Raw genomic sequence first — 72,089 nt, 5'->3', positions numbered from 1 at the left:
TATCTCTCATCCTACCAAAATAATCCTCCTATGGTGTCTTCATCTCAAGTATTCGATGTGGGTTATGGTTCTGAACATAAACCATTGTGTTGCATGCCTCAGCCCCCAAGTGTGGTGTTAGGCCCTGATCATGAAACATTGCCCTCGCTGCCCCTACTATGCTTCTATTCTTCCTCTCGACCACCCCATTCTATTGAGGGTTATGGGGTGTTGTCAACTCCCATTTGATCCCTTCCACTGCACAAATGTTATTAAAATCGTTTGAGACATACTCACCACCATTATCACTTCGTAGAGATTTAACCTTCTTGCTCGAATCTTTATCCACCAATGCTTTAAACCCACAAAACTTTGTGAAAGTTTGATCCTTTTTCTACATGAAGAATATCTAGCATTTTCGAGAAAAGTCATCAACAAATATAACATAATACTTGTGTTTGGTCGTGGATGCTGTCAAGAATAGTCCACACATATCTGAATGGACTCGATCTAGAATAGCCTCTACTCTACTATCTCTATCGTGAAAGGAAGACTTGGTACATTTTCCCAAAGTACATCCAGTGTCGCATGTGTCAACTTACTCAAGCATACTTTTGGGAAGACCGATAGAGATCTGCTATAATATCTTCAAAGCCCATGATGCAAGTGGCCCAATAACCTGTACCACAACTCACTAATGTCTCGACTTTTCACTCTTTCTACCTTTGTGCTAAAATAATCACACTCCTCTACCTTCAGCTTATAGAGATTCTTCACTCGAATCCCTATCTTCTTTACTTGACTCGTCGTTATGTGTTGAAGGAACACCTTTACTTTTGAGAAGATTACATCATAGCTCTATCCTTAAGCATGGAAATGGATACCAAGTTCTTCTTCAGCCTAGGCACACACATAACATTATTCAAGGTGAGTGGAGCCCCATGCTCACTCTAAAAAGTAATCATGCCCAACGCAGTAACACTATACTTCTCGTCATCACCCATCTCGATATGCATATGGAGATCTTTCTCCTCTGGGTCACTGAATAACTTTTTGTCACCATTCATGTGGAATGAAGCTCTACTCTCTAAGTACCATACACTTCCCATCATTGATGACACCATGCATGCAAGAGGGAAAACTCCAATTTTAATTGGGAGGCCAAAGCCTCACCCACCGCTCCTCCTGAGACAAACTGGCCCAACTCATGAAAATGAAAGTACTTACTTTTGTCATGTATTTCTTCTTACCTCCATGATAAGAGTCTGATTTGCAATGGGAAGACTTCCCTTTCCCCTTCGTTGCCTTAATTTATAGGGAAAAATTCCCTTCATCGTTATTATTTGATGAAGAGCCATCCTTAGTGTTCCTCCTGATCTCCTCCTGCATCAAATCCGACCACAGTTGTTCCCAATCTAGCAACTTTTCCCAATCATTGAAAGAGTCTTGATAACTATGCCAACTCTTTGGGAGTCCTAGAAGAGAAAGACTCACCATATCATCCTCGACAACCGTGATTCCAACACTTCCAAGTTCATCATGACACTGAGTGAACTTGGTCAAGTATTTTGGAATAGTCTCGCCTTTCTCCATTTTGATTTTTTGAAGTTTGTCCTTCAGTGCCAATTTCCTTTGGTCACTACTATTCTGATACAAGTCCATCAATTTTTTCCACATAGCATACGAAGTTTCCTTTCCATGGAGACTCGAGACAATGTGGTCTTGAAATCCCTCAAGGATTATCTGCCTCGCCTTCACCACACACTTCTTCCATTCGGCCAAATTATGTGAATATGATGTTGTTGGCTTTGGAATTTCTTGATCAATGAATTCCTTTAGTTCATTATCCTCTAGCACAACCTCCATTCTATCCCTCCAGGCTATAAAATTCAAGCTTCATTCGAAGGCATACTCAAGCTGGAAACCGTGCCATCAGCGAATCCTAAAGTATGTAATGAAAATTTGAATTTCACCTGTAACCCAAAACTAAAAACTTCAAAACCTCCTATAATATAATGTCTTCAGCTTTGATACCATGTAGAAAATCTTGTAGATTCACAAGCTCATGCAATTCACTAAATCACAGGACAAGAATCTACTTCTACTTTCAACCAGTGGAAGCCAATAGATCGACGAAAATAATATGAGCAAGAAGAAGATAAATCAATGGCACATAACACAAGATGTATCTGGGGAAAGCAACTGGTCAAAACCTCGCTATATGTATTGCATATATCAGAAATATGAGTGAAGATACAAAGCTTGTTCTCACTAGAACAATTTTGCACAAGCATGCTCAACTCTCTCAACTCACAAGCAAGCTCTTGGCCAACACTTAGCCGATTCTATAGCTCTCCAAGCCCCTAATCTCTTGTGTAATTTCTAGGATGAATATCCTGTATTTAAAGGGAATTCATGATTCCAAAACTGTGCAATAAAAACATAGGTTCTTCTCTGATTGCATGCATGATATTTACAACTCAGTAAATCACACAACTGATAGTACATTGTCCCTGAACTGTAGTCTCAACTAGGTCTTTCTCAGAATAAACATGCATGAGAATTTTATGAGGGAATCTTCATTTAACTAGAGTAACACTTGTGGATGCACTAGTGCACCAACTTATGGTTAACTCTCTATTAGTTCCTCAAACAATTTGGAACTAATTTAAATGAACATAACTCAGTAAACTGAGTTATGTAATTACAACTCAGTTAAAATCATCCTAGACCCCCTAAAACTTATGGAGAACATATACATGACTTCAGAAAGACTTCCAACTCAAAATTCCTAACATAATTAAGTGAATTAAACTTAATTAATTATTTACAAGTTGCTATGAGAATAGAATTCAATTTTAATTCACAGTTTAAATTCAAGGACAAATTTAAACTGGAATTTCTTGTTGTCATTTCTAAACAACAAATGTGGCACCTATTCATCCTACAGGTATACCTCGACATGCGAGGTGAAATGAGAAACTACCTAGGTCTAGAGCAACAACAAGGGCCGCGACAACCTCTGAAGAGGGAGATGACACACAAAGTCTCCGCGAGATCACTAGGAACCTCAATGGTCTTAGCATGGGTGTGTCACCTCTTCCCATGAGAGAGATACCGATCCACTTGTAGTGGCACACAATGGGTGTACCGAAGAGATTTTTGGTGCCTCTTATGAAGTTAGCTAGGGATGTGATATGTTACCATGAGAAGCAGGCTGGGCAAGAGTAGAGGATAGATGATAGCCATAGGGTGGCAATGCCAGGCTCAGTGAAGCCATTTTTGTATAAAACACCAAAGTTTTGGGAATTTTTTTGATGTACAAGACTAGAAAATTATATATATATCTTTGTAAATTTTTGGTTTATTTGATGTTTTTTTATGTAAATTTTTCAATGAAAATGTACATGCATGCATGTAACTAAACATAAAGTGAAAGTTTCCAATCTAATACATAGTTTGCAAATGAATAAGATAATGCATTAGATTCTCTTCGAATGTGTTCATATGTGAAAAACTCAAAATGAAATTCCAAAAGCCTAACTCTTAAAAAATGACACAATAAAATCAGATTACGAATGTGATAATGATTGTTCAAACACATAACATCCAACTTGGAGTCTAACATAACCACTAAATTTGAAATGTCGAGAGTTATAGCCTCCATGAGGAGTTTAATAGAAATATACTCAGTAATATTGTCGATAGCATGACGAAGGAAGAACCTTCCAAAACCAAGTAGCTACGACTCATGTGTATAAAGAACCCAAGCAGTTGATGCAATGTGCCATGTATAACAACTAACACCATTCACATATCCAACGAAAAACAAGAGTGAAGTGAACATCTGTGCAAAAATAAACATGCATGAGACAAATAACCAAATGTAAACAAAAGAAATCAAGCACACCAAAAATAAATAAAACTTATTTACATAAAATTACAAAACATATTCTTAGTGTAGCACTAGGTATAATACTTTTTCAGATAGATCTTGTTGTGGGTCTCACCAAGCGGGATTCCATAATAGTCCTAAAGTTCATAGGCTCCCTTAGAAAGAACCTTTGTGACAATATAGGGACCTATCCATAATGGTTTAAGCGTTCCTTCCCCCAAGAGGTTGTGCTTTTGGTCATAAACTAAAACAAGATCACCCTCTTGGTAAGAGAAAGGCTTAACTCAATTTTCATATTGATTTTTTACTCAGTTTTTGTGCGCTTTGAGAGCTTGTGAAACATCTCAATGAGTCTCATCCAAATGATGTAGTGATGAAAAACATTCCTCTTCAGCAGTAGTGTCGGGTAGGAGTTCAACAACAAGTTTTAGTGATGGAATCTAACACTCGATTGGATGAACAACTTATAGACCATAACAATTTTAAATGGTCTGAAGCCTATAGCAGTTTTGAATGATGCTCGATATGCCCAAAGAGTAGAATATAAGATTCAATGCTAGCTAGTTTTATGATTTCCTACTAATTGGTGGATCATGGTCTTGAGGGCACCATTGATGGCTTTGACCTGGCCATTACCTTATGGGTAGTAGCAAGATGAGTGATATTGGTGAAAACCAAGCATAGAAGCTAGGTTAGACATCATGTGATTCTGGGAGTGGGAAGCATAGTCTATAAAAATTGTGTGGGGCACACCAAAACAACATATGACTTGATTAAAAAAGAATAATGCAATAGTTTTTCCATCAACCGTATAAGTAGGAATGGCTTCAACCCATTTTGTGAAGTAGTCAATGATGAAAACAATGTAACTATGATCATTAGTTGAAGTGGGGCTATAAGTGGTGAAGTCTATTCCCCATTTAGAGAAAGGGCCAATAGAAACTACCAAGTGCATGCGGGAAGGGGGCACACACATTTTCTTCGTATAAATTTGACAAGGGTGACATTGTTGCACTGCAATGATGCAATGTTTAAACAAAGTCGGTTAGTAGTATATCTCGTGTGCAATATTTTTTGGGCAATAGCCATGCCCAAAAAGTGACCACCACATGCCCCCGCATGGAAATAATTAAAAACGTGTTTCGCTTCATCATGTGTGAGACAAAGTCGAAGAACTGTGTGAGCGCCACAACAATATACAATATCATTTAGCACTAAGTAGTGCTAGGTTGGTGGCAGATGCGACGATGATTATCTTTTGATATATCTGGGCGAAATCGTTAGGTGTGAAGATACACAAGTATTTATCCATACCATGGGTCATAAGATTCAACCAAACAATCTGATTCATATAGCATGGGATCGTGGGCTACCTCATCTTTGTCGACTCTAGGAAGATTTGACAATAGCTCTGTGAAGATTGAATATTATTCAACTTAACGATGGCAAAGACAAAATCAAATTGTTGGAGGATGACTATCAGCTTAGAATGTTTACCTCCAATAATATGACGAGACAAAATATTCATCATGGCATTCTCCACAACAATGATAGTAGTTTGACGCAGAATAATGTAATGTTAGAATCAGTTGACAACAAAAGGCTACTCCTAGTGAGAGTTCCTCCACATGTGAATACCATAGTTCAGTTCAAACAATACCTTTTGGAAGGTAATAGATCAAATTCTAACTATGATCATCATCTTCTTGGACCAAGACCATGCCTATAAAGGATGGTGAGGCTGCAAGAGATAATAAAAAGTCACGCGAGTAGTCGGGAGGGCTCATAAGTGGGGTTGAGGTCAGTGCATTTTTAAAGGCATCAAATGATTAGTGGGCATGATCATCCCATGAGAATGGAACTCATTTCTTTATTAAGTGCATAAAACCTTTTTTTTACTTAGCATAGTTGACAATGAAGCATCATACGAAGTTTTCCTTCCACTGCAAAATTTGGAGTTGAAGAAACAATTGTAGTGCAGGAAATTAAGTAATTGCCTTAACCTTATCGGGATCAACCCGTATCCCTTGTTTAGATACAATGAACCCAAGAAAATTCCAATATTCGATAAAGAACACACATTTATGTAGATTCAGATAAATATACTAGAACCAACACCTAAGAAAGGTAGCTGGGAGATGAGCTAGGTCTTGGGCCCAACGCTTGGAATGAGCAATAATTCCATCAAAGTCCACTTGAATGATATGTTTGATATCATTGAAAGCATAATCCATTTCTCTCTGAAAATAGGCACCCACATTCTTGAGACCGAATATAAGCTTGCAGTATGCAAAGGTACCCCAAGGAAATATAAAGGTTGTTTTATGTTGAACGACTGGTTTGATAGCCATATGGTTATAACCTGACATGACATCCATGAAGGAAAATGTAACACCCTCCTCCCATACTTACCTAAGCTCACCATTCCATTGGGGTGAATATGTGATGAAGAGTTACTATGATATGAATCAACTTCCTCTGTGTAGTTAAGGAAGTGGAATCAACTAAATAGAACTTTACTAGCCTCCCTTAGATGTTATAGGACCCCGAGGAGCTAACCAATAACTCTAGGTGCCCAATCCCTGAGTTATCTTGCATTTTCATTGATCTAGGCTCTTAGAAACTCCCATGACAAGGAAAGCTAGTGGCCAAGACCCTTCAGTTACTCTCATGAGCCTTCATCCCAGCAACTGTATATTTTTTCACTCAGTAATGTGCCAATGACACCGAGATATGAACCATTTTTTTAGGGCTAGGACCTAGGCCTTTACTCAAAACTTAATGAATCTCTCAGAAATTATAAATAACACAACTACAAGGCCTCTAATGTAAAACTTGAACAAGAACCTAACCTGACCCATTCTAACCATGACAGGAATTTCATCAAACACATCATGAAAATGTAATACACATCTGAACAAACGAGCCTCATACTTACCTAAGAATCATCATGGAGGTCTGATACCCTCACACAATAAAAACATTATCATCTATTAGGTCATACATTTATTAACCATTCATTTACTAATAAAAATGTGATGAGATTGATAACTAAAGTTTTCCATAAACCATGCTTATAACCAACATATAACCAAAATAATAGCAATGATATAATAACCATCAAAGCCAAATAATAACTAGTACATTTACAAATGAAATACAAGGGAAAATAGATCTTTGATTAACATATGCCAAAGAAAAAAAATTCAGGGAATTCCACATACCACCTGATCATAGATTGGGGTGAAAAATTTCATTCCAGCAGCTAGTGACCCCCATACCATATTCCAAACATGAATGTGGGACTCACAACAAAACCAACTATGGATTCCTTAGACTTTACCATGTATCCTTCCATTACTATTCAAGGGATTTCTAGTCCTAAAAAACTCATCTATAAAACCAGGCTTTACCATGTATCTCGCTATTACCGGTCAAGGGATTCCTAGGCCCAAATAAAGAAACATACATTACCAGGGTTTACCACAATCCCGTAAAAACTGATTAAGGGATTAATAGGCCTAAAAAAGCATGGATGCCTACATATTTCTTCACCAATACCTTGAGAAATTTTCTTGTCTCCACCCTTATGCTTTACCGTGTATCCTGCCATGACCGGTCAAGGGATTCATATGCCTTTGGGAATTTTCCTGAGACCACCTCACCCAGTTCCAAAACTATCTGGTAATCCAAATCAACCAAATGAAAGAACCCCATCACACCATGACTATCTAATAATGGAAAGGAAAGGTTGAAACTACCATCACACCTGGAAAAACCCATTCCAATGATAACAAGAGAACCAAATACACACATGCATGCCAAAAATAGCAAGGAAACCATACATGCAACTCGATACTTGCAAGTAATCCCACTATAGCTACTTGATCCAACCATCCTTTTCTTTATCCTTTCTTCCCTTTAATTTATTATCCTTCCTTTCCGTTCCTTTCTCCAGTGTTAGAGTGCTCGAGGAATGATGTAATTGTGTAAGAGTATGAGATAGAGAGAATAGGGGGAGAGCTCCAAAACTGAATTGACAAAATGTTAAACTGACAAAAGTTGTGGATTGATCCTCGGAAGCATTTTTATTACCAAGGCCTCTATTTTCCTTCAATTTCCTCCTAACATGCAACCTTTGACCTTTGACCTTCCTTTTTTCCTATTTTCCATTATTTCCATGGAAAAAAGGCCAATTAATGCCTCTTGCCTTTTCAAAGCCTTTGCCATTGCCTTTGCCAATTTCCCTTAGCAATAATAAACCAAATGAACACCCACTAGGATATTTTTCCTAAAATTTAGCTCAGAATATGTCTCCCATGACCTTGGTCTTGTCCTTTATTAAATTTATTACATGATATTTTAAGCTGGGGACGTTACAAACCTCTCCCCCTTAGGGAAACACCATCCTCGATGTTAAATGAAACCTACAACCAGCAATACCACTGAAAATAAAAAGATACTACCTGTTAGCGCTTGAATTTGGCCTCAGGCTGAAAAAGACAAAATCCAAGGCAACATCAAACCACTTAGCCTCGTAGCTAGCCCTACGGGGCAGGAGAGGGCTCTCTCCGGTATATCTCGGCAAAGATCTTCAAAGGGCGGAGATAACCAATAAAGAACACTGATTTTAGGCTAGTAAACTGATAAAAGGTTTGATTTGAGACTTTTAGGATTTTGGTGGAAAATCGGGGAAAGGCAATTTTGGGTGCGGGGATTGGACACAGTGTTCGCAGGGGGCTCTTTGGGGCAAGATAGGAGACTGTATTGATGCCTTTGAAAGAGTTGGATGGATGAGAATGACTGGTGAGGAGCTAAGGAGAGCAAGCAATCACCTTGAATTCCCCTTAAACAGATGAAAACATTGATATTAAGCAAACTTAACAGCAGAGCATGGTAATCATGAATTCTACTTTAACACTTCATTTGCCTAATTTGCAGAAGGAAAAGTAAGAAGATGATTCACATAACAAACTTAAAAGTACAAAGAGAAACACACCATCAATACATGTAACCATAGGAATCCCAAAAAAGGACTGCAAAACCCTGGTCTTTCTTCCTTTGCCAAAATTGCAGAGATACAATGAGTAATACAATAGAAAGCTTTCTCCCTCAAGAGTCCAACCATGAAAATGACCAAGAAAGTACATAATATGGGCAATCTAACATCTTTCCTTGCCTCTAGGGGTCGAGCTTACTATCCTAGGAGCTGTTTCAACCAATTCCAAACTGAGCACTAAAATCTAGGCAGTCAAAACAACTTGCCTCTATAAGCTAGGAAACCAATTCATTCATTAAATTTTTGCCTATTTCATGAATGAATCTTATAGAAGAGATAAATAAGTGTCAAAGTATCATAAAATTACATCATTTACATCAAGGAGGATCAAAATCCACTCCAAAAAGTCAAACCTAGTCAAAACTGCGTTTTGCTGAGCTGTAGGTGCATTTCTGTGAAAATAGCCTGATGCGTAGCGCCCTGAATCTCAACGCATAGTGCGCCTTTGGGCCTGCTTTTGAGGCACTTCCCGGAGTCCAAATGAGGCAAAAGTGGGCTTGTTGGAAAGGTATAGATGTCTACTTTCCAACCCAAGTGAAATTATTGAATTTGGTGACCATTTGCACCTCCAAAATTGCAATCTCCCAAGACGGCTTCCTGTGTGTCAAAAAGGTGGCAGAAAGTCATTTTTTGCTTGTTTTTTGACCTTCTGGAGGCTCAAAACTTGATGGAATCTCTTGGAAATTGCTGAGCAAGTGTATTTTTGCATGAAAAATCCAAAAATTCTGAGGTTTCATGAAATGGAGTTGCCCATCTTCAGGGTAGCGCGCGGCGCGCTACGCATTGGGGAAGAAAACCTGTTTTTTGCCCAAAAATTCACAAATGACCAAAAATGCTCAATTTTTTTTTGAAATTTGTGTATAAGGTAAGTAATTTAGCACCATGATCCTTCAAGGAAGCCTCAGCCAAGATGTGGAGGGGATCGGGCCTTTTTCTTCGTTTTAGTGCCTTGGCCAACCGTCCTTTGAGCACCTTCATTTTTGCCTTACATACGTGCATTCGAGCCCAATAATGGTTTTTCATGTTCCGAAGCATGTCCTTATCTTTGTTAGCCTTGGCCAACAACCTCTCCAAATGAGCATTGACTCGGAGAAGCATAGCCTCTCGCTCAATGGGTACCAAATCACTGGGTCTCTTGCGAGCCAAGTTGCGGTCTTCATGGATCCTCCGCAACTCATCGAGAGTGTGCTCATCCTCTAATTGATTGTTGTGCTGCTCTAAATATGTGATTTTTCAATTTTCCATCTCCAATTTTTTCTGCAACAAGTCATTTTCAGCCTCCCATTGCTGAATGATCTTCTTAAGCTCTGATCTAGGAGAACGGGTGTCAAGATCAATAATGTCAATATCTGGATCACCTGACAATCCCTCCTCAATCATGGGCTGCTTGCCCCTCTCCGATACCTGTGCTGCTGTCGGAAGCGAGGCCCCTTCCACCTGGTGTGGAGATAACACTCGCGGTGCTGATGAAGAAGGCGAGACCCCTTCCACCTGATGTGGAGAAAATACTCGCCGAGCTGATGCAAATAAGGCCCTGTGGCCTCTCTGATATGTGACCAATGGAGGGGAGCTGACATGTCTGGGCTCAGGGATGTCATACTACTGTGAAGGTCCTCCCTCCTAATGAACAACCTCAGGGGGTGGTGACACTGTGAAGAAATCTTGAGAGATGAAATCCTCCCATGGAATACCCTGCTGGGCCAACTGATGCATGACCACAATCTTGATCAAAGCATAATGGTAGATGCTCCTGTGTTGCTGTGCTGGGCTCTTTCTCTGCACCAAGGGCACCATCCTCTCAATATTCCGGCACATGAAGAAAGGAATGTTCATCATCCGTACCCGTGTGAAATGCATCAACAAGCGGATATGATACGAATACAGACGTGAAAATCTGCCCTCACAGGTGAAATAGCGAATGATGAGCCTCATCAAGGGCGCATACTCATCCCTCAAGAATCTGAAAGGAAACACATCAGTTAGGTGCCTCATATATACAGGTTTAATGTAGGGCTCATACTGGAATTTGTCCAACAGCTGGCGCTTGTTCCACTCTTCTCCAACATTGGGTATCCCTGTTGCTTGAGCAACAACCTTAGGTGACAATGTAAAATCCACCCCTGCAAGATTCACATGCCCATTGTGAAAATGCAAAACAAACAAGCGGACCAATTCCCTGTGGTGTTGAATTTGGGAAATTCTTTCGTAATATCCATAGCATGATGGATGACGGAAACATGTGGCTACAAGTGGACAAGCTTGCAAATAGGCCAAAGAGGTGGGCTCCTCTCTCACATGCTGACCACCCTTACCACCCCTGTGAGGCCTCCTTGGCACGTCAACCTCCGGTGTTGACTCACGGTCATCACTTTGCTCATAATCTGTTTCGGTTTCTGACATGGTTTCAAGAGCAAAATGGCTGAAATGTACTACTGCTTCTACACAAATGACCTGCTGTTTTGACTGTTTGAATGCTGCTCCAAGGGGACAAAAAACACAAGGGAGATGTTAGGGAGGGGGACTTTTGAGGGGACTTAGGGAAAATATATATAAAAAGGGAATTTAGGGAAGGAATTATGGCACATACATCATCACATCATCATAATTTGCAGGGGTTTGATAGGAGGTAGGGTTTAGGGAGATTTTATTGAATTTTAGGGATAGGTAGGGTTTTAGGGCTCTTGATTTTTTTTTGTTAGGGAGATTAGGTGAAAATGACAAGGGAGGGGATAATGGGAATGTGGGGAAATGAGGGAGTGAAAAAGGATGACCTTGGGCAACAAATGTAAAACCCTAGCTCACATGCATTTGAATATTTTTTTTTTTTAAACATAATACGTATGAATTTTCCATTTCAACTTGATGGCATTTGACACATTTTCACGCTCATGTTATCTTTACAAAGCAAGAACTTCAATGATTTGAGGCCTACCTGAAGAAATTGAGGAGGAAGAAGTCGATTTGTGGCTCACTGGCAAATTTTTGAAGGTGCAAACCCAACGCGTAGCGCGCGGGCTCTGGAGTGTAGCGCGCACCCAACGCGTAGCGCCCGACCAATTTTTGCACTGCAGAGACTGCCCTGACGCGTAGCGCGCGCCCAACGCGTAGCGCGCAGGCCCTGATGCGTAGCGCGCAGGTGCAGTCACCAAATTCAACCAGTTTCACACTAAATCGCCTTTCACACTTGCTCTTGGAGTCTTGGAGGCAAAAGAATTACAAAATGAGGAGAGAGGGGCTTTTATAAGCTTGATTTAAATTTATTTCCCCTCAAACTCACTTTATAATGTTTATAAAATGACACTTTTTAAAACTAATTGTTGTTGACTTGTGGTTTCCTTTTTGACATGAAATTGGTTGAAATGATGCTTTTTCTTGCAAATTTTTGCAGGGATAGCTTCTGAAGAGTCTTGGCAAAGGAGACCAAGGCTGCATGCCAACTTCTGGAGAGTTTGAATTTTTTACACATTTTTACAAAAAATGAGAAAATGACCTTGCCTTCAAAAACAGGGTTTTTGAACTCAAGGTAAAAATTAGCTGTACAATATGAAATCATTTGAAGTGATGCTTTGTTGGAAATCCCTCTGGCCTACTAGGCATTTATTGACCTCAAAAGACATGACCTCAAAAGACAAAATTGGACTAAACCCTAGACCTAGGACCTTGATTTCAAGACAAGACCAATGAACCTGTAAGGAATTTATTGACTGAAACAAACTGATCCAGCAATGCCAAGAGGGGAATAAATGACACAAGCTCCTCCATCAGGGTTATGGCATGCCTAATGGAATGCAATAAGATGACACTGATGAGACACCTACTTATGAAAATGCAAAGAGCTTTGATTGCTGATGGAGGGCTACTAAACCGACTCTAACACTACCTATGGATATTTATAACTTAGCTTGATTCAATATTTACAATGAACAACCCACTGAAAATCAAACTAACATGACAAACATGAGAACATAGTAACCATACCGCTTATTGGAGCTTTATAACAAAACTCATTGTGATATTTACAATAACAATCATACATAAATATATACATACAACAAAACTCATTTGCCTCTAGCGATAAATAATGAAGGATGCTTAGCCCACATCTAATCATCCATCTCCCATGTATCTTCATCAGGACCAAAGTGATTCCTAAGCATGAGCATATTTTACTACAATATGTACTGAAGTTCCAGCTAGAATTCTCCTCATGGATCCACCTGCAATATAGATTAAACAATAGCATGATAAACTTACTTTACATATCTTTTAAGCAATGAAACGTGGAAAACGTTATGGACATTCACTGTCGGAGGTAGTGCAAGTCTGTAGGCCACAGGTCCAATCATCTCAAGGATCTTGAAAGGCTCGCAATACCAAGGTGCCAACTTCGCACATGACCGAATCCTCAAGGAGCTCTTCTTAGTCTTGAAGCACAAGTGCACATGCTCCCCAGCCCAAAACTCCTTAAATGCCTTGTGCTAATATGCATAATTTTTTTGCGTTCTCGTGATATCTTTAGATCCTTCATGATAACATACATTTCCTATTCCATTTCTTACAACATGTCCATTCTTATCAACACCCCATTCATTGTATCACTCCATCTAATGGGAGTATTACAACTCTACCTATAGAGCGCCTAAAATGGACTCATCCTCAGTGACGCTTCATACCCATTGTTTTAAGTAAACTCAACTAGTGGAAGATACTCCTCCCACCTCCTCTACTAGTGCATAACATACATCCTCAACATGTCCTCTAGAATTCTGTTGACCCTCTCTATCTATCCATCTGTCTCTAGATGATAAGATTTACTGAAGGTCAATTCTATACCTAAACTTGAAAATACTCTTTTTAGAACCTAGAATTGAACTTAGCATCTCTATCTAACACAATCTTCTTTGGAACACCATGAAACCTCACTATCTCCCTAATGAAAACCTATTCTACATCACTATCTAAATAAGTAGACTTCACTGGAATGAGGTCAGCTACCTTAGTCAACCTATCAACCACAACCATAATAGAGTCATGTTTTCTAGATGTCCTCAGAAAACTTGTAATGAAATCTAGGTAAATGACTTCCCATTTCCACTATGGAATAAAAATCGACTGTAGTAGACCACCTAGATGCTTGCACTATGATTTTACCTTAGACACAAAATATGCCACTTCCTTCTTCATATTTTTATAGTAGTAGAACTTCTTAAATGTTGTCAATGTCTTCTGATATCCTGAGTGATCTCAATACAACTTAACATGAAAGTCAATTAAGATAAGCTTCTTGAGTTCACTGTTCTCTGACACATAGATCTTGTACCTAAATCTGACCAAACCATCCACTGTGAGATGATAGTCCAAATCCTGATAACCTATACCCTTCTACTATAATGTGTGCCTAAGATCCCTATACCCGCCATCCTACTATCTTGCATGTAAGGTATGATCCTGAAAATCCATCCCATATGAAATCATAGCTGCTATGTGATTCACCTATACTCTTCTACTAAGAGCATATGCAACCCTATTCTTGTTACCATTGATGTACCTAATCTTGAAGTCAAATTCACTGATCACAGCCAACCATCTAGCTTGCCTGACATTCAAATTTGGTTGGTCAAACAGGTATCTCAATGCACTATGGTTGTTGTTAGGAAACTAGCTCACAAAAAGATAGAAAAGATAGATCAACACCTTAGAATTTAACCTCTTCAAGGGGGCAACCTCCTTTACATTACACAAATGAACAATTCTTAGATGATACAAATGACTAAACCTCCCTTCTATATATAGGAGTCTAAGGGGTCACAATATAATCAAGCCAACATAACAGTAATAACATAAGGGCACAAAAATAACAATAGTTGGTTTCTATGGGGCATACTAATAACAATATGGGGACAATAGGGGCATAATAATAACAATAAGGGATACAATGACAATAGTAATGGGGGAATCACTAGTATTATAGGGGCCTAACATGCCCCTCTCCCTCAAAAAAGTGTTTTCCTCAACAGTTGAGTAGTTTTTGATGCTTCTGTATAAAATTCTCATCCTCCCATGTCGAATCTTCAACAGATAAGTTCCTCCACTTGATGAGATACTCTGGAATTGACCGATTTCGTAGCTGTCGAGTTCTTGTTTCTATGACTGTTTCCGGTTCCAATATGATTTTTCCTTCCTCATCAAGTTATGGAAATATTGTTTGAACTGGGAGCTTGTCACCTATAACCTTCTTTAAACATGAAACATGGAAAACTGGGTGCACTCGGGAAGCTGCAGGAAGCTCCAACTTGTATGCCATAGTACCAATCTTTTGCAACACCTTGTACAGACCATAATACTTTGGTTATAATTTAGTATCCTTCTTAGCTTGCTTGAGGGAAATGTGTTTATATGGTTGTAGTCATAGGAATACCCAGTCACCTACATCAAAACTCCTTTTGCTGCGATGTTGATCTACTTGTTGTTTCATTCTATTCCGTGCCAATGTGAGGTTATCCTTTAAAAGTTGGAGAACTTGTTGTTGGTGCTCGATGTGATGTTCCACTACTTGAACCTCAGAATTTTCTCTTAAATATGATGTGATGGATGGTGGATGATATCCATAAAGTGCCATAAATGGGGCCTTTTTTGCTGCAATATGGAAGGAAGTGTTATACCACCATTCAGCCAGAGGCAACCATTTAACCCATTGTGTCTGTTTATCAGATAAAAAGAAACGAAGATATCCTTCCAAAAATTTGTTTACTATCTTAGGTTGCCCATCAGATTGAGGATGATAAAATGAAATATGAGCTAACTAAGTACCGAGACAAGAAAATAATTATGTCCAAAAATTTCCAGTGAAAATGGGATCTCTGTCGCTTACAATAATCTTTTGTTTGAGTTGGGAATTCTTACATAGGTATAAGCGATCTTTGTACCATAACGAATCATTTTTCCAACTAAATGTATCAGATGTACTGGGATCTTGTTGTATATTTCGAATGAGTGCCCACACTTTTTCATTCTTCCATTCCTCCCTTGCTTCATTTATCCAATCTGGTTGGATAATAGAAATGGCGCACAACAATGCTTCCACATCCTCATACTTTCTTGAGAGTGCATCTGCCACAACATTTTGCTTCCCTTTTTTGTAGATGATTTCAAAGTCATAACCCAACATCTTTGTGACCCATTTTTATTGCTCTTCGGAGGATAATCTTTCTTCTAAAAAGTATTTAAGACTATCATGATCCATTTTTACCTTGAAGTGTCTTCCCATTAGGTAGGGTCGCCATTTCTTAAGTGCATGTAGTATTTCCAACATTTCCTTCTCATAAATAGATTTGTGTAAATACTTTCCCTTGATTGGATGACTTTCGAAAGAAATGGGTCTTTCATCTTGCATTAAAACAACACCAATTCCATATCCTGAAGCATCACATTCCATAATAAAGGTTTTTGTGAAGTTTGGCGTAGCGAAGGCTAGTGCTTGGCACATTTCCTCTTTAAGAAGTTTGAAGGCCTTTGTTGCTTTTGGAGTCCATGAAAGTGCATCTTTATTCAATAATGTTGTTAGAGGTGTTGCTATTCTCCCATAATTCTTAACAAACTTGTGGTAATACCCTGCCAAATTGAGAAATACTTGCAAATGCTTTATGTATGTGGGGATTTTCCATTCCTTAATGGCTTTAATTTTGCTAGGGTGTACCTTAACACCTTCATAAGATACAATATGACCTAGATATTCCACCTCTTGTACTCCAAAGAAACATTTGGAGCTTTTTGCATATAATTGTTTCTACTCCAATAGTTTGAGCACCCTGTCAATATGTTCAACATGATCCTTCCAAGACTTGTTGTAGATTAGTATATCATCAAAAAATACTAACACAAATTTTCTAAGGGTTTGAAAATGGAATTCATCAAACCTTGAAATGTAGAAGGTGCATTGGTAAGGTGAAAAGGCATGACCAAAATTCATAATGACCCTCATGATTTCTAAATGTTGTTTTCGGAATGTCTTTAGTCTTCATTCTGATTTGATGATATCCTAAACGAATATCCAACTTGGTGAAGTAAATTGATCCATGCAATTCATCCAATAATTCATCAATGATAGGAATGGGAAATTCATCTTTAATAGTGAGCTTATTGAGCTCCATATAATCCAGACACATGTGCCATGATCCATCCTTCTTGTGCACCAATACTACTGGAACAAAGAAAGAACTTTGACTATGTTTAATTATACCAGCCTCTAGCATATATGCAACCATACATTCAATTTCACTCTTTTGGGCATAGGGATATCTGTAAGGCCTAATGTTTGGAGAAACACTTCCTGGAATCAAATGAATAGCATGATCATAATCATGAATAGGTAGGAGGCCTTTGGGATTCTCAAATACCTTGGAATGATTGTCCAAGACTTTTTGGAGGTCTGGAGGAATAGATGATTTCAACGTGGGAACCTCTAGCGAACATAATTGTGCAATTACACCTTGTTATTCCTTCTTTAGAAGCTTTGTCATACCATTGGAGCTGATTATCTTTCCTAGTTTCCTTGCAATACCCCTTAATTCAACTTGCTTTCCTTCTGCACAAAATTTCATGAAAAGTTCTTGAAAATTAAAAGCTATTGTACCCAAGGATTGTAGCCATTGGACTCCTAGTACAACATCAGCACCACCCATTGGAATGGAAAGCATTGGGTTATTCAATACATATTCTCCCATCGATAACTTGATATTATGGAACTTTCCAGAGAAATTTATGGTTCCTCCACTTGAAACCATCACTTGAAACTCTGGTGCTAGATATAGGAAGCAATTAAATTCCTTTGCTATCTTACAATGAATAAAATTATGGGTAATTCCCGAATCAATCAACACTATTACCTTTTACTTATTGATATGTCCTTCTATCTTGATAGTTTGAGGAGTGTAATTCTAGCCAATGCATTACAAGACATGGTCAGATTCATTTCTTCTTTATCTAGGGTTTTTTCCTAGAATATATCCTCTTATTTTGACATTTGCCTAACAATAATTCATAAATACAAACCTCCTTCCAAGAAGATAGTGTATCCACACCTTCAATGCATGGACGATTGCTGCCAAATCAAGATTACGTGTCACATAATTCTTCTCATGCTCTTTCAATTTCCTTGATTCATAACATACCACCTATCCCTCTTGCATCAAGACTCCACCAAGTCCTCTCTTGTAAGCATCTGTACACACCAAAAATTATTTATCCAAATCCACAATCTTGAGAACTGGAGCATTTCTCAACAACTACTTCAATTGCTCAAAACTTGTTGCACATTCCTCTATCCATTCAAATTTATTTCCTCCAACAATCTAGGTTCATCAAACTTGATCCTGTCTTTGAATGCTACTGACAACCCACTCATGCATCTCTAAATATTTTCTTTCTCCTCCTTAAGATAAGGAACATACCTCAAAAACTCCAAGAATATGCTTGTATACTCCTCATCGGTCATAGATCCCATCTTCAACTCATAGAACTCCTTCGCCCTATCATCATAATATCTCTAATATAGATACTTCTTGAAAATACTTTCAAACTCCCTCCAAGTCAAATCCTCTTCCTAAATGCCTCTGAAATTCTTTAGGTCTTCCCACCAAATGTTTGCTTTACCTTTAAGACTGAAGGTAGCTATCCTTACTTTCATGTTCTTTTAATAGTCATGTAATCTGAAGAACTTATTCATCCTAAGTAGCTAAGCTTCTACATCTCATGACTTCTTCATTTCTCTACTAAATGTAGGTGGCTTGGATTTCTTGAACTCATATGGAAAATATCCCTTTTCATTCATCATGTAAGGATGATGACCATGGTACCTGTCTGAAATAGAACTAGAATAAATCCCATGTCCACTGCCTCTGCTATCAGGTGTGCCCAAGAATATGTCATCCCTGATGGTATCATCCCTATTTGACCAGTGCCCATCATGATATCTACTACCATAGTCTCCATTACTCTTGTCCTCTTGTCCATGACTAATCCTAAGTGGTCCCTATCTCTACAAGTTTGATAAACTCTAAAAAATCACTGCATTGACCTCTTCTTGTTTATGTTGTATCCTGGCAAGTCTCTCTTATGACTGAATGCTTCTATCATTATCTAGTTTGAAATTTCTTATTTCTTCCTTCAAACTTCTCAAAATGTATGCTATGTGAGGGGAGTACTCATCAACGTGCTACTCATCTAATCTATAGGGAGAATCTTGTGAACTATAATCCACAATTTTTCTAGTCATGTTGGATCTTCTTCTTCTTGCAAGTCTACCATCACAGTTAAACGAAAATATAAACATAACCAACATACCTCAGTATACTTCAGAGGAGGATATATCTTCTGCAAGATAAACCAGATTAGCCACTAATACATGAGTAATCATAATCATAACAGTATATCGACATCATGCATGATAATCTAAGTTGCATATGATGACCTCACACATGAAAACCATGCCCATAAAAATACATGCAAAACAACATGTAGACACTAACATGCATAACAAATACATATATCATCGACATGTATTAATGAAAAAAACATCCCAACAAAAACATCATCAACTTCTACATAGAAAAACAAATGTAACAATGGCTACCACCATGCATACATAACAAGCACATATACAACCTTCATGCATGCATTATCTGGATTTAAATAGGAATGCAAAAAAATACAGAGATAACCATATACACAAAGATGCATTGGAAATAATACTTCATTTCGTTAATGTAAAATATTGAAATATGCTTACAAAGAGAAATGGAAATAAACCAGCTAGGGCGATGGTAGCTTATCTCTGAGAAGAGCTGTGGCAGCTACATGCCTCTGAACTATGTTACAATGAGGCTTGAAGGCCTATTTATTGTTGATAAACAATGGAAAACCCTTAAAATCCCAAAACCTAACCCTAGAAGACGAAACGCTAAATTGTGGGCCCCATTTGGGTAAATTGGTACATCAATTTCCTGGGGTTGTAACTTTGGCACCCGATCTCTGTTTGATGCATGCAATAGCTCGTTAGGTAGATCGATCCGAGAAATATAACTTTGGGGAGAGAAACATCAGTTCGTGGACCCAAGTTGCTCCCAGATTTCCCAAAAAAAACGTCGTTTAGGGCCTCAAAATGGCTCCGGAAGTTCAGGACTTGAAAAACTACTAAAAATAGTAAATTGTGCTACAATTACGGAAACTAAAAAACTGAAAGAGACAGTCATGGGGTTCCAAATGGGATAGGTGGGTGGCCACCAACATCCACCTAGATCAATCAATGATAAATACATTTCTCCCATCCATTCCAAGGGTTAAACCTGGATCTGATACCAATCTGTAAAACCATCATCCCACACTTACCCAAGCTCACTGGGCCACAAGGGTAAATATGTGACGAAGAGTTATATGATATGAATCAAATCCTTAAGTGCATTTAAGGAAGTGGAATTGACCAAACATAACTTTATTGACCTCCCTCAGATGCTATAGGACCCTCGGGAGCTAAATAACCACTGCAGGTGCCCAACCCCTGAGTTAACCTACCTTTTCACTGACCTGGGCTCTCAATCGCTCCCTTGACAAGGCAATCTAGAACTAAGACCCTTCATTTTCTCTGATGATCCTGCATACTAGTGACTGTATAATTTTCCCCTTAGTTATGTGCCAATGATCCCAAGATCTGAACCACGTTTTTAGGGCTAGGACCCAGGTCGCTACCCATAACTTATTGAAACCTTCAAAAATTATAAATAACAAAGAGAAAAGTCCTCTAATGCAAAAATTGAACAAGGACCTAATCTGGCCCATCCTAACCATGAATATTTTTTCGTCAAACACATCATGAACATGTAATTTACATGTCATAAATACACATCTGAACATAGGGGCCTCATACTTATCTGAGAATCCTCAAGAAGGTTTGGTGCTCTCTCATAATAGCTGAATTATCATCTATCCAGACATACATCATTAATCATTCATTTACTAATAAAAACATCATGAGAACCATAATTAAAGTCTCCCATAAACCATGCTTATAACTAGCATATGACCATAATAATAAAAATGATAGAACAACCATCAAAGACACATAATAACAAGTACATTTACTCATGAAATACAAGGGAAAAAAGGGCTCAAATTAACATATGCAAAAGCCAACAAAGTTACAGACTTCCACATACCACTCGACCATAGATTGGGCTGAACTAAATCTTTCATTCAGGAAATCATCCCTATGCCATATTCCAAGCATGAATGTGGGACTCATAACAAAACCAACCAAGTCTTCCTTAGGTTTTACTGCATATCCTGTCATTAACGGTCAATGGATTTCTATGCCTAAAATCCTCATCTATACAACTAGGCTTTACCGTGTATCCCTCCATCACCGGTCAAGGGATTCCTAGGCCCAAACAAAGAAACGTACACTACCATGATTTATTACAATCCCTTCAAAATTGGTCAAGGGATTACTAGGCAAAAATAAGCATCGATTCTTCGATATTTCTTCACTAATACCTTTAGGAATTTTCCCATCTCCACCCTCAAGATTTACTCTGTATCTCTCCATTACCAGTCAAGGTATTCCTAAGCCTTTGGGAATTTTCCTGAGACCACCTTACCCAGTTTCAAAACCATCCAAAAATCCAGCTCAACCAAATGAGAGAACCCCATCACACCATGGATATCTTGAAATGGAAAGGAAAGGCTGGAACCATTGTCACACCTGGCAAAACCCATGCCAATGACAAGATGAGAACCAAATACACACATGCATGTACCATGCATGCCAAAACTAGCAAGGAAATAATACATGCAACTTGAAACCTACAAGTAATCCTGTTGTAGCCACTTGATCCACGTCTTCCTTACTTTATCCTTGCTTCCCTTTGATTTCTTGTCCTTCCTTTGCCTTCCTTTCTCTAATGCTAGAGTGCTCCAAGAATGCTCTAAGTGTGCAAGAGTATGAGAGAGAGAGAGAGAGAATAAAGAGAAAGATCTGAAACTGAACTAACAAAATGTTAAATTTTCAAAATCCGTGGACTGATCCTTAGAAGTCTTTTTATTATTGAGGCCACTATTTTAGTCGATTTTATCTATTTTCATCCAATTTCCTCGTCACATGCAACCTATGACCTTTCACCTTCATTTTCTCCTATTTTCCATTATTTCCATTTAAAAAATGCCAATTAATACCTCTTGCCTTTTCAAATCCATTTCCATTGCCTTTTCTAATTTCCCTTAGCCATAAGAAACCAAATGAACACCCACAAGGATATTTTTCCCAACATTGAACTTTGAATGTGTGTCTTGTTGTCGCTTTTAATGTCACCTGCAACACAAGTGCTTCGAGAGATATACAAAGCTTCCTAGAGACAACCTTTGGGTCGATTGTAGACTAATGCCGAGGACATCTTAAATAAAGGAGTGCATTTTAGATTATATGAGGGATTAGTTACACTCCAATTGTCACGAAGTTTTAAAAAGAGAAAAAAGGGGGCTTGGTTCAATCGACCTTCATGAAGGTAAAATCAAGCCAATACATGGATCCAAATGTTCAAGGGGTAAATCGGGCCAGCCTCAAATAGGAATGTCCGGTTCTGGTGGCTGACACACAACAACATGAAACTTAATATTTCAGTTGTAGTAAAGGTGAAGAGGAAGAGAGAAAGGAGGGAATTTAATGCATAGTGCTACCAACATAATCCTAAGCAATAATGTTCTAGTAGAAATATGGAAGAGGGAGGAGATGAAAGAGTGGAAAGAGTGGAGTGCTAGTCAGGGTTTCAGGCCATATACACATGGGCACATTTGTATCCAAAATCTTAAGAAAATATGTGCACATTATAGGTACTTAAGTAAATTTGTAGCTAAAAAAGGTACTGTTGCTACTTGGTAAGTATTGGCTTAGTGGGTCCTGACCCAAGTTCAGAGTTAAGTTTTCCAAACAAATCCCTAGACTATTGGCCCTTTTGGCATCAACCCACAGAGCGTGGACTAAAGTCTCACTCGAAGCAGTATGGGGGGATGATGGAACCAAGTTTCTACACCCAAAGATTAGTGTAAGGTTGTTTTGTGCCCGAAACCTACCTCCATGCAGAATGATAAGCCTCTAAGGATTATCGATATAACTTCCTTTAACCAGCCTCTAGACCTTTGCAAAGGTCTACAACTATCTTTCACAACCCTAAACATGTGAATCAACCACTTATGCACCTCTGTAATTACCCTTAGTTATGTATTTCCCCATATCGGCTTAAGTATTTGATAATATTAAAATGCAACCAGATATTCTTCACATAAACAATTATTATAACTTGTATTCACATGACAATGTAAATCATGTAAAATTGCACATCAATACAACATTAATTCATAAAACCATCATTCACCATAACATAATAGTGCATTAATTCATAAAAGAAATAAATGGACAAAACATAGGAATTTCTGGAGTAATCTCTTTATTAATGCTTCAGTTCTTCTTACAGACTCAAGACTTCCCTACACACACAACTATAGGGGTCCACGCACTCAGCTACAGACTCTACTCTAGGCCTCTGCGCACACAACTACGGAGCTTCTCTTCTACTCTAAGACTTCTTCACTCTTACTTCTAATGACCCATTACATCTTCATTCTTTGTTACTATCTATGCCTTAGACTCTCTAAGACTCTCCCTTTTATACAATGCCATGGTCTGTGGACCATGGATAGGTCTATACAAGCTGACACAACTTACATAATAGAAGGGTAAAACCCTTTATGACACCTTACCATCTACGTGCTCCGCAACCACATTTTGCGGAGACTTTACATTCTTTACAACAAAACTTTGGCTTTGTTCCCCAAAACTTGGGCTTTTGCCCCAAAATTGACCCTAAGGGACCCTGTCCCAATAGGTCCCCAACAAAACTATTGTGACTCACCCCCGAATCACTTTGCTGGTGCAGAGATGTTACTATGGAGACCTCCCAGTTTAACCTATGCCATTGCTACCTCAGCTGCGCTCTGCATGGCAGCCTGCTTGATCTGCTCCAACACCTGCTCTATTGTTGGTCATGCACTGTCTTCCTTTATCTTCTGTTATGTCCTTTGTAGGCCTGTCAGCTACTCTTAAATGGTGTCAGAGATAACATAGGCCTCGTCCAACCAAGTCCCCAATCTAGCCTTGAGGACCGCCTCTTTCCTTTTCACTGCCTCCACCTGTTTGAGCAACTACTTTGCCTCATGTAGCTTAGCCAATCACTATTATATAGCAACGGTGTGCGACATAACTCTTGCTTCATCATACTATTTCTATAATTCATGGGCTTCCATATTCAACCTCTGTAAGTTAGGATCCTCCTGGAGTGGGTGCAGTTCGCTACCGCGACATCTACTGTTGCAACTCCATCCTTTACAGCTGCCTCGACTGTTCTCTGACCTCTAGTGGAATTGAAGGTTGTGACTTCAACTTGAGCTCTGTTATCTTTAGATTCAATTTGAACTAAACCTTGGCCACTTCTATATTTGCATCATGCACACCTACAACCAACTTCCTAATCTTAGCCTCCAATGACGCTTCTTTTGGTATATGCAGTTCTGAAAAGGTTCTGCATGCTTCGGCTACCACAACTGTGGTTCACTCGTTTTGCTCCTAAACCTTATTCCATGCTTCTAGCACTGCCATTTTCTAAATGAACATTTTTTCATTGTTGACCTTGTATTCGCTGATCATGCTCAGCGCGCGCTACTCTTGGGCCTAAATTTTTGTAATCACACTTGCTTGTAGTGCGTGAAGGAATTCACAGGGGAGCACATCCAAGTTTAGACCAATATTCCTCAAAGAGCTAACAATAGCCTTGTCAACGTCCACCCCAGTGCTCAAGGCTCCATCAGGTAGGGCGATTTCTCAGAGATCCAAGGATCAAACTAACTCTGCTGCTTGAGTGGTCCCTGGTGCCAAACTAGTTGATGTTGCATTGATCTTCCCTGCACCTGCTTGGATTCTAGTTGTTTCGATCTGTAGCTTGAGTAGACCCGACTATATGGTGACCAATGCTTTCTTCTGCTGCTGCTTAAACTGCCACAGTAGTTCTGTTGTTGTGTCTCGTACCTTATCGCCAATATCATCCAAGTTTCCCTCTATCAAGGTAATTGGATTTAACGACAACTTGGAGGCCTTTGTCTTTTTGTGCGGTCCATCCTTCTCCTGTTCCCTATACCACTTCACCTGGAAGGGAGTGCTTTCCTATTAGTCTTCGTCACCCTGTTCTGACCCCTCTTCTTCCTCTCTTTGGGGTGAAGGATATTTCTAACTCCTTTCATAGTCGCACTCTTCTTGCTCATCCTATTCTTTTGTGGTGCACTCCACTTCTGCTTGCGCCTTCTCTTCAGTCTCCTTCTTCCTCTTCTTAGGAAACTATTGAACCTTCAGTCTAGCTGCTTCCTTTTTCTACTTCTCCATGGACTTGCTAGTCCCGGCGGGCTCATTAGATGGAACATGCCAGTATGCTGGCCAACGCTTGATGAATTTTGTAATCGCATCATCCGTGGCCAGGTAGGGTAAGTCAAACCCTTTCTGGTTGGGGTCCTTACGTGCCCAGATGTAAACATGGTGGAAGTCTCCCTTGAACTCTGCATACTCCGATAGCTGCTCAAACACGGTTGGTGACAACCGCAGTTTTTGGTTGATGGCCATCCGAATACTCGCCTCCATCAGCACCCAGAAGAATTTGCTTTCCATCACCTACACAACATCTTTCGTGGCCCAAAGAGACATGAACTTTGCTGCTTCTGGTAAATCCTTCTCCATAAGAGGAAATTTCCTCCGACAAGTCCCATGTGACCAACACGTTTGAGAGAAAGAACCACAAATAGTGAAAAGTCTTACTCTCATTCTGTGCCTTTCTGCAGTTCATGAGGAACTTTCTACACAAGTAGCATGCCCAGTTGAATTGTACGCATTCTGCGCACTGAGCTGAAAAATAAACTACTGGTGCTGACGCCTCGTTTGCATGACACTTTCTCATCACCTTGCTAGCCAGAATTTGCGTTGAAATCTTAACCGCGGGGTCATTAATGCTGGTAATTGAATACCTGCATGAATTTTTGATAAAGGTTAAACTTGTCCTTCATCTTCTCAGCGAGGTCGCACTCACTCGTCTTTTTGCCAAACTCTTTGGCTGGATTCAGCCCAGAATGCAGTAATAATGTGATCATGTGGATCAACATGTTGATTATGGGGATCAACGCATTCAGCCATTGGCGCCTGTCATGTACAAAGCACAACAACTATCTCATGGCTATTAGGTTTATGTTTTACCGATGGTAGGGTGACACCCATAACAAGTTCAGCAACCCTAACTTGTTCACTTTGTGAATCCATTCCACCGGCTCCAATGCGGTGACTCCAGACTCCTTGTAGAAAACCCTCTACATGAAGGTGTCGATAGCAGGGTGGGGGAACCGCTGGAGGTCTGCTAAATCCTAGTTTTAAAGCTTCAAATGCAGGACCCGCACCAAGCGTGGACCTTCAAAGGTAATATTCTGTGGCAATAGGGGAGTGTTGAGGGAGAATTGTCTAGCATCTAGGTCCTTCTGGACCTTCACACTACCCTTTCGTGGAGGGATATACTCCGACATTTTTGAAATAGGGTCCAGCCCCTCGATTTCAATATCCTTTGCACATTCCTCTTCCTCCAAATCGACCACCTTCTTCTTCTCCTTCACGCTTGGATTTTCTTTCTGCTGTGCCTGTGTAGCTGCATGTTTCCTTGGTGACTCATGCACCGACATCAACTTATTTTGCTTATCCTTCTTTGGCTTGGGGACCTCTCTCATCGGCATAGGCTTCGACCTAGGCGACCTTGATTTTGTAGGCATTGTTGCTAGAACCTCCATACTCAAAACCTCAGGGGTAGCTCCCTTAGAGGCAACAACCTCTCCAGTGCTTGCAGTTTGTGTGGTACCTAGTCCTAACATGATGTCTTGAATAAGATTACGGTCTAACGTAGAATACTAAGTGAACATGAGGCTTGCGAGCAAATCCTCAAAGAGCTCATGGTTCATGTGCAATAGATAGCACAACTTAGAAATTCTTAGTATGAAAAGTGTTTCTCATTGGACGGCCACCTCTAATTTATAGGCAAATTCAAATTCAAATTCGACTATTCCAAAATCTGTCCATAAATGCAATATTAGCAATAGATTTCCAAATATTTCACACTTGATTTTAGCCTTAAATGTTGGCCGCCCCCTCCTCTTAACCATATTCTGGAAGTCAAATCATGAATGATGATGATAATGGTCACTTTCTGGCTGCATTGCACGGTATTCACCCCTATAGAGTAGCTCCCTTCATGATTTTTTTGGTACTATGACATCCTCCTATTTCGCACAGACCCCCCATCACGTAGCTCTACAACTCGGCAATGTAGTTTATTGTTCCGTGCCTCCTTGCAACTGCATGGAGTGCTAAGACTATACTGCCATCATGTAGTCATCGGGCTGGATCCCTAGTGTATGGCTTCAATCGACTTCCATTTACCTTTCCCTGAAAGGGATCTCCATTCAATTTCACAAGTTGAACTACTCCACCATCGGTAATCTCTTTGATCACATATGGTCCCCGCCAATGCATCTGAAATTTTCCTAGAGATTTATCAAACTTGCCCTCATATAATAATACTAAATCATTTACCTTGAAGGTGCGCAGTTTGTGGTGCCGATCGTGCCATTCCTTTTCACGTTCCTTTTGTACCTATTGATGGAATCTAGCCAAAAATCTATCTTCCTCGAGCTTTGTCAGCTATGCGAGCCACTCTTCTTAGGCTCCGCAGTCTACCATCCTTGTGAATTCCACTATGTGTAGACTAAGCATGATATACTCCATAGGCATCATAGCCTCCACACCATAGACCAACCTAAATGGTGTCTGACCTGTAAGATTCTTATAAGTAGTTCTATAGGCCCATAACACCACAGGTACGTGCATGTCCCAATCATTCCTTTGCACATTGCAAACCTTTGTTAGCGCGTTCTCCAATATCTTATTAAACACTTCAACCATCCCATTAGCCTGACGATGATATGGCATACTCTTCTAATAATAAACTTGGAACTCCTCTATTATTGCGCTGATCGTTTCATTAAGGAAGTGCATACCGTGATTGTTTATGGGAAAATTAGTGTCTTTTCAAATGACTAACCCTCTAGGTTTGGTAGCTAACCTAGAAACAACAGTTAAAGCAATTCAATATCTTTCCTATGAGTGACAGATAAGAAAGAGATTATGAAAGACCAACCTGTAACTTCCGCTTGAATCCTCGCTTGATCTCCCTCTCCTTTTGTTGATCCCGTAACTCATCCCCATACTTAACACGCTTGGAGAGTACCTGCACAGCTACAGAAACAAATACCTATCAAAGCATACTGATCCATCACAGCATAAACATCATAGAATCAGAAATATGATAAACAAATGAATAAATTTAAAGTTAACACAATCAATTAGGAAAAATCTTGAAGAACTTTACTGATATCAATGAGAATTACAACCCCTAAGAAGTCTAATCTAGCGCTATCCTCCCATCTTCAAGCCTTATTCACCTCATGAATCAACAAGAACACACCAAAAATATCACAATGCTATCACCTCAATACTAAAACTAGCAGCACTTCCTTACAACTCAAAATAATTCAGCCTTCTGATCTCTTGGATGGGAGATCCTTTTATAGATGATTGCAAGAGGGTGAGTCATCAATGGGGATGATGAATGCCATTCCATTTGTTGAAATTAGTTCCACAAGAGAGGGGAATTGGAGATGGTTTCCTAGTTCTTGTGGAATTGGAGATTGTTTCCTAGTTCCCTTGGTCATCCTTGGGCAAATTCAGAGAGGCAAGTGGCACAGGAGAAGTTTCTAGAAGATTCCATGAGCAACCAACTCACAAACTGTCTCAGAATTTTGTCCAACCTCACCCATCACACTTACTAAAGGGCCAAACTATGATGCATCTCACTTAGACAGTGTAGCAGGTGAGATGCATCTCACCCTAACACAGGGCTTTCAGATATGGTTCAGTTTAGGCACTTTCTAGATGATTTTTTAGCTGGAACTTTTGGGGAATGAGGCATTCAGATGACTTAGTTCTTTTAGGGTATAAAACAACTATTTTAGGGGTTGATGAACCCTAATACATCGACATGTAGGTTTGGGGTTGATGTGCCCAAATATGTCTATAACAGTTGCCCCTAAAGCATGAGGTCATAAATGTTCATGTCATGTGAAATGCTTTATCATGAGGATTGGAAGTTTCGAACTGGAAGGTGACCTGCATCAATTACAATACAATACATGATAATATGACTTTTCATGATTTAGCTAAGGGAGGCATCCCTATGCTCAGCTTTATAAACTTTCATTACATTGTACATAGATCAGACAGTCGTCTGCAGATATAGACTTGTAATCCATGATTGGATGACCATCTGTGTAAAGCCTGTGTACATTTGATGTTTTTGTACTCCTGAATATATCACAGCCCGGATGGATGAAACCAGATCTGGGGTCTTCAAACTCGTTCAATATTCTTCTTAATGTACAAGTCAAACCATGCAAAAAGATGTTCTAAAGTCAAACATGGAGAGAAATCGTCTGATTACCAGCCAATGATGTAAGTTGTTAACAAACACGAGAGGGATCACGGATAATGAAGATGAACCTCAAGGTACTACAGTACATTTCACGTGGTGTGATAGATTATTCGATGTCGAACACCACGCAAAATATTTTGATCGAAGGCCATTGATGTCAACCTGTCGCCGGAAGAGAGAAACTTTCCATCTATGTATGCAAGCTTCAAAGTACTAAAAGGGTATTTGTAAGTCAAATTCTTAGATAATGAGTTGATGTTGACAAGAAGCGACTGGTCGTAGGAGGGTCTTGATGTATCCCACATCTATGACACGAAACAGAGAAAATGATTTTGGAGATGAAAACGAACTAATGACACAAGGTTTAGGAATGGTGGTCATGAAAATGGAGGTTTATGGTATTGCAACGGATGAGAATTTAACTGGATGACTTCTCTTGAACATATCAACAACACTGAGATGAATTGGTAGCGTTAACCCAAAAAGAGGGATGGTATGATAGACCAATGGTATGATGACCAGTAAATGGAATAACCCAACCCAACTCGATCACGGAGATGAAGTGAAAGTGTTATGTTCAAGAGCGACTTGCTACCATTAGTTTTTTAAGATTTTTCCCCCTTTTCCCCAGTCATTGTTGACCAATACCTCTTTATTTTTGTCAAGATTGAGGATAACATATGCTTATTCTATAATTCTCCCTTCGGGCGAACCCGTCGCTATTTGATGTTTTAACGAGTCTAGCGACAGTGAAACTCGATCTTGTCTAGATGGACGAATTTGTCATTATTATTTTAACGAGTTTAATGACAAAGATAACTAGGTCCTTTCATGTTTAGAGAGTTTGAAAAGGGACAAAAAGAAAACTCCATACGTTATTTTTCGTAAAGTAATCTCTTAGGTCTGAAAACGGATAATATAATACAAGAGTGATGACATATCCAATACTTTAACGAGTTGAAAAAGACAAGTGCTCGACAATATTTTCATGTTTAGAGAGTCTGAAAAGGGTTTAAAGAGGACTCTATAGTTTTCTTTTCATTTTTGAATCAAAGCTCGAAAAGAAGACAAAAAATTTGCTTGGCGATCAAAGATGCTCAATTTACCATTAGCACATTAGATTCTGTCGACAGTTGTTCAACCTGCTCAAAACTCCATCAAATTGATTAAAAATACATATTTATGGATGAAAAATGAACTAAAACTAACATTTACTTGAAGTACATGGAAAAGTAAACATAAAAAGTAGTTTTAACATTTCATTTTCACCATTTCATTTCAAATATTGGATTTTGGAGCTTTTAAGTAGTTTTTCCCCCAAATTTCATCAGTCGATTGTGAGAGATCATTTCCCACACTGTCAAGACCAGGTAGGAGCTATCCTTATGCTCCTCAATTCTATTCCATCTTTTCTCAGTCCTAGGTAAGTTTCCTCACTTTTCTAGGCCTCAAGGGTTTTAAAATTTCGCTCTCCAATCATCGCACTTTACCCCTATTGAAAAGTGCAATGCATACTGGGCTGCCAACAGGAAACCTAATATGCATCTCACCTTGCTCAAAGGCTAGGTGCGATGGGCGCAGAAGGGCAAGTTTGCATAGTGTTTTTTCATCAAATTTTGAACTTTTTGTTGCCCAAAAGGGATCCTAATTCATTTAATCTTTGTATTTAAGATATTTGTTGGATATAGATGGTCATTTCATGGCGAGAATAAGAACATGAAGAGGAGGATATGATTACTTTACATGACCAGGGCACAGTGGATGCATTAAGGAACTATGGTTTACTAAAGTTATTTTGCTTATCTAGCATGAGACAACAGATAAGTTTGTTGCAATATCTTCTTCATGCTTGGGATCCTATTGACCAGGTATTCTAGATCAGGGGTAAATCCATTCCTTTCATGATCGAGGATATTTATTTTTTGATGGGTTTGTCGAGACATGGTGCCCCTCTTTCACTATCAAGATTTGCTTGGGGGGGTGAATCAGTGAAAGATTACATTTATCAGTTCTGCAAGGAAGGATCCCAACCCAGCAGAGATGGTAAGATTAATATTTGGGATGTTACTAATCAACCTTTGAGGACCATTCTTTTTACCCTTTCTATATTGGCTGGCAGTGCGGCCTTACACTTAGCGAACGGATCCTACATGCTGTATGATTTGGAATGCCTAGAACCGAAGGTGTTCAACTGGTGCGAGGTGATACTTCCTATCATGAAAGATAAACTATCCAAAATAAAGACTGGAAGAACCAAGAATTTTGGTTATGGATCCATTTTGACTGCCTTTGCTTTGGAAAGAATCCCACTTATGCAACCTCAGAACATTTCACTGGGAGTGCTTGGACCGAGAGAACCACGGATGCAGAGATGGGTGGACCTTATGGCTAGGCATGCTGGCCAATCACAGGTATTGTTCTCATCTACCTTTTTCGAGTGGTTCGATCACCAAGAGATGGCATTTGCGGAGTATTCATATGTAGGGATGAATTTTCGAGGTGATCAGGATTTGGCATTACTAGGCGGTGAGCAGTGGAGTGCTATAGGTAAAATGATTTGACCACATCTTTCTTTGTAGTTTTCTATTGTTTTTGTGTTTTTTGATTGTTACCAGGACTAAATAAACTCATGTGTGTGTGCAGATATCGGGCCAGTTCGACCAGTGGCACGCCCACAGGAGGTAGATGTTCTAGTAGGGGAAGCTGTAGGAAGGGTAGTCCTTAGGGATCTGGACATAGCGGAGACCCTTGCACAGTTGCAAGATTAGATAGAGGGATTAACTCTTGGCATTCCAGATGTCTAGACTAACAAGTTACCTATGAGGCTACAGCACCATACTACTAGTGTACCGAGTCATTGGACTAGGCTCCTACGCATGAGAGCACAAGCGGTGACCTATTATCACCAACATCACTAGTCTAGGATGTTTTTCTGCATTCATTTTGAGTTTGTAGGTCAAATGACCAATTTTGTCTTGGACACAAAAATTTTTGTGAAAACTTATAAACAACTATCTATTTTGACTTTTGGAGTTTTATTTTGGCTAAATGATGAAATCCTAAGCAAATGTTGATGTGAAATACTTTCTTTACATATGCTGCAAATGTCTATTTAACACATAGTTTGCTAATGAGTCAGTCAATGTGTTGAAGTTTCTGGAAATGTGTTGATATTGAATGAAATCAAAATTTATTTCCAAAATCCTAACTCTGAGGAACATGCAATGAATAGCTCGGTTCTAGACGAAATAAACACCAGTGATTTGTAGAATGACAAGTTGTGAATCTAGCCTGACAATGATTGGCAGATTCCATGTGAAATGGCATCAGAGAGGAGTTCAATCAATGCGCTATACTCAATAATGTTGTTTGTCGATCAACCAATACATATCCCTCTGAAACTCACTAACTCGCCGCTTGGAGCGAAGATGGCCCAGGCTATAGAAGATAGGTTCTACGTGCTATGACTAGCCCCGTTGGCATACCCAACAAATGGTTCCAAAAAGTTTGACATTTGCAACAAATGTGAAGTGGATTACCTAACCAAAATGACAACTCTAAAAGAAAACACACAAAAATGAAATGAGAGCATATATACAGTGAGTTTTACTACACTTAATCAAGCATAGTAACGTTTGAGATACAACCCGTTGCAGGGCTATGACAGTGGAATCCCATCATAATCAACTAACTCGTAGGCTCCTTTTGTCAACACATGTTTAATGATATAAGGGCTCATCCATAATGGTTCAAATTTCCCTGCTCCTAATTTGTCAGAATCCTAACCATAAAGCAAAACCAGGTCACCTTTTGAGAAGACACGAGGCTTAACATTTTTTTCATATTGTGCCTTGATGCATTTCTTATGTGTTTTGTTAGCCAATGCAACATCACAACGGGTTTCATCCAGATGGATCAATTCAAAGAAACGAGCTTCCTCTTAAAAAGTTTTGGGTAGCAGTGTGATCATGAGCTTGAGCGATGAGATTTCACATTGAATTGGTAAGACTACTTTCAGACCATACACTAATTGAAAGGGCGTAAATCTGGTCGCATTTCTCACCGAGGTCTGGTATGCCCACAGAGCTGAGTACAGGATTAAATGCCAATTCCGCTTATGGAATCCAATCATTATTTGTAGCATGTGCTTAAGGACTTTGTTGATTGCCTCAACTTGTTCGTTAGCCTGTGGATAATATGGAGTAGAACTATCATGGGACAATCCTAATTTGGTAGTTAACTCGATCATCATGTGATTGAAAAAATGCGACCCATGATCTGTGACTATAACCTTTGGCACACTAAATCTAGAAACTACATGATTGAAAAAAAAGAGAGCAGCCATTTTGCCGTTGTTGTTCAATGTAGGCATCACCTCAACCCATTTGGTGAAGTAGTCGATAACGACTATAATATATCCATGCCCCCCGGCCGAGGTGGGGTTACATGTCGTGAAATCAATGCCAACAGCAATGACTGGATGCAGTGGTGCAAGTGGCAATCTAGTTTTACGATTGAAAATTTGACAAGCATGGTACTTTCTGACTGCAAGTATGCAATCTTTGAATATGGTTGGCCAGAAGTAACCAACTCATATGGTTTTTTGTGCAATTGCGTAAACAGATAAAGGCCCCCCACAAGCACCTGAATGACATTCATTCAAAGCTTTTTCGGCCTCCCCATGTGTAAGGCACCTTTGTAAAATTGTATCGACACCACGACGATAAAGTGTATCACCAATAATCAGATAATCTTTGGCTTGGTATCGAATACGTCATTGCTCAAAGCGAGAGGTGTTAGGCCTAGAATCTTGGGTTTGGAGATAGACAAGTATATCCCCATACCATGGATCACTTGACGATATTATAAACAGAGACTCATCCATGACTGATGCTTCTGATGTTAAATCATGGGAGGACGAGGGAAGGTCGCAAGGTAGCTCTGCAAAGATGAGAGATTTCTTTTATTTGGATTTGATGAATTCCAGATCAAAATCCTACAAGATGAGTATCCATTTGGAATATTTGCCCCCCAGCAATTGACGTGACAGGATGTATGTCATAGGTTTGTAATCTGATACAATGGTAGTTTTTTGAAGGAGAATATAATGTTGAAATCTCTGTACGACTTGGACGGCTGCTAAAGCCAAATTTTCAACGTAAGATTACTTGGTTTCTGTATCTATAAGATTGTGACTTAAATAATATATAGGATGTTCAATTTCATCATCTTCTTGCACTGAAACCATACTGATGGTTGTATTTGCAGCAACGAGATACAATTAAAAGTCTTTTTGATAGTTGGGGGCATACATTAATGGTGCTTTTATCAAGGAATCTTTGAGAGCATCAAAGGAAGCTTGCGTAACCTGATCCCAATAGAAGGGTACCCCTTTCTTCAAAAGACGTGTATAACCTTTAGCGAGCTTAGCATAGTTTGGATTGAACCTCCTCAGAAAGTTTGCCTTCCCTTGAAGTCTCTGGATCTGTAACAAATTTGAAGGTGGAGGCATGTCAAGAATTGCCTGAACCTTTATTACATTGAGTCGAATTCCATCCTTAGAAACTAAAAATCCAAGCAGTTGACCAGAGCCAACACAAAACACACATTTGTGTGGATTGAATCTTATGTTGTAGTGTCGGCAATGCAAAAATATGGCTCTAAAATGTTGCGGATGATCAGTTCGTTTTGGTGAATGAGCAGGTAGATCATTAAGATATGGTTGAACTATGTGTTTGATGTCATGGAAGGCATAATTCATTGCCCTTTGAAATGTCACCCCTACATTCTTTAAACCAAGAGGTAATTTGCGATATGCGAATGTGCCCCATGGACATATAAATGTAGTTTCTGATTGGTCCTGTGGGTGGATATTGATTTGATTGTAGCCGGAAAAACCATCCATGAATGAAAAGATTTTGCATCCAGCACGTTCATCAACAATCTAGTCGATAAAGGGTGTAGGATTATTGTCCTTCAGACAAGCTTGATTTACATCCCTATAATCGACGCACACTCTAATCGTTCCTTGTTTTTCATTACTGGAACAATATTTGATGCCCAATCAGTAAGAGGTATAGGGTAAATGAAGCCAACATGCAAAATTTTTTCAATCTCTGCTTTAATGGCAACGACTTTATTTCGATGAACAGGTTGAATCCATTGTTGTATTGGTTTGACATCATGATACTTCTTGATTTCATGCTCAACAATGCTTGAGTCAATGCCTGGCATTTCCTCATAAGACCATGCAAATACATCTCTGAATTCGTGAAAAAGAGCACAGTAATTATCTAGTTCTGGTGGAGAACAAGATTTGTCGATGTAAATATTTTCTACAACATTGGGTTTGGTCGAAATATTTATGGAGATAGTTTCTTCAATGTTAGACAGATTTCTCTCAGAATTGACTGTATTTACATAATTCATTAAAAAATCAACGATTGAAGGGTGATTAAGTTCTTTTGAATAATATTCATTGTCATCTTGAAGGTGGGAACGATGATGGTAATCTTCCCACTGCATCTCTTCTATCATCATTGATTGGATGATTCCTTCATTTGTAGAATGTATACGAGACCAAGGATCAGAAGAGGTGCCATATTCTAAAGACCTATCTACCCATACAACTGTTGAGTGTAGATTGGGGTTTGTCGCACAAGCCCAATAGATTGATTGCTACAAAGATTCGATGGGGCTTGGTAGCATTGCATCGCCATGATTCTCACTCTCAAAATAGTTGGAACTCTTCTTAAATTTAGATGAAGTAGAAGAGATCATGTTACAAGTTTCCACTGTGGCCACTTCCGCGAAACTAGATGGAGATGGGAGGGAAAAAGTACCCATCAAGGAAGGATCTTTTAGGAGAGCTACTCAAACATTTTGAAGTGATTGTGAATGTCCATGTATTAATGGAATGCTTCTAGTAGCTTGTGAACTATTAGCAAAAAATGCTAGTTAGTCGATGACTGTGATGCCACTTTTGAAGGGAAATGCAATCGTTCGAAAGTATGTGGACACAACTACAACCATAGCATAAACCGAAGGCCTTCCTAGTAAAATATTGTAATCAAGGAGTCCATCAATGACCTGAACTTCAATATCTACTGTTTTTCCCCCTAGTTCTACCTGCAAGCTACTTAAAATCCCGTATGGAGTGTGCGTTCTTCCATCGAAATCTTTTAGTGTTGTTGGTGATCGTGACAAGGGTGGTGAACCAAGATTTTTCTAGCAATTCATTAACATAATATAGGTATATGCCCCCTCATCAATAATGTTTTGATGAACATTTTTATTGAGGGCTTTTACCTGTATAAGGAAATCTAGTTGTGCTGGTAACTATGGTGTATATCCTGTGTGATTAAAGACCACAAGATTGGAATTCGTAGGATTGATCCCACCTATCGCTGATAACAAAGCCTTCTTTTGGGAGGGACAATTTTGTAATACCTCAAGTGCCAACATAGCGGAAGGTGATCGAACCAGATTCTCCACTATATTATAATTTTGGGTTGCTCGAGCATGAAGATTAAATGTTGATTTACGTACAACTCCCTTTGGTAGTTTAATTTTTAATTCAGGAATAATGGGTGGAACAACTTCTGGTGAAGTCGTGGTCAAAGTACTAGGTTGATTAGTAGCCTCGTTGTTCGATGACGATGGATTCCCATAATCTTTATTCCTTGTCAATACCAAAACATCATTCTGTGTTTTTGCGATGGAAAACATAAGCACTTGGGATGTGGACGCATTATTAGTGGCAACCAAATGTGTTTCCGGGTTTGGAAATGGATCTGTCAGTAGCACTGAGGTATTTGAATCCTTTAAAAGTTTTAAAACCTCAGATTGATGTGGACAATCTCTTGTGAAATGCTCATTATTGCATATTAAACACGAATAACGATGTTTCCTAGCCGCAATAGGGGTTTCAGATGATATTTCAGGAGTGGAATTCTCTTCTTTCTTCTTATTATTCTTCCCCTTCTTCTTGCCTCCCAGTTGCTTTGGATTTTTGCCTTTGTCAGATGACACGCCATTAATCTCAGAGGCAAGAGTGTTCTCAGATGGATTTTCATTTTGACTAGAAATAGCAAGAGCTTGACCAGATGGTCCTATCGCTGTTTGTGTGCTCGAGGAACCGATCACGCTGTCACTGGTGTTATGGCCTAAATATATCTTAGGCTGAGAAAGGTAGGATCTAGGGTAACATCAAACCACGCTTAACCTGGTAGCTAGCCCTACCAGGTCAGGATAAGGCTCTCTCCTTCTCAATCTTAGAAAAGATGGCCTATGAAACTTGAGATGACTGATGTAATGACTTATTTTAGGCTAAGTATGTGTACAAGGGTGTTTGATTGAATTTAAGATGGGTTTGCTGGCTCAATTGTGAAAGGTAGATTTGGGTGCAGGGAATGGACATAGTTTTGCAGAGATCTCTATAGGGTGAGGTAGGCAAATGGTTTAGCACTTCAAATTTGAGTGAGATGGATAGATTTTAGACTCGTGAGAAGCTGGAGAGGGCATGAAAGACTTAGGGATCCTATTCAACAGCTGAAAACATAAATAACTAAACAAACCCTAGGTAGAGCACTGCAATTTCAATGTATTCTACCTTTATCCTTGTTTGATTTAGTTAAGATGAAGCAAAGAGAGATAATGGCATCACATGTAAAACTTGAAATTACAGAAGAAAACACAATACCAAATCAAGATGCCACAATAATCCCATAAAGTGCTGCAAATCCTGGTCAATTCCTTTGCCAAACTGCTGAAAATGAATGTACAATAATGCTCAAAGCATTCACAAGAGTCCAACCTTTCTCAATGACTGAAAAAATACTAGATATAGGCATTAAAAAACTCATGCTAGGCTTTATGGGTCAAGTTAATGAGTTTAGGATCTGTTTCAACAAGATCTAAACTAAGAACTGAAAAGTAGGAAGTGGAACAACATGCCTCTAAAACATAGGAAACTGATTCATTCAGTTGCAAACTACTTTTTCATGATGAATCTACCTCTATGAGTGAAAATTTAGCATAATTACATCAAAATCCATCAATTCACATTAAATTACATCATGAGTTTGACTATTATAAAGATAAAAGTCAAACTGTAAAGAAACTAGGTGAAAAACAGAGTTTTTTGGCCAAAATGAGCAAATTTCACCCTATGCGCCGAGCTGATTTCCCTATGCATAGTGCCTTTTTGCAGCTGGGTTTGGAGGCTTTCCCGTGCACCAAATTCACTCCAAGTGGGCTTGTTGGAAAGGTCTGCCTCTCTACTTTCCAAAACAAGTGGAATTTCTGAATTTAGCCTCCATTTTCCCATCTACAAAATTGAGTTCTCCCAACACTACTTCTCGTGTGTCCAAAAAGGGGCAAAAAGGTCATTTTTGAGGTGGTTTTGACCTTTTTGGAAGTTGAAAACCTGTCAAAATTTCTTGGCCATGTGAGGGAATTCATATTTTTCCATGAAAAATCCAAAAATGCTGAGTTTTCCTCAAAAGGAGGTCTCTAGCAAAAGCACGCACCAAGTGGCGCGGCGCATTGGGTAGAAAACCCTGTTTTTTAGGCCAAAAATTTCAAAATTGCAAAAAGTTTCCCAAATTTCTTGAAATTTGGGCTGAGTGTTCCTCATTAGGTGCTGTGTTGGGCTAAGGAAGCCTTAGTCAAGATTTGGAGTCTATTTTTCTCTTTTCTCTTCCTCATGGCTTTCTTCAATTTGGCTTTCAAATTCCTGATTTTTGCTTTGCAAACCATATTTCTTGACAAGTAGTGGTATGCCATGTTTCTCAACATGTCTTTCTCATTGTTGGGCTTCTCTAGCATCCTTTCTAGGTGCATTTTTTTCCTCTCAAGCCCAGATTCACGATCAGCTTGAATTTCTTGCTCAAGTGTGGTCAATTTGATTCTCCTCCTCTTGGCAGCTTGCCAGTTTGCCCTTATGTTTTGGAGCTCCATGATGGTTTGCTGATCTTCTAGCTATTTGTTCCTCTACTCAAAATAATTAATGATCCACTTGGCTCTTTCCAGGTTGAGAGACAAATGTTGAATGTCATCTTGCTACTCCTAAATGATCTCTTTAAGCTTTGAGCTTTGTGAGCCCAAATCAGTGTCCTCATCCTGAATGAGGATGAAATCTGTCTCATGACCTCCTGAAGGTCCCTCATCATGCAAGGGATACCTACCCTTGTCCTGTACCTGCTCTTCTAATGGAGGAAATGAGACTCCTTCCACCCTAGGTGGAGATAGTACCCGTTTTGCTGCTGCAAACAACCTTCTAGTGCCTTTTTGATATGTGACAAACACTAGCACACTAGTGGTTTGTGTCGTATGAATCTCCTACTAATATGAAGGCCCTCCTGCCTCATGAAAAACTATTGGGGTACTTGAGGACTTGTAAAGACCTCATGTGCAATGAAATCCTCCCATGAGATGTTTAGTAAATAAAGCTGATGCAAGACCACAATTTTGATTAGTGCAAAATGATATATGTTGTTATACTGCTACTGCCTTTGATGGACTGAATACTTTGACTTTTTGTTTTTCTTTATAAGTGGTGAAGTTTCATAGGCTTGGCATGGTGACCAAGGCTTCCTATGAAGTTATTACATATGGAACAAATGAAATTACATTAAATTTGTACATGAAGACATAAAAAGCTCTGTTTTTCCTCAAAACAGGGTTTTGAGGAAAAATCAACCACTGAGCATGTGATTATGGAAATTATTGTTGTTGAAAGTTTATTTGACCTCCTCATGTGTCTACTAACTATTATCGAGTGTTTTGAAGACCTTATTGACAAAACCCTAGACCTAATGAGACCTAAAACTCTAACAACGAATTTTGTAAATTTAAAGACAAAAATTGACTGCAAATGATATAGATGTATGATAAAGGGCCAGCAGATAAAGGACATGAGGGAAAATGTATAATATACTGCCACCATTAGATGATCCATGACCCTAATGGAATGTAGCTGATCGAGTGAGACACCTAACATGCAAATGCAACAAGAGAATTTTATCACTGTTGGAAGGATGAAGATACCGACACTAACATTGGCTCCAATGGGGATGGTAGCTCTTTGGAGGTGCCAATAACTACAGACCTCTGGAAAGCAGACAATGCCTTCTTCCATTGGGCTATGGAGTCAATAACTTCAACAAACCAAAACCAATATTTGACTCAATTTCAGGACTGAAATCTGACTCAAAACTGACTCAATTTCAAGACTGAAATCCAACTCAGACTAACTCAAACAATCCAAACCAAAACTAAAATCAAACCTTCAATTTTATAGCCTTCACTTCGGGCCCTAAACTAAATGAATGATTACAGTACACATTTGTAATGAACGAAATAAAACGGTATATACAGTGATACATATGACAACAAAAGATATTTCAAAGATGGCACCGTTTCAGCAGTCGACCACTGACTGACCCACCAGGACAATCTTCTCCATCCATTTCTTTCAGCAAGAAAGCATTCTAACCTCAGTATGCAGCAATTCTAAAAGGTCCTTTCCACAGGTTCTTGAACTTGCCGTGTTTCCCTTTGTCTTCGTTTCGAGCATCCCATTTCAGCATTATGTCTTCAATTTGAAACTTGTCGACCTTTGCCTTTTGATCATATATCTTTTTTATTCTCTCTTGCAGCTTGAAGGTATTCTGAAAAACCTCCTCTCTAGTCTGTTGTAAATGGATCATTTGATTGATTCTCTGCTGCAAATGATCTTCCTCACTACCAACTTCCCGTAGAAGTTTAACAATCAGAACTACGAGAGATGTAGGAAAAACCATGTCCACACCATACACGATCTCGAAAGGGGACATGCCTATTGACTTTTTCTGACTCACTCTATCCACCCATAGTGCATTGACCAATTTCTTGTGCCAGCTCTTCTTGTTTGTTTCCAGCAGCTTTTTGATGATGTTGACTAAAGATTTATTCGAGGATTCCGCCAAACCATTACCTTGTGGATAGTATGCAGTTGAGTGGCCCAAGGTAATTTGATATTTATTACAAAAATCAATCATCTTTTTAGATTTAAAAGCTGTTGCATTATCTGTAATCAGCTTATTAGGACAACCAAAATGTGACAAAATATTGTTCTCAAGAAACTGAATTATTACCATATCAGTGGCCTATCGAGTAGGAATCACCTCTATCAATTTAGTGAAGTAGTCTGTTACTGTAAGGATCCATTTATGCTGCGCTGATGAAGTAGGATGGATCTCACCAATAAAATCTAAACCTCACTGCTGAAAAGGAGTGCTTACTTCAACCGGTTTGAGTGGTAAAGGCTGTAATTCTCTCTTACCTTGAAAAATCTGACACTCATGGTAGCTTGTAATAGTTTTGTACACATCAGAAAAGAGAGTCGGCCAATAATATTCCACTCTCAAAATTTTATTGGCTGTTGTCTTCCAAAATAGATGACCTCCATAATCTCCTTTGTGAAAATCATCTGTGACCTGTTTTGCTTATTCTTCAACCAAACAATTCAACAAGACACCACCAGGATCTTTCCAATAGAGTGCATTATTCATTATACAAAACTTTGCAGCCTTTAATTTCAGGGTCCTACTTTTGTTTTTAGCTAATCCGAGTGGTGGTGAAAGATGTTGGAGCACATAAAAAATATCTGAGTACCAGGGAAAAAGTAAAAACATTTCAGCTACCTGAATAAGAGAACTTTCCTCATCGTCTTCAGACATAGCAGCAATGAGATTTATGTCCAAGGCATGCAAATTAGATTCCACCATCAGTTTGGCCAGCCCCTCTCCTTTGATGAGCTTCGTTGGTTTGATCTCCACATCATATTCTAACAAAGAAGCAATCCATTTGCCTCGTCTCCCTTCTGGATCTGTTTGCACTAAGACATCTTTAACGACAACATTAGGAACATAGGCAAGGATATGAGAATGTAGAATATAAACTCTGAAATCTTTCAATGCCTTTACTAAATCAAGGGCTTTCTTTTCAATAATATTTTACTTTAAAGCTGCATTTCTTATCGTTCTGCTGAAAAAAGCAATTGGTTTCTCAAGCTGGTCTCTTTTCTGCATTAAAACCATTGCCATAGTATGATCCAAAGCAAATGAAAGCAAAATAAAATCTTGGGAATAATCCAGGCTGATCAAAATTGGAGCTGAAGAGAGGGCTATCTTTACCAAATTGAAAGACTTGATGGCTTCCTCGGTCCACTTCACAACACTATCTTTCTTTAACATGTTTGTGATCTCCCTCAAATGTTCAGCGAAATTTGGCACAAAATGATGTAAGAAATTCATCTTACTATTGAATGACTGGATCTCCTTTTTACTTCATGGAAAATCAATTTTTTGAATGGCCTCCACTCGAGTTGGATCAATACAGATGCCATCCTTGGATATGATATGACTGAGAAGCTTGCCTTCATCCATGGCAAACAAGTTTTTCTTTGGATTGAGGGATATGCCATACTTTCTACATTGCTGAAATACAGTCTTCAAATGATAAAGGTGCTCTTCATCTGAATTAGAAAAAACTGTCAAATCATCAAGATAAACAACTAAAAATACAACTTTCTCATTTAAAAATGCAATATCCATAGCCTGTTGGAAGGTTGCACTAGCATTCTTCAATCCGAAAGGCATCTTGGCATAATGGAAAGTTCCCCACAAAGTGGTGAACATTGTTTTGTCTCTATCATCCTCATGGACCAGAATTTGGTTATAACCAGAATAACCATTGAGTAGCAACATGCGAGATGCTCCAACTATTCGCTGAAGTATGTGATCAATCTTGGGCAATGGATAGTTATCTTTCAAAGATACTTTATTCAGATTTCTGAAATCAATACATAATTGAATCTCACCTATTTTCTTGCACATGGGCACCAAATTAGAAATCCAATATGAAAATCTTATGGGAACGATTATACTAGCTTTGTATAATCGATTCACTTCCTTCTCTATTGAGGGCAACAACTTTGGATTTATCCTTCTTAACTTTTGCTGAAAAGGCTTTTGATTTGGCTTGATCGGGATGATGTGTTGAATTATAGTTTTATCCTATGCCTTCAAATCTGAATAGTCCCAAGCAAATACATCGGTAAATGAATATAATAAACTAATGTATTTTTCCTTTACCTATGGAGGCAAAGCCTTTGATAACTTGACCATTTTAGGACTTTCTGCTAATCCAATGTTTACATCTTGAAATCCTTTCTCGGTGGGTGTCAAGCTTGGTTTCCGGGCTACATCATCTTGATCAAACCACTCCTCTAAAGGTATTAGACATTTAGGAATGACATTGTCCTTGAGCTATGAAACTTCCATCTGATTTACTTCCATTTCTACTTCACCATCATCATTTTCTCCATCTATAGAAGTGTCTTTATATTTTCCTTCATTTTGCAGAAATTCCTCAATCTCTTTATCATCTTGAAACACCTGCCAATATCTTTGGTTATCTAGGACAGTAGGGCGATGTTTCACATGAATTTCAAATTTATTGTTTGAATTCATCGGAATCTTCAAATTACTTGCAGCTGTTGCAAGTGAATTTGCAATAACATTCTGAACACAAGGGACACATGTCAAAGTGTAATATGGAAACATTCTCAAAATATCTAACACCACTTTCTGTTAATCTCGCATGCGAGGATGCTTAGCTTGGTATTCACCTTTCACTTGCTTGATAACTAACTCGGAGTCGCCATATACTAAAATTCTTTTAGCATTTAAATTCTTAAGGATTTTCAAACTAGCAATTAAAACTTCATATTCAGCCTCATTATTTGAACAATCAAAAGCCAATTTATACAAACATACCCTTACATTACTTGGCACTTTGTTTGGAAGAAATGTAGGGCTATGTATCCAAATGCCAATTCTATCACCTTCCCTTCCTACGACGCCATCAAAGTCCATGCTCCATAACTTGGCTTCATCTTCCAAATGCTAAAATTCTTTTTGCTCTTCTTCTTTTGCTTGCTGTCCATCAACTTTTTGCTATTGTCGGAAGGCTGATTGCTCAGCGGTACTATCAAAATTTTGTCTTTCTTGATCTAGTATAGCTTTGAAATTTTCAGTGATCTCTGGAATATCTTCTACTTCAACTACTTGACTATTTACATCATTAAAACTATCAGAATATAAAACAAAAGATTCCAAATTAGTATGTACATAGTTGATTGGATGATTTAGAGGTTTCTCCTTGCTAGTGATCATGTACTTCATCTTTTTCTCTTGGTATAATTTCCTGAACTGACTGAACATGGGAATAGTAGCATAGGAGAAATCAAGTTGCAATGTCCCTTTGAGTTTTTCTCCCCATGATCTGGAAAGAAGCATGCCAAATCTAGGAGGAATATCCACCACAACCACATCCATCAAAAAATTCTTCGCCGGGATCTGATCTAAAGTGATAACCAAATCTTTAATAAGCCCAATGCATCTAACCCTACTAGAATCAAAGGAATATAGATCATGGTACTTGTGAGTGATATCTAGACCCAAATTTTCCATGATTGCTCTAGGCATGAGATTATGAGAGGCTTCGAAATCAAGCATGGCATTGTGCAATACAAAATCATGCAGTCTAAGGCTGATTTAAAATGGAGCTACATCACTGTCCTCAGACTGACCTTCTAATGTTGGCCCAAACACAAGTTTGGGCTGATCATCCTCCACATTTACCATATCAGATAATGGATCCAAATTCAAAATCTTAGACACTTGACCTTTATAACTGTTGTTCTTCATTAATTCGGTCATAGGAATTGACAATTTTAACTTAGCAATTTCATTTTCTAAGCTCAAGGCTAATGTTTTCTGTACCTCTTTGACTAGAGCATCCTTCTTTTCAGTCTTCTCCTTTGATACAATTGACTTATTTGATCTTTTGTTTGCTGATTTTGTTTTGCTGGTGTTAGGATCAGCTGTCTCCTTTCCCTTTCCCTGCGCTATGGGAGAATCGTTTTTGGCGATGAAACTTCCTTCCTCTTCTGAATTGGATTGATGGGAACTTCTCTACTCCTGATTGAATATTGTCACTACTGGGCGGTCAAAGCATTCATGTATCCCCTCTAATACTCATCAGAATCTTCTTCAAGAATTGTTTCATTTGCCAAGATGAAATCTTCGTCTTTTTGTATAGCTGAGCTTTCTGAATACTCTTCATCTTCGGTGATATAAATGGGAAGATCATCAGGTGTAAAGAAATGATTCTCCTCACCAATTATGTTCTCATCATCATCTGATTTTGGACCATGTACAAAATTCTATTGCAGGGGTGTCTTTACTTGCTGTTGTGCCGCTTGGTCTTGTGCTCTTTGTTCTCGTTGCTTGATTCTGAATTGTGGTTGTTGCTGGCCACGAAAGTTTGAATTTATGACATGTGCTTCAGACTTATCAGCAATTGTGAGCCTATCAAACATCTTCTCAATCTTGCGAAGAAAATGATCGGAGGAAGAAGCTTCTTATTTTATGGTTACCTTCTTTTCGGCCTTTGCTCTAGCTCTCTTGGCAAGCAGACTTGCCTCAACACTGACTGCAATTTTCTGTGTGTCCTCCAATGTTTCCAGATCTCTCTCCCTTAATTGATACGCCATGTTAGGATCGAAGCCATTAGGAAATTTAATCAAAGCCAAGCCCATAGGTGGCTTTATATCAGGAGGAATTGCATTGTAAACAGTATTGAATCTGACACAATAATCTTGGACACTCTCACCAACATTCCTCTTGATGTTCTCATATTCAGAAAGAATTTGAAGAGGCTTTTTCTTTACCTCCCAGCGATCCAAGAATTGTATTTGAAGATTTGTCAATGTAGTGACACTTGTAGCCGATAAAGCTCTGAACCACTTCCTCACTTCACCTCCAAAAGTTTGCACAAATAATCTCATAGTCACATTTTCAGCATCAATCTCATGAAGGTCAAAGAAATCTATCATCCTATCCACATGCTGCTGAGCTGTAATGCTTTGTGTTGTGCCATCAAACAATGGGATCTTGCTTTGGTAGTCAGCAGGCATGGCATCTGAATTTTGAGGCAACACAAGGGGTGCATATCAGGCAGCCATTGCTCTAGGTGGATTTACAACTGGCCTTGGAGATGTAGGAGGAGTCAGAACAATGATAGCAGGTGAAAATGTATTTGGTGTATGAGGTGTCAATGGAGGGGATGAAATACGAGATGTTTGAGGTGTTGATGGGGGAGAAGAGACAGGAGGTCTTTGATCTGATTTAGTGGGTTGCACGGGAATGGTGGGAATGAATGGAGTTTCAGTAGGAATTCCTGAACTAGATACAATTGCGGATGAACCAAGAGTTGCTGATGCAGATTATAAGAACTTGAGAATATTTGAAGCCACAATGGAAGTCTAAAGATTCAATATGTAATTGTCAATTGATCTATTTTCCCTTCCAGTTTCAAGATCTTTGACAAACTCCGGATTTAAAAAAGTGGAAGCAACAACACTTTCAGATTTAGTCTCAAATAGCGACAGATCAAAACGTTTGTCAAATTCAAGATCTTAAAGATATTCAAAAACAATAAGACATGAACGAGATTTAAACACGGTAATCATAGAACTTTCTTTTCAGAGAATTCTTGGGATGAGATTTGGATTTTCATACACAGGAGGAGGATTAGGATCAGGATTGGCTCTGGTGTATCATCTGGAAGCCATTGTGTTGAATTAATCCCAAAAATCAAATGGAAAAAATCAACTTGTTTAGCCTATCAAATTCTAAACTCATCATCCAAAGTCTAGAATTGCTTAATGATACTGGGGTAATCGCTTAGATCAGTTGTTCAGTCTATAAACTAGACTGAAGATTGACTGAAGCAGCATTCATCTACTTTCGCTAATGTAAAGCATGAGCGTTTCGAAGGCTACCTGGCTAACTTCAGGCTCCGTATGTAGTCTACAAAGAAAAACAATGATAATAAACTTTCGTTCCCCAGTATGGTTGCCACTATGTTATGTCTTAAACCTACTGTAGGCTAAGAAAGGAAAGATCTAGGGTAACATCAAACCATGCTTAACCTGGTAGCTAGCCCTACCAGGTCGGGAGAGGGCTCTCTCCTTGTCAATCTTAGATAAGATGGCCTATGAAGCTTGAGACGACTGACGTAATGACTGATTTTAGGCTAGGTATGTGTACATAGGTGTTTGATTGAATTTAAGATGGGTTTGCTTGCTCAATTTTGAAAAGCAGATTTGGGTGCAGGGAATGGACATAGTTTTGCAGAGATCTCTATGGGGTGATGTAGGAAAATGGTTTAGCACTTCAAATTTGAGTGAGATGGAGAGCTTTTAGACTAGTGAGAAGTTGGAGAGGGCATGAAAGACTCAGGGATCCTCTTCAATAGCTGAAAACATAAATGATTAAACAAACCCTAGGTAGAGCACTGCAATTTCAATGTATTCTACCTTTATCCTTGTTTGATTTAGTTAAGATGAAGCAAAGAGAGATAATGGCATACATAAATCACATGTAAAACTTGCAATTACAGAAGAAAACACAATACTAAATCAAGATGGCACAAGAATCCCATAAAGTGCTGCAAACCCTTGTCAATTCCTTTGCCAAACTATTGAGAATGAATGTACAATAATGCTCAAAGCATTCACAAGAGTCCAACCTTTCTCAATGACTGAAAAACTACTAGATATAGGCATTAAACAACTCATGCTAGGCTTTAGGGATCAAGTTAATGAGTTTAGGAGCTATTTCAACAAGATCTAAACTAAGAATTGAAAAGTAGGCAGTGGAACAGCGTGCCTCTAAAACCTAGGAAACTGATTCATTTAGTTGAAAACTACTTTTTCATGATGAATCTACCTCTATGAGTGAAAATTTAGCATAATTACATGAAAATCCATCAAGTCACATTAAATTACATCATGAGTTTGACTATTAGAAAGAGAAAAGTCAAACTGTTAAGAAACTAGGCAAAAAATAGAGTTTTTTGGCCAAAATGAGCAAATTTCACCCTATGCGCCGTGCTGATTTCCCTATGCGTAGCACCTTTTTGCAGCTGATTTTGGAGGCCTTCCCGTGCACCAAATTTTCTCCAAGTGGGCTTGTTGGAAAGGTCTGACTATATAATTTATAAAACAAGTGGAATTTCTAAATTTGGCCTCCATTTTCCCATCCCAAATTGAGTTCTTCCAACACTACTTCCTATGTGTCCAAAAAGGGGTAGAAAGGTCATTTTTGAGGTGTTTTTGACCTTTTTGGAAGCTCAAAACCTGTAAAATTTTCTTGGCCATGTGAGGGCATTCATATTTTTCCATGAAAAATCCAAAAATGCTGAGTTTTCCTCAAAAGGAGGTCTCTAGCAAAAGCACACCCCAAGTGGCGCAGCGCATTGGACAGAAAAACCTGTTTTTTAGGCAAAAAATTTCAAAATTGCAAAAATTTTCGCAAATTTCTTGAAATTTGGGTTGAGTGTTCCTCATTAGGTGCTGTGTTGGGCTAAGGAAGCCTCAGCCAAGATTTGGAGTCTATTTTTCTCTTTTCTCTTCCTCATGGCTTTCTGCAAGTTGGCTTTCAAATTCCTGATTCTTGCTTTGCACACCATATTTCTTGACAAGTAGTGGTATGCCATGTTCCTCAACATGTTTTTCTAATTTTTTGCCTTCTTTAGCATCCTTTCTAAGTGCATGATTTTCCTCTCAAGCCAAGATTCACGATCAACTTGAATTTCTTGATCAAGTGTGGTCAATTTGATTATCCTCCTCTTGGCAGCGTGTCGGTTTGCCCTTATGTTTTGGAGCTCCATGATGGTTTACTGATATTCTAGCTATTTGTTCCTCTACTCCAAATAATTAATGATCCACTTGGCTCTTTCCAGGTTGAGAGACAAATGTTGAATGTCATCTTGCTGCTCCTGAATGATCTCTTTAAGCTTTGAGCTTTGTGAGCCCAAATCAGTGTCCTCATCCTAAATGAGGATGAAATCTGTCTCATGACCTCTTGAAGGTCCCTCATCATGCAAGGGCTACTTACCCTTGTCTTGTACCTACTCTGCTAATGGAGGAAATGAGACCCCTTCCACCCCGGGTGGAGATAGTACTTGTTTTGCTGCTGCAAACAACCTTCTAGTGCCCTTTTGATATGTGACAAACACTGGCACACTAGTGGTTTGTGTCTCATGAATCTCCTGCTGATGTGAAGGCCCTCCTGCCTCATGAAAAACTACTGGGGGTACTTGAGGACCTGTAAAGACCTCATGTGCAATGAAATCCTCCCATGAGATGTTCAATAAACCAAGCTAATGCAAGACCATAATTTTGATTAGTGCAAAATGATATATGTTGTTATACTGCTGCTGAGGAGGCTTCTTTTGCACTAAGGTGGTCATCTTCTCAATGTTCTGGAAAATGAAATAAGGGAGGTTCATCATCCTCACCCTAGTAAAGTGCATCAAAAATATGATATGATAGGCATACAGACGAGAAAATCTGCCCTCACAGCTGAAATATTTAATTATGAGTTTCATCAAGGGAGCATATGTGTCCTGTAGATACTTGAAAGGAAAAAATCTACTGATATGTCTCTGAAAACTAGCCTTGATGTAAGGCTCATAATGATCTTTGTCTATTAGCTGCCTCTTATTCCACTACTCACCTACATTTGGAATGTCGGTTGCTTGAGCAATAGTCTCAGGTGTCAAGGTGAATGTCACACTTGCCAAAGTGACTTGGCCATTATGAATATGGAGCACAAATAATCTGGCCAGCTCATGATGGTACTTAACTCTCTCCACCATCTCACAGAACTGATAACAAGATTGGTGTTGAAATCATGTGACATCAAGAGGACATGCCAACAGCTTGGAAAGTGAAGTAGGCTCCTTCTGGTTATGTTTTCCACCCTTGTGAGGTCTCCTTGGTGCATGCATTTCTCTAGAAGAATCACTGACTGTCTCCTCATCTCTGTCATAGGAAGAATCTAACTCCATGTTTGCCAATGTTTGAGTTTTCTTAGATGAGTATGAAGAGATTTTATGGTATCTTTAGGTTTTTGCTGCCAAGGATATGAATGTATGAGGGACTGTGGAGGGAGTGTGCATGAGGTATTTAGGAATGTTGCTGATAGGTTTTTGAGGAATAGAAGGGTTTAGGGGATGATTTTTAAAGTTTGGGAATAGAAATTAGGCTTTGGGATAATGGGATTAGGGATTTAGGGTTAGTTGTTTAGGGACATGAGAAATATGGAATGGGTAGATGAGAATGTAAAGAGAGGGAGAAAATGAAGTGAGGGAATGAAGGAATGAAGGAGTAAGGGAGTGAGAAATGCTTAGGAGTGGAATTAGCAACATGAAATACAATTTATAAACCCTATGCAATTGTTTTTGACAAAAAATGCAAGGGGGTAGGGTTTCAATTTTTTCCCATTAAATCACCATAAGCACTAAGATAAACTCATTCATTGGTCATGGAGGAATGTTAACTTACTTGGACAAGTGAGGATTTAGCAGTTTTGCAATTTTGGAAGAGGCTGTGATTGAAATCTGCCTTGTAGCCCTGTGCGCCGTGCCACCTCACAGGTGCGCCACGCCCTTTCAATGTGTCGCGCCTGTTATGAATTTACACTGCAGAATGCTGCCCAATGTGCCGTGCTCTATGAGTGCACCATGCTCCAAACCTAGTGCGCCGCACCAGTGAGAATGCCAGACTTGCTATGATTTTTTCCTCTTTTGCTTCAACACAACCTTTCCATTACTCACTCTTTCTCCCTTGGATACAAATGAACTCTTTAAACATGAAAAATGGTTTATATACATATAGTTTTGATTTTTCATTTACAAAAACCCATTCTTCTAATGTTTGCTTTTGACTTGCTTTTAAAACTCTGTTTTTGGGCAGTTTGCTTTATTTTTTTCCTTTGATGGACTGAATTCTTTGACTTTTTGTTTTGCTTTGTAGGTGGTGAAGTTGCAGAGGCTTGGAAAGGTGACCAGGGCTGCCTCTGAAGTTATTACATATTGAACAAATGAAATTACATTAAATTTGTACATGAAAACATAAAAAACTCTATTTTTCCTCAAAACAGGGTTTTAAGGAAAAATCAACCACTGAGCATGTGATTATGGAAATTATTGTTGGTAAAAGTTTATTTGACCTCATCATGCATCTGCTGACTAATATTGAGCATTTTGAAGACCTTATTGATGAAACCCTAGACCTAATGAGACCTAAAACCCTAACAATGACTATTGTAAATTTAAAGACAAAAATTGACTGCAGATGATCTAGATGTATGAAAATGGTCCAACAGGTAAAGGACATGAGGGAAAATGTATAATATACCGCTACCATTAGATGATACATGACCCTAATGGAATTAAACTAATCAAGTGAGGCACCTAACATGAAATGCAACAAGATAATTTTATCACTGATGGAGGGATGAAGTTACGAACACTAACAACCGACATGAGAGTCCCTACTTGATTTTGGAGGTGGTGGAACGGTGAAGGCTGGTCTAGGTGCATCAGGAATTTTCTCATAGAGTGTGCCTGATAATGTATAAATCAGATCCAAATAATGGGCACGAGCAATGAATTTCGCTTCTTTGACAACTCCTCCTTTCGCCACATCCTCAGTGATAGATGGCAATAAGGACTTTATAAACCACTCAACTAATAGCTGATCAGGAACATACATCTTTAGCATTCGATGATGACATCACACTCATGAATATCATCGGATATGTGAGTGGAGGTAGTCTATTTAAAGTTGGTAAGAAGTTTTGTTCCAGTTTCGTACCTAATAGGTAACTAAAAGTGGGTTAGAAAGGCAGTGGCTAGAATTGTGAAGTTATCAAAAGAAGCTCTAGGTAATTCAATATACCATTTTGCAGCTGGACCAGTAAGCATTCTCTGGAAAAGACGAAGTCTAATCGAATCATCATTCAGGGTGTTGGATGAACACCACAAATGAAAAGTCATTACGTGATTTTATGGGTCTTCTCCTGGATTTCCATTGAACTTTGGAATGTCAGATGGAAGTTTATGTGGAATTGTTGGCCACCAAGGGGCGTATGCAATTGGATCATTAGTAAGCCGGTTCAAATATGGAAGTTCTAGAGTTGCTACAAATGGCAACTGTTGATTTAGGTTGGGTGGAACAAACCCAGGATAAGATGGAATCGCTTGAGCAATAAGTCTTTGCATACCAGCATATGGCATCTGCAACTAGTAACCTTGATAAGGTCGTTGGACATAACCAATATAAGGCGGCTGTTGATAACTAGTTTGGAAATATGGTTGTTTGTAACCTGAAAAGCCTTGTTGCCCAGATCCTTGGTATGTTTGATATTGTCCCATACTAGTTTGAGCTTGGGAACCAAGTCCAAACTGAGGTTGGGACTACTAGAATTGAGGTTGTTGATATTGCGACAACCACATGTTAGGATATTCCGACACATAGGAAATAGTTAAGTTCAACTTGGTCTAGTATAGAGTTAGGTATAGAGTTAGGTAAAGTGTGTTTCTTTACCGTTGTACATTTTGTAACTTACAATCCGACGGTCACGATATGTAGTGACCCGACGGTTCATTCTCTCCTCGGTATTACCGACACTTGATCCGTGGCTTGACACCCGATTGGTCCATGAGTTCTATTTAAAGCGCATGGAGGGTCATTGTTCAGGTAATCCGTGCATGAGAGAAGCTTATGTAAACATTCATTCTTTGATTAATAAATTGCCTGTAGTACCCACGTTGGGACAGGCCGTGGACTGTTTCCCTCTTTGAGGGTTTTAACCACGTCAAAAATACTGGTGTATTGATCTGTGATCTGGTTGTTAGCGGTGTCCTTTTGGTATTCTTTCTGAGGAACTTACCCTGTAAATTCCTACATGGTATCAGAGCTATTTGAGGGCCGCGTCCGTTGGTGATCCAAATCTGAAGCCGGTAGAACTGCATGCGGCTGTCGTTTCCTAGATCTGCTGTTTCTGACTGCTTTCGGGCCGAGAGGACTACTCTGTTGCGTTCGGAGCATCTCTTCCAGTGAGGAACCCCTTTCGTTTCACGTGAAAAGGTTTCCGGTAGCCCTAGCTGCGTCATTTTTCAGATCGGGAGGTATACAGTGTTTTTTGCAGTTTACTGTTATTTTCTCTCTGCTTATTTCAGTTTCGGTTTATTTAGCCTTTTTTTTAACTGGATCTATACCTTTCATTTTTGCGTATGCTCTTTGCCCTGCGACTCTGTGCGATCTGGGCAAATCAGAAACAGAAAGGAAGGATTTTTCTCATGTGTATGCTCTTTTCCCTGCACCTTAGTGTGATCTCGGAAAATCAGAAACATTGAGAAAAATATTTAGTTTTTCGGCTAAAGCTAACTTTGAGATTTTTTTTAAAAAATTTCTAGTTTTTTGGCTAAAGCTAACTTCGAGCCGCAAGGTTCGTTTTTCTTTTCATATTCGTGTTGGGTTTTGTGTTTTGTGTTTTGTAGGGAAAAAGAGCTTTCTCAAGGCAAGCATGCAAACCAAGGCCCCCCCCCCCCCCTCTCTCTCTCTCTCTCTCTCTCTCTCAAATTTTTTGTATAGATCAATTGGTTCAAAGCTATTTTAAGAGAGTAGAGGTCTTGGGTTCAAGTCTCCATTTTGTGGGGGCGGATTTTTTCATTCCCGCACATTCGCGCACTTTGCCGGCAACGTCAACAATTTGTTTTTCAAACAGCCATAACTTCTTCATCCGGAAGCCTTTTTCAGAGCCGTTTTTTTTTAAACCGCCTATTTTTTCGAGATCTATCCATTGGAACACTTACTTTCAGCATCTTCAGCTTCAATTTTTAAAAAAAATGGAAAGTCCATGCCAAGTCATTCTTGACAGCACTAACTACTTCCAATGGGTAGCCTACATGGAAGATTTACTTAGAAGTAAAGGTCTCTTCAGAATAGCCACAGACCAAGAGAAGAAACCAAAAGATGAAGACAAGGCTGCAAAATGGGAAAATAGACAAGATCAAGCACGTGGTTTGATAGGGATGTCTATTTCTCCTGATCTTAGATTCCACATTGCAGAACTTGAGACTCCTCATGAAGCATTAGAAAAACTCGCTAAAGTTTTTGGGATTAAAAATGAAATTAGAGCCCATCAACTTGAAAATGAGTTGCTTACTTTGGATCCTAATAATTTTTCTTGCATTGAAGATTTCTTGTCCAAATTCAAGACCCTTAGATATCTCTTGGAAGGTGTTAAAGTTAAGAAAGAAGATGGTAACCTTATTTATTCCATCCTTACTAAGTTGGGACCAGCCTACTCTGTATTTGTTTCCACTTTCCATTCTACAAGGGAAGCTTTCATTTGTCAAGGAAAAGACTACAAGGCCCCTTCCTTTGACTCCTTTTGTGATTCCTTAATAAGAGAACAAGAAAAACTCTTACACCTTGGTCTTCTTAATCTTGGAAACTCTTCCTCGAAAGCGTTAGCCGCCCAGCAGCAACCAAATTCAAAGAATCCTAAGAAGTCATATCCTCAAAAGAATGGTCCTAAACCAACTCAGCCTCAAAATGAAAGATCATTTCAGCAAAATGATAAGACCAATAAAAACAAATGGAAGAAGACTGATAGACATTGTAACTTTTGTAATCGAGATGGCCACTTAGAATCTAAATGCTTTAAGAAGATGGAAGCCTTGGAAGCCGCAATGAAGAAACATAACATCCATGTGGAGCCTACTTCAACTTCAACTTCCGGAATGGCACTTTCTGCATGTCGTTGTCAATCATCTCAGTCTGGTTATGCATTAAATGTATCTTCTTCTTCTTCTCATTCTCATGAGTGGCTCATTGATTCTGGAGCCTCTTATCACATGGCCAAAAACCAAGCCATGTTTTCTTCTTTAAATGATTGTAACACCAAAAATATATATGTTGGTGATGATAGATCTCTTAATGTTGTAGGGACTGGAACTGTTCATCTAGACAATGGTCAGTTTAATGATGTATTATGTGTTCCAACCTTATCCTGCAACCTTCTATCTGTCTATCAGATAACTCATTCAGGTGAAGGTAAAATTGTTGAATTTTCACCTCATGATGTTGTAATCAAGGATCTAAAAGATCCTAAACAGATTCTAGCTACTGGTCTTGCTGATGATTCCACAAGGTTGTATAAGTTTCACAACTTTGGGTCATCAAATCTTCCCTCAGTATTTGTTGCTCATAATGATGAAGTGAGCAAACTTTGGCATGAGCGATTTGGTCACTTAAACTATCGCTCCCTTCAGCATCTATGTAAAGAAAATATGGTGACAGGTCTTCCTATGGTATCTTGCAGAGATGGTGTTTGTTCCGGATGTGTACTCGGAAAACATCATCGGGACAGTTTTGACAAACGTGCCTCTTGGCACGCCTCAGCCCCTTTACAGCTTGTGCACAGTGATTTATGTGGTCCTCTTCCTGTTGCTTCATTCTCTGGCTGCAAGTACTTCTTAACTTTCATTGATGATTTCTCCAGACGCACTTGGGTATACTTCTTAAAACTCAAGAGCGAAGTATTTAACACATTTTTGGCCTTCAAAGCCTTTGTTGAAAAACAATCTGGACATCAAATTCTTAAGCTAAGAACTGATAATGGTGGAGAATATGTTAAAAACACATTCATCAACTTTTGCACCGAAAATGGAATTCAAATGCAACATACTGTTCCATACACTCCACAACAAAATGGTGTAGCTGAAAGGAAAAATCGCACCTTAAAGGAAATGGCTAATTGTATGCTGCAATCTAAAGGACTCAGTCTTAGTTTTTGGGCCGAAGCAATTAATTGTGCAAATTATATAATCAATCGCACTCCTACTAAGGTTCTAGAGAATATCACTCCAGAAGAAGCTTGGAGTTCCATTAAACCAGATGTAAGTCACTTTCGTGTGTTTGGAAGTGAAGCATGGGCCCATATTCCAGATGAAAAGCATAAAGCTTTAGAACCTAAGAGTGAGAAATGTACTTTTGTTGGATATTCTGAAGATGTAAAAGGTTATAGACTTATTCCATTTAAGTCCAAAAATGTTATCATTAGAAGAGATGTAAAATTTGATGAAAATAAATCGGCCTGCGAGCCTAGTCCGGCGGATGTGCCACCTCTTCCTATCTCTTCTACTTTTGAAAACATTTCTTCTTCAGATGATGAAAGCGAGGATGATAATCCTCCCCCACCTTCTCAGGATCCTCAACTTCCAAGATGGGTCCGTGCTACTCGGGATGCAGCAGGTGATCTTGCCGGTGATCCTACAGATCAGCGACGTACACGTTCTCAGTTTGAAAGAGCCTCTTCTTTACTGGCTCAAGCTCCAGTAAATCATGATCCTGACACTTTTGCAGAAGCTTCAGGCCATCCACATTGGGAAGCAGCTATGAATGAAGAATATCATTCATTGATGACAAATGATACATGGGATCTTGTTCCTCTACCAAAGGGACGCAAACTTGTTAGATGTAAATGGGTTTACAGAACCAAGTATGGACCAGATGGGAAAGTTGATAAACATAAAGCTCGTCTCGTTGCTAAGGGCTTTTCACAGGTTGAAGGCATTGACTACACTGAAACCTTCTCCCCTGTTGCCAAAATGAACTCTATCCGCCTTGTTCTTTCCCTTGCTGCCTCTTTAAAATGGGAAGTCCATCAGATGGATGTTAAATCTGCCTTCTTGCATGGGGACTTGCAGGAAGAAATCTATATGGAACAACCCATTGGCTTCATACAAACAGACTCCAGCCTTGTTTGTCGACTTAAGAAATCCCTTTATGGCCTCAAGCAAGCTCCTCGGGCTTGGTATGCCAAAATGGATAGCTTTCTTTTAGAATCTGGCTTTTCTAGGTGTCATTCTGACAATACTGTCTACACCAAGAAAGTGGGCAACTCTCTTATCATCCTTGTTCTTTATGTTGATGATCTTATTCTTACTGGTAGTGATCCCAACCTTATAAACCATGTGAAGTCTAGCCTTAAAAAGAAATTTGAAATGACAGACTTAGGACACTTACACTATTTTCTCGGTCTTCAAGTCTTGCAATCCAAGGAGGGTATTTTCCTTTCCCAGTCCAAGTATGCTTGTGATATTCTTCGTCATTTTCACATGGAAGACTGTAAGCCAGCCCCTTCTCCCTTTCAGTCTGGAGTCAAACTTTCAGTCTCTTGTACTTCTCCTGAAGTTGATGCTACCTTATACCGTCAACTTGTAGGAAAACTCTTGTATTTAACCCATACTCGTCCTGATCTTTCCTTTGCTGTTGGCCTTGTTGCTCGTTTTATGCAAAACCCCCGTGAAAGTCATTGGAAAGCAGCTAAAAGAATACTTCGTTATGTTCGAGGTACAGTACAGTTTGGGATTCATTACAGTGCCAAAGCAGCTCCTCTGTTAGTTGGTTTCACTGATTCTGATTGGGCTGGTGACCCTGATGATCGGAAGTCTACTGCCGGTTATGTCTTCACTCTTGGTTCAGGACCTATTACATGGGCTTGTAAGAAACAGGCTGCCATTTCTCTTTCGTCAGCAGAAGCAGAGTATCGTGGTGCCGTGGAAGCTAGTAAGGAAGCCTTGTGGCTTCGTCAGATCCTATCAGAGTTTGGCTTTGAGCAGCAGCATCCAACCACACTTTGGTGTGATAATCAAAGTGCCATTCAGCTATGCAAAGATCCAGTCCAGCATCAGCGCAGCAAACACATTGAACTACACATGCACTTCATCAGAAAGCTCATTCATGACCATGTTCTTGAAGTGCAATATTGTTCAACAGATGATCAGGTTGCAGACATCTTCACAAAGGCTCTCACAGAGGCGAAGTTCACTAAACTTCGATATATGCTTGGAGTTCAGGAAGTTGTCACTAAGGGGGGATAGGCTCTAGTGCCTCCTTCCTCTCCTATTGTGTCATATTTGTAAATCCTTCAATCCTATCCCAAGTTGTTCTTAAGGGGGGATGTTAGGATATTCCGACACATAGGAAATAGTTAAGTTCAACTTGGTCTAGTATAGAGTTAGGTATAGAGTTAGGTAAAGTGTGTTTCTTTACCGTTGTACATTTTGTAACTTACAATCCGACGGTCACGATATGTAGTGATCCGACGGTTCATTCTCTCCTCGGTATTACCGACACTTGATCCGTGGCTTGACACCCGATTGGTCCATGAGTTCTATTTAAAGTGCATGGAGGGTCATTGTTCGGGTAATCCGTGCATGAGAGAAGCTTATGTAATTTTTCATTCTTTGATTAATAAATTGCCTGTAGTATCCACGTTGGGACAGGCCGTGGACTGTTTCCCTCTTTGAGGGTTTTAACCACGTCAAAAATACTAGTGTATTGATCTGTGATCTAGTTGTGAGCGGTTGTTGTGGGGAAAAGTATCCGATGCGGATGACCCTATCCCTACTCTAAAGGTGACAGTCTTTAGCAACAACTGAAAGTAAAGTTTTGATGATTTCTTTTATGAAAGTACAGAGAGAATGAAGAAAGATTAACCAACCTGGTGTCTTTCGCTTAGTCGATCCTTGTCCTCTCTCTTTGTCTCTTGTTCCCAGCTCCTTGCTCTCTTTGCCGGTCCAGCTACACACAGATCCTGCACAAAACAAGAGAGAAAACTACAAGATACATGTACTCATAACTGAAGCATGGATTAGGATGAATCAAATATACATGTAAATACAATACATCAATGCAATACAAGTATATAGGAGAACATGCAAAACTTTATTGATAGAAGTAACAGGGTTCTGAGAAGGTTACAACCAATGATGGCTCCAATCCAGCAGCACCTCCCCAGCAGCAAGAACTCTCCTCTTCACCTCTAGTAAAACAATCACCCAATAGCTCTAACTGTAAACCAACAGCACCTCCTTGCTTTACACAAAATTCCAGCCTCCTTAGACCTCATAGAAGAGCTCTATATATAGGAGAGAAGAAGAGAGGATGAGTCAGCTTGAGACTGACATGAAGCTGCCTTGTGTCCTCTCCCTCTTCAGTTAAACTTCAGTCCTTGAGTCCACTTGGAGATCCTTGCTTACACATGGTGATCAAGTACCTCTTACTCATCACAGGGCGAATCTCATGAACCAAGTGTCAGTTTGGAAGCTTCCTGGGCAGTTGACACCTTGCACGATGACTGTGCCACTTGGCCAATCTCGCCCAGCGCAGGTAGCCTTTATTAATCTTGACTTCCAGCGCAGGTACAAGGAGGGACAGTTGCATTCCAGCGCAGAAGCTCAGTGGAGCAGCTGACATGATCCAAAATAAGCCTGTTTTGAAGTGTTTTCAGGTGGAGAACTGATTGGAAGTGCTGTTGTTTGATGACCTTGTTCTTTTAGGGGTAAGAACAACATGTTTAGGGACTGAGGATCCCTGTGATTATTGACATTTCATGCTCCATGATGCGAGGCACAAAAATGTCTATAACAGTTGCCCCCTAAAGTATGAGGCCGTTTATCGGGTGAAATGCTTTATCTAGAGGGTCCGAAGTTCATTCCAGTGCTGAGGAGGCGCCCTGTAATACAATACAATACAATACATTATTTTTCATTCTATTTTCATGATCTAGCTGAGGCGGGCATTCCCATGCTCAGCTTTTATAAATACATTTTGGTACATATGACAGACGATCGTCTGAAGGTAGACTGATAATTTTCTGCTGAAATTATCATCCTTTGAATAGGATGATCATCTGTTGCAATGATGTACATGACAAATGCTTTTATATTTCCTGAATATATATCGCAGCCCGGATGGATGAAACTAGATCCGGGGTCTTCAAACTCGTTCGATCTTCACTCTAAGTACAAGTCGATCCATGTGAGAATTGCGCTGAAGTCGAACATGGAAAGACATCGCTTGATTACCGGTCAATAATGAAAACCGTTAACAAGCGCGAGAGGAATCACCAATAATGACGATGACCCTCAAGGTACTGCAGTACAATTCACGTGGCGTGAATAAAGGACTTGGCGTCGAACGCCACGCAAAATCTTCTGGTCGAAGGACATTGATGTATACCTGTCGCCGGAAGTGAGAAACTTGCCATTGAGGCATGCAAGCTTCAAAGTACTGATGGGGGGTGTTCCTAGATCAACTTCTTGGATAATGAGCTGAAGTCGACAAGAAGCGATCCGTCAAAGGAGGGCCTTAATGAATCCCACATCAATGACACGGAACGGAGCTAATGATTTTAGTGGAGGTGCAAACAAACTGTGACATATGATTCAGGGTGACGATCATGAATGGATGAAGGATAATGCATGGCAGTGGATGGGACACGGTTGACACTTTCAAAATGACCCCTCTTGAACATATAACGACACTGATGCGATGGATCGGTAGCATTACCCCAAATGTGGATGGTTTGGCGAGGACCATGGCGATGAGACCGGTGAATGAAACAACCCAACCCGATGTGGTACGGAGGAAAAGTGTCATGTTCAAGAGTGACTTGCTACCATTAAACTTTGATGTTCTCCCAATTTTTCCCCAGTCATTTCTGACCAGTACCTCTTTATTTTTGTCAAGCTTGAGGAGGATAACATATGCTTGTTCTATAACCTGCCCTTCGGGCAAGCCCATCGCTATGATTTAACGAGCCTAGCGATAGGGAAACTCGTTCTCGTCTAAAGACAAGTTTGTCGCTATTTAATCATTTTAACGAGTCTAACGACAAGGAAAACTCGGTCCTTTTCATTTTTAGAGAGTGTGAAAAGATACAGAAAGTCAACTCCATGATTCCTTTTTCGTCATCTAATCCCTTAAGTCCGAAAAAGTATAAAACAATACAGAAGGGATGGCTGTTCGGTACTTTTACGAGCTGAACAAGACAAGCGCTCGATCTTTTTGTGCAATAATCCCTCAGGTCCAAAAAGATTAAAATCTAGAGGAGGGATAGCTCTTCCGGTCCTTTTAACGAGCTGGAAGGCCAAAACTCGGCAAACTTTTCATATTTTACGAGTCAGTGAAAAGAGCTCAAAGAAGACTCGTCTTTTGAGGAACGAGTGATAAACAGGGATAGCAGCAGATTCCAGGTACAGGTTGGAATTTTCCAATCACGGCAGTGTCACAAGGATGGCTAGGTGAAATCACTCTTTGCAGCTGTTCCTCAAAATAGGTAAACAAACATATGGAGATGAACGATTGGCCAAATGAACGGATGGAGGTGACGGTGCACAAACACGACCAAGGCTTTAATATGGCTGTCAAAGGTTACATTAACCACGGTTATTTACCAGTTCATTTTTTCTGGGTGAGCTTGAACTCTAGGGGAAGATTGCTCACAACTTATGTTTATTTTTTAACGAGCATGAACTATGTGCTAAAACTGCTCGAATCTTGCGTTTATTTTTTAACGAGCATGAACTATGTGCTAAAACTGCTCGTTATGCCCCCAGCATAATAATGCAACCGAGGTGCATGCCCCCCAAGCTTCATTGCATTCAACTTTGTTGATTGGAATGAAGGTTTACCATTGAGATCTGGAAAGGGGATTGTTTCATTTTTTAATGAGGTTGACATAGTAAAAGAACTATCCTCATGGTTTTTCATTTTTTAACGAGGTTGACCTGAGATAGGAACTATCCTCGAAGCCGACCAAATATCTAGGAATCTTCCGAATCCAACCAGAAGATTGGATTAGATTTCATTTTGTAGGTTTCCACCGTGGCCACTCCCGCCAGATTAATTGGAGGCGGTAGGGCGAAAGTACCCATTAAGGCAGGGTCTTTTAGGAGACCTACTTCGATATTTTGAAACGAATGGTCGCTTCCATGGATCAGAGGAACGCTTCCTGTAACTTGTGAACCATTAGGGAGGAAATTTTGTTGGTCAATGATCGTAATCTCTCCTTGAAAGGGGAATGCGATTTTCCTAAAATAGGTCGACACAACAGCTTCCATGGCATAAATCCATGGTCTTCCCAGTAGGATGTTATAGTCAAGATTGCCATCGATGACTTCAACATCTATTTCTACTGTTTTGCCCCCTAGTTCAACTCTCAAGTTACTAAGGATACCGTAAGGGGTATATGTCCTTCCGTCGAATGCTTTTAATGTTGTTGATGATCGCGTCAAGGTTGGAGATCCTAAAGTTTTCCAGCAACTCATCGACATAATACATGTCGATGCCCCCTCATCAATAATTGTTCGATGAACAGTTTTGTTGAGGGCTTTCACTTGGATGAGGAAAGCTAGTTGAGCTGGTAACTGAGGATCATATCCTTTGTGATCAAAGGATACAAGATTGGAATCTTTAGGATCCACCCCACCAATTGCTGATAACAATGCCTGCCTTTGGGATGGGCAATGTTGTAGTACTTCAAGAGTCGACATAGCAGATGGCGATTGCGCCAAATCTTCCACTATATTATAATGTTGTGCCGCTCTGGCACGAGGATTAAATGTCGACTTGTGTACTACTCCCTTTGGCGGTTTTATTGTTAATTCATGTGTGATGGGGGGTACAACTTCTGCCGAAGTTGTTGTCGAACTGCTAGGTTGATCTTTACCTTTATCGTTCGACACCTGTGGATTCCCGTAATCTTTGTTCCTTGTCGAAATTAAAGCATCATCCTGTTGCTTCGATATCGATAACATAAGCACTTGCGACGGTGAAGCATTTCCACTACCAACCAGATTTTTTTCCTGATCGGGAAACGGATCAGTTAACACAGCTGGAGTTTGCGAACTCTTTAAGAATCTTTTTAGATCAGCTTTGTATGGACATTCTCTCGTCCAGTGATCCTCATCACATATCTGACACCCATAAGGTGGTTTCCTATCTCGAGGAGGGCTTGAAGAAGTTTTTCGAGGAGATGACTCTCCTTGTTTCTTCTTCTTCCCTTTGTTTTGATTCTTCTTGCTTCCTGGTTGATTGGATTTTTTGCCTTCATCCGTAGATACAGCATTTACCTCCGAAGCAAGAATCTCTTGATTTGCTTTTTGATTCGAAGTCTTACAGGTTTTCTTATCTGAATCCCTTGTCGACTTAGCGTTTGCAGTTCCAATCACGCCATCACCGGCATGAGAGTCACTATTTGATCCGGGAGGAGGAGGGATTGAAAATTCCGGTCTGGGGGCGTCAGGTATCTTATCATAGAGCGTGCCCGACTAAGTATATACTAAGTCCAAATATTGAGCACGAGCAATAACCTGCTCCTCTGTTACGACGCCTCCCTTGGCCACATCTTCTGTTATAGCAGGCAGAAGCGACTTTATAAACCACTCAGCCAATAGCTGATCTGGAACATAGGTCTTTACCATTCTGCGACGACGACGCCACTCATGTATATGATCTGATATATGTGTGGCCGTTGTCTGCTTGAAATTGGTCAAGATCTCTGTTCCAGTTTCGTACCTTATAGGTAACTGAAAGTGTGTTAAGAAAGTCGTGGCTAGGGAACTAAAATTGTCGAAAGAGGCTCTAGGTAATTCAATATACCATTTAGCCGCCGGACCAGTCAATGTCCTCTGGAAAAGGCGAAGCCTTATCGAATCATCATTCAAGGTATTCGACGAACACCACAGATGGAATGTCATCACATGATTCGACGGGTCTTCGCCAGGATTTCCATTGAATTTAGGAATGTCCGAAGGAAGTTTGTGAGGAATCGTTGGCCACCAATGGGCATAGGCGATTGGATCGTTCGTTAATCGATGTAAATCTGGTAATTCTAGGGTCGCCACGAATGGCAACTGCTGATTCAGGTTTGGCGAGGCGTACCCAGGATACGATGGAATCGCCTGAGCAGTAGGTCTTTGCATACCAGCATAATGCAACTGATGTTGATATGACTGATACGGCTGGTGGGCTTGGCCACTGTAAAGTGGTTGGTTTAACCCGTTCTGAATATAGGGTTGCCCACTATTTGCAAAGATCTGTTGCTCAGATCCCTGGTACACCTGTTGAAACTGAGGTTGTTGGTATTGCACCATCCATGGTTGTGAAGCCATGTTTTGTTGTGCGACACTAACCGACGGACCAAGATGCGGGGTTATGGTTCCCGTTTGTATCTGTGTCGTCCCGGCAGTTGGCGATTGTGGTTGTGTTGCAGGGTCAATTGGCTGTTGCATTACAACTTGGGGTTGACATACAACAGGCATCGATTGAACTTGCGACACGGTTACAATTGCTGGCGTCGTCGGGATACTAGACACAGGTATACACTGTTGCATGGAATATACAACTCTTGGTTGTTGGGGTAACATAGGTACCCAACCACTCGTCGTTACTTCAGTCAAACCTGAATGCTGTTGAAAACTGCCGTATGGGTATCCCCCCGGAAGGGGAAGTGAAAGGGCATATTGCCCCCCATACGGTAACAATCCGGAGCTCAAGGGTGTAGATGGCCTTTGAGGACTGGATGGCCCAAACTGATTCCCAAAGGGATCAATTTGTCTAGTTTCAACATAAGAATTACCGGGTATTATACCGGAAGAACAAACTGGAACAGACCAAGTTGTCATAATAGTCCCTGGGTGGACTCCTTCTAGTTGATGAGAACTAGTTGGGACAGATGGTATGCCGGCAAACATCGTTGGAGTGACAGCAGGAGCTTCTGCTATCGCTGTGTCATTTGGCACAGTCCTAGATGTCGACAGTTGTTCAGACATTTTAAGTCTATCCAATAAACTTCCTAACGATTCTTCAGGAACTTCTGGTGGCGATAGACAAACTTCTGATGCAGAAGGAAAAAGAGGGGTACCTACTCCAAAATGAATTGGAGTATTTGCTTGCTGGTCCTCTACGATTTCCTCTATTGCAATCAGACCAGGAGGAAGAGGAAGACCGTCAGGTCCGTAAAAGATTTCTGGTGCCGAAGAAGGGGTTGCTTCGACAGCGACAGTTGTTTGAATAACAAGACTCTGTGGACCGGTTTCAAATGGAACTGGTTCAGTTATGCAAGTACTTGTTTTCAGACTAGGATCAGTACCACTGTCCTTCTGTTGCTGTTGAGCTTCTTCAATAGAGGCAGGGATTCCAGAAATATTGGGAGTGACCAGAATCTCAGATGTTGTTGGAACTTCCGTTCTAACTTTAAAAGGAGATTTTGACCTGGTCCAGCGAGTTCGCTTTGTCCGTACTTCTCTCGGTTCCGGAGACAAAGGTGGTTGACTCGCAAGTCTCCCCGAACGACGGAGTTTTAATTGACTTTCCTCCACGGTTGCGGATTACTTGATCAACTAAAATACAAAAAGGGGAATTATGTTTCCGTATTGAATGAATTTTATTAGACGCTTTTAGACACAACTTTGCTTTTTCATGTTTTAAGAGTCGAGAAAAAGCTAAAGATGACTCTAGTCGCCTTCGATGTATTAACGAGCCCGAAGTGACAAATGCTCGGCTGGACCTTTTCAGTTATAGAGTTTGAAAAGGGCCAAAAGAAACTGCTCTGGAGATCTAGGCAGAGGGTGTGCCAAACCTTTCGCGAAACCACAGAATACGTTTTACGGTACGGGTGGTCGATCTTCGTGAATGCTGTGTTCACTGCATCGCGATCAGTAGGGCGGTCGACACGGCTTCCTAAGGATAAAGGATAAAAGCCTATAGGGGTCTCCCAATATACGCGACGGTACGCGGGAGCTCAAGTCCGTATTAGTGCCACCGACTCTCAGGAGGAATCACCCACCTTCGTAGAGATCGACAGTCACTACGTTTAACGACGCCGGAACACGTCTCTACCTAGACCTCTACTGTGAGCGTTATGTTACAATGCGTTTTTAGATTCATTCAATATATTTTAAGTTGATCTTGTTTATCAGTTTGTCTTTCAGGATCACCACGAGATGTATTGGTACGAATTCCTAAATGCAGCTAAAATGATAAGCAAGCTTTTACAATCTTTTTAGCTTTGAAAATCCTAACTACTGAGGGGAGAGAAAAAAAATATCTTTCCACACAGAGCACAAAGAACAAACTAATGCACTTTCTCCTAGATCAGACACACAAACTTATCAAAAATGCAAATGCAAGATGCATGTATTTCTTTTCTTTTCCCTTAATGTTGATGTAGACAAAAGGAAATTGTTGTATAATTTTCGAATTCAATTTGAAGTGTAAACAAACAAGTTTCGTCTAACATGAAAAGACACCTTACAGGTACTTGTTTTAACACTAAAAATATACGAATTCAAACCATAAGATGAAAAACAAACAAACTCAAACAGCCATGAACAGTAATAAAACTAGCTCTTAAGATCACAAAGACACTTTTACAGTTCAGGATCTAAGAGGTCACAACTATACTGGTTCGCTTTTCACAATGGGAAACTGTAACTGAAACAAGAAATACTGAAAGAACATTCACAGTTTCATCACACAACTGAGGCGGAATAATGTCAAGGAGAAGTGGTTTACAGCAAGTACAATGACCAGCAAGCAATCAGCAAAAAATCAGTGAAAACAGGGCCAAGACACAATGGAAAACTGAGCAAGACAAAGGCTAACTGGACCAGCGCAGGCTCTGGTCTGTCAGTTTGACTCTCAGCGCAGTTCCCGAAGGGAGTACCTGCGCTGTAATGCAGACTGCCTGTGGACAGCCTGCTCTGGGACACGAGAGTTACGTCTACAAAGTTTTCCGGGTCATAAAAAGCTCAAAAATGCACTGTTTTTGCTGAAATAAAAAGCTATAGGTCAAGTACAGGCTAAGGGATGATCAAGAGGATGAAGATCTATCACAAAGAGTAAAGATTCTTTTGTAGATAAGCTCTTTAAATCTTGAATTTGCTCAGCAAATGAGCAAGAGTAGCAGACCCTCTACTTCGCTTTTGATATAGTCAAAAGCTTTTCGATTTGGTACTCTTTTCTTCAAGAAATGAATAGCAAAATACTACAAACACCAACAAGATACTAGGCTCCCCAGTGGAGTCGCCAGTTTGTTGTGGGGAAAAGTATCCGATGCGGATGACCCTATCCCTACTCTAAAGGTGACAGTCTTTAGCAACAACTGAAAGTAAAGTTTTGATGATTTCCTTTATGAAAGTACAGAGAGAATGAAGAAAGATTAACCAACCTGGTGTCTTTCGCTTAGTCGATCCTTGTCCTCTCTCTTTGTCTCTTGTTCCCAGCTCCTTTCTCTCTTTGCCGGTCCAGCTACACACAGATCCTGCACAAAACAAGAGAGAAAACTACAAGATACATGTACTCATAACTGAAGCATGGATTAGGGTGAATCAAATATACATGTAAATACAATACATCAATGCAATACAAGTATATAGGAGAACATGCAAAACTTTATTGATAGAAGTAACAGGGTTCTGAGAAGGTTACAACCAATGATGGCTCCAATCCAGCAGCACCTCCCCAGCAGCAAGAACTCTCCTCTTCACCTCTAGTAAAACAATCACCCAATAGCTCTAACTGTAAACCAACAGCACCTCCTTGCTTTACACAAAATTCCAGCCTCCTTAGACCTCATAGAAGAGCTCTATATATAGGAGAGAAGAAGAGAGGATGAGTCAGCTTGAGACTGACATGAAGCTGCCTTGTGTCCTCTCCCTCTTCAGTTAAACTTCAGTCCTTGAGTCCACTTGGAGATCCTTGCTTACACATGGTGATCAAGTACCTCTTACTCATCACAGGGCGAATCTCATGAACCAAGTGTTAGTTTGGAAGCTTCCTGGGCAGTTGACACCTTGCAGGATGACTGTGCCACTTGGCCAATCTCGCCCAGCGCAGGTAGCCTTTATTAATCTTGACTTCCAGCGCAGGTACAAGGAGGGACAGTTGCATTCCAGCGCAGAAGCTCAGTGGAGCAGCTGACATGATCCAAAATAAGCCTGTTTTGAAGTGTTTTCAGGTGGAAAACTGATTGGAAGTGCTGTTGTTTGATGACCTTGTTCTTTTAGGGGTAAGAACAACATGTTTAGGGACTGAGGATCCCTATGATTATTGACATTTCATGCTCCATGATGCGAGGCACAAAAATGTCTATAACAGCGGTGTCCTTTTGGTATTCTTTCTGAGGAACTTACCCTGTAAATTCCTACACCACAGTTGTTGGACTATTTGCTGTTGTCCAGTACTAGAATATTGACCAAGTTGTTGATTAATTGTACCTGTGTGTGCATGAGTTGTTTTGGATAAAGGAACACTAACCTAAGGTTACTGTTGAGCCCCAGAAAGAAGCGGCTATTGTACAACAACCTAAGAAACTTGATACTTTTGCCTTGAAACTTGAGGTTGCGAGGAAGAAGGAACACTTTGCACTGGTTGAGATACAACAGATCGTGCTTGTGACTACGAAATAGTCGTAACAGTAGGTGTAGTGGGAATATTGGACAGAAGTTGAATTGGTCGTGTTGGATATACAACTCTTGGTTGTTCTGGCAGTACTGGTTGCCAACCACTAGCTCTAATTCCAGTTTGACCTGAATACTGTGGGAAACTCTCATATGGTTGTCCCCCGGAAAAAGGAGGAAATGGTGAGTATGCATACTACTCTCCATATGGTACCAATCTAGTATTTAAAGGATACATCAGTCTTTGATAACAGGTTTGCCCAAATTGATACTGATATGCAAGATCAAATTGTTGAGTTTCCATGTGAGAAAAACTAGATTGAAATCCAGACGAATAAATGGGAATTGACCATGGTGCTAAAGCAACCCCTGAGTGGGTTCCATCCAATGATTGGTAACCAACCGGAACGGATGGTGCACCGTACAAGCGTGAATCAGGTCTACTAGAAAACATTGAAGGAGTAGTAGCAGTTTATTCTGTCGCAGCTGCATCAAATGATACATTCCTGGATGTTGACGGTTGTTCAGACATGGTTAACTTGTCCAAAAGCTCTCCTAATGATTCGACGGGAACTCGCGATGAAGCAAGATTAAAGGAAGCAAAATCAGGAGTAGTAGGATACAAATTAATCCCAGTTCCAAAATGAAACGGGGTGTCAGATGGAGGATCCTCTACTATCTACTCTATAGCAATCAAACCAGGTGGAAGAGGTTGACCGTTGGGTTTGTAAAATATTTCTGGAGCTGGAGAAGGTGCAGCTTCTGCAGTGATAGATGCTGGAGGGGTAACAACTTCTAGATACTAAAATTCAAAGTCCAGATGTTCAGGTAATTGAACTACCATCTCAAATGGAGGTTCTTGAACAACTCCTGGTTCATATGTAACCTCAGTTTGAACTGGAATGGGTTCTAGACCAACTCTAGATGGAGTTATTTCAGGTTCAGAAGTATTTAGCGTTACACTAGGATAAGTTCTAATGTCCTTTGGTAACTTCAAAACTTCCTCTTTAAAGGTGGATGTGCCAGAAATAATTGGATTAACTGAAGTCTCAGACGATGTTGAAAGAAACATTCCAAATAACCCAGATGAACTAGACTTAGTTAAACAAGACCGCTTTGTCTGAATTGGTTTCGCTTCTGGAGGCAAAGATGGTTGACTCGCTAATATCTGCGAATGACGGGGTTTTGTTTGACTTTCTTCCATGATTGCAGATTACTTGATCAACTTAAAATTCAACTAAGGGAAAGTGATGTTATTTCGTGGTCAATTTATTTTAATGACACTTGGACACAACTTTGATTTTTCATTTTTAAAGAGTCGAGAAAAAGCTAAAGATGACTCTATTTGCCTTCGATTTTTAATGAGCCTGAAAGGACAAGTGCTCAAATGGACCTTTTCTTCTAGAGAGTAAAAAAGGAACGAAAGTGACTACTCTGGAGAATCTAGGCAAAGGTTTTACTAGACCAATCGCAAAACTGCAATATACACCTTGGTGATAAGTTAAAGAGAAATTACCAAGGACTTATGTACGGTAGTCAATCTTCTCGAATGCTGTGTTTAGTGCATTGCGATCGATAAGGCGGCAAATTTGGTTTCCTATGGATAAAGGATTTAATCCTATTGTGGTCTCCCAATATATATGCGACATTATGGGGAGCACAAGTCCATGCTAGCACTTGTCGTATCAAAGAGGAGGAATCACCCAACCTTCAATGAAAACGTTAGCCACTAGGTTTAAAGACGCCAGAACATGTCTCTAGCCTAGACCTCTAAATGTGTTTCGTTAGATTCCAAAGCGTTGTTAAGTTCATTGAGGTTCATTTCAAGTTGATCTTTCTTAAAAGTTTTCCTTTGATGGTTCACCACGAAATGTGTTCTGAAATTCCTAAAGATGAAATCTACATTGATAAGCAATCTTCTCGTTTATTTGACCAATGAAAATCCTAAGTACAATTGATAGATCATAGAAGCACTTTTAAAGCAAAAAGAAAAGAGCGCTCACTAATGCGATTTCCCTATATCATCTTTTTGCACACAAACCAAAACTCTAAATGCAAATGCATGTATTTGTTTTCAACTCTCCTTAATGTGAATGATTTAAAAAGGAAAACTAAATGCGGCAATGACTCAAAATGTTTCATTCAAAATGACAATTTTTCTTCAAAAGGGAAAGGAAGACTCAAAATGAAACTTTCAAACTTGAAGAAATATCCTTTCGACACTTTGAGCAAACTCAAATCAAATCAAATGCATCAAAAATGTTTAATCGATAAGCGAAAGAAGGAGGAATTTATGACACTTCACTTTTTCGACGAAAATTGAAGAATTTACAACACTTTTTCTATCGAAAATCACAAATCAATTAACACTAATCTTGACAATGGATTGTAAATGAAAAAAAATCACACAAAAACATTCACCAATCCTAATGTAAATAGAGGCTGATTTAAGTGATGTAAGTTAGCTTTAGTGATGAGGTATTGTTCAAATTCAGCAAGCAACCAAACAAGTCTTAAAACTAGTCAAAAACCCTCAACTCCTAGATGGGAAATTGAGTTCATTCAATCATCGCACCTAGTCTTTGTATACAATTAGATGCATCACACTTTTTTCATTCGATAAGTGAGATGCATATCAAGTCACATTGGAAGACAGTGCGATGTTCATGGAGCGCTTCTAAAAATGGTTTTGGCTTAAATTTGCAATGGTTTTCAATGGATAAAGCTTGGTTTTGATGAATAATGATAAGCAAAGTATGATGGAATGTATTATGAGGTTACTAAGCTACCAACAAGGGCTTTTTTATGCTTTTGCAAATCAAATGCTGAAGATATAAACTAAACCAAAGATTGACTGAAGTAGCATTTATCTACTACGCAATTGTATAACATAAGTGGTTCGAAAGCTTCCTGGCTAGCTTCAGGCTCTGTCTATAGTTTATATAATCCAACATAGAGCATACAACATCAAATCATCATTCCCTAGCGGAGTCACCAATTTGTTTCTGGGAAAAATAGTGTCTTGTCAAATGACTAACCCTCTAGTTTTGGTAGCTTACCTAGAAACAACAGTTAAAGTAATTCAATATCTTTCCTATGAGTGACAGATAAGAAAGAGATTATGAAAGACCAACCTGTAACTCTGCTTGAATCCTCACTTGATCTCCCTCTCCTTTGATCGATCCTGTAACTCCTCCACGTACTTAACACGCTTGGAGAGTACCTGCATAGCTATAGAAACAAGGACCTGCCAAATCATAATGAT

Source organism: Pinus tabuliformis, chromosome 6 (assembly GCF_031772625.1).
Source record: "Pinus tabuliformis cultivar Carrire ecotype Pingquan chromosome 6, CPIR1, whole genome shotgun sequence".
Lineage (NCBI taxonomy): Eukaryota > Viridiplantae > Streptophyta > Pinopsida > Pinales > Pinaceae > Pinus > Pinus tabuliformis.
Note: the sequence above shows the minus strand (reverse complement) of the source record.